Source organism: Rutidosis leptorrhynchoides, chromosome 7, assembly GCF_046630445.1.
Source record: "Rutidosis leptorrhynchoides isolate AG116_Rl617_1_P2 chromosome 7, CSIRO_AGI_Rlap_v1, whole genome shotgun sequence".
NCBI classification, from domain to species: Eukaryota; Viridiplantae; Streptophyta; class Magnoliopsida; order Asterales; family Asteraceae; genus Rutidosis; species Rutidosis leptorrhynchoides.
In genome coordinates this window covers 44,620,885-44,692,973 of record NC_092339.1, presented here as the reverse complement: position 1 = coordinate 44,692,973, position 72,089 = coordinate 44,620,885, and the positions used below count along the sequence as shown (strand labels likewise).

Here is a 72,089-nt window from a genome sequence, read left to right as displayed (position 1 = left end):
AATATGATAAATAAGTTGCTCGAAAGTCGTTTTAATTTGAAAAACCTTCCATCATCATCACCGTCACCTCCACTTCACAAAAATCAAAAAACCAACATAAACACACACACACACACACACACACACACTGAAGACATTATTTGGATCTTAGATCAAACGTGAAACCTAGATGAAAGGCGGAAAACAATAACTAGGGTGAATCGAATACGTGTTTCACTTTCGGGATCAATCTAACCAACACTACGTCAATATAATCGACGCCTAGAGGTTTGTATTCGGTTGGGGTTTGGTCTGGGACTGTAATCACAGAGAATTACGACGGCTAAAGGATATTGGGTGTGTAACCTAACAATGAAACCCAAAACCCGTATTTATATATAATCACAGTGACCATCGGCCGGTGGTCTGGGACCTACGGCCGATGGTGATAGTCCCTCGACCGATGGTCTCTACTATCGGTCAATGGTCTGAGCAACCAACCAAACTGCTCGAACCATTTCACGTCATCATATTAAACAATCCAAACACAATATATTAATGATGTAATCCTTACACGACTGAAATAGAAAATACAAAACGAATAGAACTCATTACAAAATAGAACTTGGGATTATGCACCAACAAACTCCCCCTAAGACCTAGTTCTATATCAAAAATCTTCAGTCGTCATTCAATTCATTCATACGGATCGATCACCATATTGTTCAAGTAACTCAGCTTAGCTACTTTCACATACTGTTCTGCTTGCACCTTATTCTCGCATCAATAGAGCATACGATTATAATACAATGTAAAAATATTAGCCTCAGTACAGTTTCGCAGCCAAATCGGATCCAATACACGAATGCATTCAATATCATTCTCATTCACCTTATCCAAAACAATCACAGCTTCTTCAGAACGATCATCATAAAACCACCATCTGAATCTCTGATTCCAATTTTGCGGCAATTTCCTCAATGGTACATTCTTCATAGTCTTTGCCCGCTTGTACTTCACAATTCTTCGAGATTCACCAGTTCTAGGATTAACTTTGAAACTGATCCTAGGAAACTGTGGCCTAAAACCTTCCCAATTCTTTGAATTAAAAGCTATTCGAATCTTCTTCACCAGCAACGAAGATCGATCATTCATTCCACAATACAGCATTCTCAACCTCGCAATCTGCATTAACTCAAAGTACGGTAGTGACTTGAATTCGTGACCATGTTTGAAATAATCAACGCTAAACTCTCGCTTAACTGCAAACATGTTGAATTCTTCAATGTAAGCCCAGGCTAGAATTCTCCCTTTCGCACTCTTTCTCAGATTAATCATCTTCAAATATTTCAGCTCAAGCTTCGGTTTCTCACAATACTTTCTAATCCTCAAGATATCTCTCCAATCAACTTCCAACTTTTTAGTTCTTTCCTTGTGATATTTGACTGGCAAAAATCCTTCAGGCAGGACTTCAGTTCGTTCTTTCTCTTTACACTTTCTATCCAAAAGTTCATCATTTGTTCTAAACAACTCCTCAAAACCAGGAAGATCCTCATTCTTATCATTTTGATATGTAGGAAAATCTTCATGAGTAACATCCTCAACTAAATCATCTAAATCTCTATCACTAAAATCTAGGGTAAAATCGCTCAAAAATACACAAAGTGACTGACCCGATTGACTTTGGGTCCTTTTATACTCTGTCAGTGACCATCGATCGATGGACTAATCCTTCGGCCCGATGGTCCAGACACTCGGTCGAGTGTCTTAGTCCTTCGGCCGAGGGTAATTTCATTCGGCCGGTGGTCTATGCTTTGAAAAACTTAAAAACTTAACACTTTTCGCATTCAAACTTTACCTTCTTTTTCACATTCACTCCCCCTGGGACTGATCTCCACAGTATACATCAACACGGAGAACATAAGATTCCTTTCAAAGTAAACCTTTCCGAGAACTGAGTTGTTTGGCTAAATACATAAACAGAAATGCACATGCAGCTAATCTTATGAATGCAAACAAACTCAGATATGCATGAACATGCAAAAGCACAAAACAAATAACTGTACAAGGTCCAGTGTGTCATGATTATCCACATTATAACAGACATAATCAGTAACAATTAACCTTTTAGATCTGAAATAAAACAACTTCTAACATCAGTTTCATTAAATAATAGCATAAGAAGAATATATGATGTTATCAGCAAAGGAACAGATAAAACTGCTTATCATGAATCACACTTCAAGAAGTAAGACACATCTTTTTGTGAGTTGACATATTAAATTGATTAAATCTTTTGATTCGGGGATCAAAACTGAACTACATTGACATGTTTTTCACAGTTCATTCATTAACTTATTTGATAAAGCATATACAGAACAACTTTCAAATATATCAGTAAACATTTATCAACTTTCACCCCAGACTTCGATGATCACGTTATATTAATTACCTTAACACTTTTCAATGTTAGACTTTGATCACGAAGTCAGTCCTCATTTGAGATCGCACGATGTTTCAGGTAGAACAATTGAGCACAACATGTTGACACTGTTTTCTTATCACATCAATGTACTTTCAATTTGATTGAACAGAACCATCTCACGATGTTTCTAGCAACCCTGTCAGCCATGAGCTTCTACCTTAAAATTTTCCAGATCATCAGATATAGAGAACTTAAATCATTCAGTTCACATCACATTTGGTGGACTTTACATCTTTTATCTGTGGTATGGGATTGTACCTATTGACCTGGATAGAGGGAATATCTTCTGGATGATATCTTAGCGTTCCATCACTCAAATTTATTGCATACTTTGTTAAAGACACATACCGGCCGCTATAAACCCCATACTTAAATGGAAATCGTATGATGTATGATGTTTGATGGATGGAAGTGATAAATATATTTGAGTGATGGAACGCTAAGATATCCTCCAGAAGATATTCCCTCTATCCAGGTCAATAGGTACAATCCCATACCACAGACAAAAGATGTAAAGTCCACCAAATGTGATGTGAACTGAATGATTTAAGTTCTCTATATCTGATGATCTGAAAAATTTCTCCCCCTCGGATATAGGTAACTAAATCGTTCAAATAATCCTCCGATTGAAATATCTGTTGTCTCAGACTTTAAAAATATAGGAATCGCTGAAACTCTGGTTCAATTCTTGATCCATGAACCTCTTGCAATTATGCGGTGCATCATGTAATTTACAACTTCAAATAAATAAACAAAAACAAACATACATTTTTTTTTCTTCTGATGTTACTTTTTCTCCATAAAACAAACAAAATAAATAAATACAACTATACAAGATAATGATGCACTACTGTCTTTGACTTTAGTAGAGACTGCACGGAAAGCCAATCTTCTGATGTTGAAATCTAGAACTGATGACGTTGCAAAATACAAATCATTCTGTGTCTGTGATACAAGACTACACTTCTCAACCTTTTTAGAGAAAGCACCTCCCTTCGGGTACCCGATATGTATGTTGTTGAATATCGGTCCAAGTAATAAAGGTAAATAGAAACAAGTATGCATCCTAGACAAAGTATGCTCACCTTGAGGACTCACAAAATTATCCTTTTGCTACAGAGTATAAATCGTAGTAGGGGAGACCTCAACCGTCTGTTGAGTTTCTGAACAACCATTTCTCAGTACATATTCTGTGATAAGTAGGTGACTACCCTCAACCGCTGTAAATATTTCCATGATTTCATCATCATGATATTTACACTTTGTTAATGTGATCATCTCTATCTAGAGTTAGGCCAATAAAGCCCACTAACACACTATCAATCATCCTGTATTACTTGTTTTTCACAACTTACATGTCAGTTCAGTATTGCAATCACTTCCCACAATAAAGACAAAGCAACTCATTTTCAGGTTTTTCAATTTTTATGGGTTTTCTATTTTTCAATTTTTTTATTTGGTTTTCTGGTTTTTCTAGTTTTTATATCTTTTTGATTTTCTCTGTACAAAAACATAAAACTATCTAAAAACATAAGCAAACATGCAGAAACATCATCAAAAACTAATCTATCATGCAAATGGAAAGTAAACATGCAGATGATCTACAAACTACCATGCAAGGCTACACATATAATACAGGCAGTTGAAAATCCTTCACAACTCAATCTCTTGGTTAGATTCCTCTGTGTCAGGAACCTCAGTTTCAGGAACCACGTCAGTAAGCAATTTAATACCTATTTCCTTTAACAGAAAATCAAAGCGTGGTCTATCAAAAGCTTTTGTGAAGAGATCAGCCCTTTGGGCTGTTGTGTCTATCTGCACTACATGTAACATCCCGCCTTTTTCCATTTACTTTTCCGTTATACTAATATAAAGTCCGTTATATGTTTATAACATCTCCCGTTGATACACGTTTTAAATTATCTCGTTTAGGTAATTCACGCACCCGAACGAAAGTTGAGGGACTAAACTTGACAAGGGATCAAACCCTTGACTAGGTCAAAGGGTCAAACCCCTTTCACCCATTCATTATCATCTCCATCTCTCTCTCTTTCTCTCTAGCAAGAACACACCCACCATTACCAAATTTATTCAATCATCATCTAAATCCGATCTAGGAGGCTTACAACAAAATAAATTACATATTCGTAATCCTCTCTTCATCCTCTTCATTTTGGTACCAACTTCATCTCGTTTGGGTAACATTTCTAAAACTCTAGATTTCTCTAAATTCGTGTTTTTGACTTGAAATGGTGTTAGTTAGTGTCTATGGCTCATTGTGATGTCGTGTGTGTAATTTATATGCTCGATCTCGTTGTTTTAGTGTAACTAGCATGAACTTGAATTTTGGTGTGTTGTTCTTGAATTTTGGATGATCATAGGTTGTTAGATGTTAAAAGTTCATATTTTAATTGTGTTCCTAGTATCACTAGCTTCATTTTGATGTATAGGTTGCATGAGAAAACTCTAAGAACTTGTTTAGTGATTTTTGGTGGAATTGAGCTAGGGTTTAATGAACTTGAAATGATTATTTGATGCATTGATTGCCATGATTTGTTGTTAGTAAGTTGTTAGTTGTATTGTATGCTCAATTACCTACAAAATGGCATGTCATATGTATGCATTGAATGCCTAAATCATTAAATGTGCATTGGTGAGTTTGAAGCATTAATGTGTGCATTGAATGATCACTTGGTTTGAAAACTTGGTTGTTACAAATGAGGTTTTTGATTGATGAATTGTGTTTAGTTGCATTCTACGTCAAAAGAGCTTTCCAACGATATAAGGTGCGAGTCCTAAGTGTTAGCGGTTTGTGTTTTATGCACAAAAAGGTTTTGGATTGAGACTTGAACATTTGGGACTGGCCAGGCACCAGCACCCGGCCTTTGCCGCGGCGCGGCCCTTTCCTGTCGCGGCGCGATATATAAGGGGGCCAGGTTCTGACCTCCTTGTCCCAAATGTGAAAAATGTTTGGCCCGTTCTAGACCTCCAATTCACATGAGACTTGTTCTAACATGCCTATATATGAATAAAAACCTCAGAAAAATAGTTCGGGACCCGACCCGAACGTGTTGACTTTCGTTGACTTTAATCGACCAAAGTTTGACTTTTTGTCAAACTTAACCAAATGATTATGCAACCTTTCTAACATGTTTTTATACTTGTACCTTGCATGAAACATGACAATTTGATTCACATGCTATTATGATCGAGTCTTAACGAGCCATAGGACTAATTGAACATCTTTGACCTATCGTGTTTACCGTTATTGATACAACCTATTGTTTAGGTCAAGACTAGCATTGTTCTTTACACACGTTTACTTGTTGAAGTACTTTACTACTCGTGCACTCAAGGTGAGATCATAGTCCCACTTTTACTCTTTTTGAACTTACATTTGGGATGAGAAAACATAAACATTTCTTTACTAAGTGAACACAAGTACAGGAAAACAAACATTCTACATACGAGTTTAGAACAAAATCCTCAATTCGATTATCATTAGTTACACTTGCCGGGTGTAAGCGAGAACTTATGTTGTATGGATCCATATGGGTTTGACAAACCCTCATTCAAACGGTTCGCTACCGTTTACGAATGAAATATATTTTCGAGAAACAGTGTATGTTCTAGCACTAAGTGATGGGGTTCAATGGAAGGAATGTTAAGCATTGATAATTGGGTGCTCGTGAAACAAACTTTTGGAATGTATTACTATTATCTCATTGTTGCAAATCTTGTGGTTCACTTGTACTTACTTACTTAAACCTATGATTTCACCAACATTTTCGTTGACAGATTTCTATGTTTTTCTCATGTCCTTGAACGATACATGATACATGCTTCCGCTCATTATTTTGATACTTGAATTGGATGTCGAGTATATATATATGCATACATGGAGCGTCTTTTGGCTACTTTTAAATTGTGTCGCATAAGTTTCATTTGTACTTATAACTTTGTAACGTAACTTGTGGTGGAACTATTCTCGTAAACTTTGAACAATCTTTACATTTGAAATGAATGCGACACATCTTTTGGTCAAACGTTGTTTTAAAGACTTATGACCACGTAACGGGACCTAAGTAGACGGCGCCGTCAAATGACGATTTTGACGGGTCGCTACAGATGGTATCAGAGCGTTGGTTGTAGGGATTTAGAGTTCATTGGTGTCGACCCCGAGTCATAGGGTACATTAGTGAATCTAGACTACAACCGGCATATAGACCGAAGTAGGAACTACTTGACTATTTGTGCATTATACTCGAACTCTCCTATCATATCTAACTCTTATTCGATCTTGATATCACGTTGTTAAATTTGATTGACACGCCACCTTGACTTTATGAAGTAGTGTTAAATGCACATGTGAATCAGGGTAATATAATTTCCGGGATTATATTACGGTGGTTCACATGGACGTTCCGACATTATGACATAAAGAATTTAAGGCGGGTTAAGGAAATTTTTTCTTTATCCTTATTCCATATCACGGTTGGTATTATTGAGAATACTTACCAACGATATTCTTGTGTCTTGAAGGAACAATGGCTCCTCGTCGTGTACGCCGCAATGAAACTCCCGAACAAGCTCTCGAACGGATGATAGCCACCGCCGTAGATGCGGCCATGGCCGGTCACTCATCCAACAACAATAATAATAACAACCACAACAACAACAACAACAACAATGGAGCCGGAAACTCAAACGAGGGATGCTCCTATAAAGCTTTCATGGGGTGCAAACCTCACACTTTTGATGGAACCGGGGGACCGGTCGTGCTCACCCGATGGTTTGAGCAAACGGAAGCCGTCTTTAGCATAAGCGGTTGTCGGGACCAAGACAAGGTCAAATACTCCACCCACACCTTCGCCGGTGTCGCTCTTACATGGTGGAATACTTATGTACAATCAGTGGGTACCGATGAAGCTCACGTCCTCTCTTGGGCCGACTTGAGGGAAAAGATGATTGTCGAATATTTCCCTCGTGAAGAAACCCGAAGGCTCGAACAAGAGCTAAGAACTTTAAAGGCGATCGGAAATGATCTCAAGGCTTATAATCAACGATTTTCCGAACTAGCCTTGATGTGCCCAAATCTTGTGAACCCCGAAGCTTTAAGGGTTGAACTTTACATGGATGGTCTTCCAAAGAGTATCAAACACGGAGTAGTGTCATCCAAACCCACTAATCATCAAGAAGCTTTGAACATGGCCCGCAAATTGATAGAAACGGTTGACGAAATCGTAGTTCCGGCACCTAAGGCCGAGGATAAATCGGGCGGCAACAAAAGAAAGTGGGAACCCTCCCAATCAAGCAACAACAACTTTGCTAAGAAGCCTTACACCTCCGACGGCAAGAAAGGTTATGCCGGGAACCTACCTCTTTGCAACAAATGCAACAAACATCACTTTGGCGAATGTAGTAAGCTAATTTGCCATCGGTGCCAAGGAATTGGTCATAAGGCCAACGATTGTAAAAGTGCCACTCCCGTCGCTCGAAAGTGGCCCAATGCACCAAAGACGGGCACTTGTTACGAATGTGGCCAAACGGGCCATTATAGAAATGCATGCCCGAAGAGGAAAGATAACCCCAATACGCGCGGCCGAGCTTTCAACATCAACACCGAGGAAGCCCGGGATGACACTGAACTAGTCACGGGTACGTTTCTTCTCAACAATTCTTATGTCTCTTGCTTATTCGATTCGGGTGCCGATAAATGCTTTGTATCCAAGACTTTGACTCATTCTTTTAGCACTCCACCTCTTCCATTAGATACCACTTATACCATTGAAGTGGCTAACGGGAAACTATTAAGTGCCGACACATATTACCGGGGGTGTACGTTAAACATTTTGGGTAAGGAATTTGAAATTGACTTGATACCCATGGAACTAGGAAGCTTTGATGTAATAATCGGTATGAATTGGTTATTCAAAATGAAATCTCACATCCTTTGTGATCTTAACGCAATCCGAATTCCTATCGAAAATGGTGAACCTTTGATTGTTTATGGCGATAAGAGTTGCACCAGACTCAACCTCGTTTCGTGCCTTAAAGTTAGAAAACTACTCCGTAAGGGTTGTTTTGCGATCCTTGCCCACGTTAAGAAAGTCGAATCCGATAAGAAGCATATCGATGATGTGCCAATTGTTAATGACTTTTCCGATGTATTTCCCGACGAATTGCCGGGTCTTCCACCTCATCGACCGGTTGAATTCCAAATCGATCTTATTCCTGGAGCCGCACCCGTAGCACGTGCACCGTATAGACTTGCTCCATCCGAAATGCAAGAATTGCAAAGTCAAATCCAAGAACTACTTGACCGTGGTTTTATCCAACCTAGCCATTCACCTTGGGGCGCTCCAATTTTGTTTGTTAAAAAGAAAGACGGATCCCTACGAATGTGCATTGATTATCGTGAACTAAATAAATTGACGGTTAAGAACCGATATCCTCTTCCTCGCATCGATGACCTCTTTGATCAACTACAAGGGTCTTGTGTATATTCGAAAATCGATCTCCGCTCGGGTTATCATCAATTGAGGGTTAAGGGGGAAGATGTCTCCAAAACCGCTTTCCGAACTCGTTATGGTAGTTATGAATTCCTTGTCATGCCATTTGGTCTCACTAACGCACCGGCGGTGTTCATGGATCTTATGAACCGCGTGTGCAAACCGTATCTCGATAAATTCGTTATTGTGTTCATCGATGATATATTGATCTATTCTAAAAATGAAGAAGAGCACGAACAACATCTCCGACTTGTGCTTGAACTCTTGAGACAAGAACGACTTTATGCCAAATTCTCCAAGTGTGAATTTTGGTTGAAGGAAGTTCAATTTCTTGGTCATGTTGTAAGTGATCAAGGTATTAAAGTCGATCCCACGAAGATCGAAGCCATTAGTAAATGGGAGACTCCTACTACTCCTACTCACATTCGTCAATTCTTGGGTCTCGCCGGGTACTATCGTAGATTCATCGAAAACTTCTCTTTGGTTGCACGTCCTCTAACCGCATTAACTCACAAGGGAAAGAAATTCATTTGGGCGACCGAACATGAATCCGCATTCCAAATCTTGAAAACGAAGCTAACCACCGCTCCTATCTTGTCACTTCACGAAGGCAATGATGACTTTGTTGTATATTGCGATGCCTCGAAACATGGTTTTGGGTGTGTATTGATGCAACGAACGAAAGTCATTGCTTATGCTTCTCGACAACTCAAAATTCATGAACGAAACTATACGACACATGATCTCGAACTCGGAGCCGTTGTCTTTGCACTTAAAATGTGGAGACACTATCTTTATGGAACCAAGAGTACTATCTTCACCGATCACAAAAGCCTTCAACACATCTTCGATCAAAAGCAACTAAACATGAGACAACGACGGTGGATTGAAACTTTGAACGATTACGATTGCGAGCTTCGTTACCATCCCGGGAAGGCAAACGTAGTAGCCGATGCCTTAAGTCGAAAAGAAAGGGCGGTGCCTCTTCGTGTCCGAGCTTTAAACATCACCATTCACACCAACCTTAATAGCCAAATTCGTGTAGCCCAAGATGAGGCCCTCAAGGATGAAAACCTTTCACACGAGCTCTTGAACATTCTCGTCTCTCGATTCGAAATTAGGGAGACCGGACTCCGATATTACGCTGGAAGGATTTGGGTGTCTAGTTATGGGGACCTACGAAGCCTTATTTTAGATGAAGCCCATAAGTCACGATACTCGATTCACCCCGGTGCCAATAAGATGTACCACGACCTTAAACAACTATATTGGTGGCCGAACATCAAAAGGGACGTGGCTACTTATGTTTCCAAGTGTTTGACATGTTCTAAAGTCAAAGCCGAACACCAAAGACCGTCCGGACTACTTCAACAACCCGAGATCCCGCAATGGAAGTGGGAAAGAATAACGATGGATTTTATCACCAAACTACCAAAAACGATGGGCGGTTATGATACCATTTGGGTTATTGTTGACCGTCTCACCAAATCCGCACACTTCCTTGCCATGAAAGAAATGGACAAAATGGAGAAACTTGCACAACTTTACATTAAGGAGATCGTAGCCCGACACGGTATACCTTTATCGATTATCTCCGACCGAGATGGCCGTTTCGTTTCTAGATTTTGGCGTACATTGCAAGAAGCGTTGGGAACGCGTTTAGACATGAGCACCGCATATCATCCTCAAACCGATGGACAAAGCGAACGTACAATTCAAACCTTAGAGGACATGTTACGAGCTTGCGTGGTTGATTTCGGAAAAGCTTGGGACAAGCACTTACCTCTCGCCGAGTTCTCTTACAACAATAGTTATCACGCGAGTATTAAAGTTGCACCTTTTGAAGCGCTATATGGCCGAAAATGTCGTTCACCTCTTTGTTGGGCCGAAGTAGGCGACGTATAAATCACCGGACCCAAACTCATTCACGAAACCACCGAGAAGATCGTTCAAATCCGAGATAGGCTTCGGACGGCCCGGAGTCGTCAAAAGTGCTATACCGACAAAAGACGCAACGACCTTGAATTTCAATTCGGTGACCGCGTCATGTTAAAAGTCGCACCTTGGAAGGGTGTAATCCGTTTTGGGAAACGCGGGAAGCTAAATCCATGGTATATTGGTCCTTTCGAAATCTTGGAGCGTATTGAAACCGTTGCTTATCGTTTAGATCTTCCGCCTCAATTGAACTCCGTTCATCCTACCTTCCATGTATCTAACTTGAAAAAGTGTCTTGCCGAATCCGATATCGTCATCCCTCTCGAGGAACTTACTATTGATGACAAACTTCATTTTGTGGAGGAACCGGTTGAAATTGTGGACACCTCCGTCAAGACATTGAAACAAAGCCGAATCCCGATTGTTAAAGTCCGTTGGAACGCCAAAAGGGGACCCGAGTTTACTTGGGAAAGACAAGATCAAATGCAAAGGAAGTATCCTCATCTATTCGTGAATTCGGAAACGCAAGATTTCGAGGAAGAAACAACGACTACTACGCCTACTTAAATTTCGGGACGAAATTTCTTTTAAGGAGTAGGTAATGTAACATCCCGCCTTTTTCCATTTACTTTTCCGTTATACTAATATAAAGTCCGTTATATGTTTATAACATCTCCCGTTGACACACGTTTTAAATTATCTCGTTTAGGTAATTCACGCACCCGAATGAAAGTTGAGGGACTAAACTTGACAAGGGATCAAACCCTTGACTAGGTCAAAGGGTCAAACCCCTTTCACCCATTCATTATCATCTCCATCTCTCTCTCTTTCTCTCTAGCAAGAACACACCCACCATTACCAAATTCATTCAATCATCATCTAAATCCGATCTAGGAGGCTTACAACAAAATAAATTACATATTCGTAATCCTCTCTTCATCCTCTTCATTTTGGTACCAACTTCATCTCGTTTGGGTAACATTTCTAAAACTCTAGATTTCTCTAAATTCGTGTTTTTGACTTGAAATGGTGTTAGTTAGTGTCTATGGCTCATTGTGATGTCGTGTGTGTAATTTATATGCTCGATCTCGTTGTTTTAGTGTAACTAGCATGAACTTGAATTTTGGTGTGTTGTTCTTGAATTTTGGATGATCATAGGTTGTTAGATGTTAAAAGTTCATATTTTAATTGTGTTCCTAGTATCACTAGCTTCATTTTGATGTATAGGTTGCATGAGAAAACTCTAAGAACTTGTTTAGTGATTTTTGGTGGAATTGAGCTAGGGTTTAATGAACTTGAAATGATTATTTGATGCATTGATTGCCATGATTTGTTGTTAGTAAGTTGTTAGTTGTATTGTATGCTCAATTACCTACAAAATGGCATGTCATATGTATGCATTGAATGCCTAAATCATTAAATGTGCATTGGTGAGTTTGAAGCATTAATGTGTGCATTGAATGATCACTTGGTTTGAAAACTCGGTTGTTACAAATGAGGTTTTTGATTGATGAATTGTGTTTAGTTGCATTCTACGTCAAAAGAGCTTTCCAACGATATAAGGTGCGAGTCCTAAGTGTTAGCGGTTTGTGTTTTATGCACAAAAAGGTTTTGGATTGAGACTTGAACATTTGGGACTGGCCAGGCACCAGCACCCGGCCTTTGCCGCGGCGCGGCCCTTTCCTGTCGCGGCGCGACATATAAGGGGGCCAGGTTCTGACCTCCTTGTCCCAAATGTGAAAAATGTTTGGCCCGTTCTAGACCTCCAATTCACATGAGACTTGTTCTAACATGCCTATATATGAATAAAAACCTCAGAAAAATAGTTCGGGACCCGACCCGAACGTGTTGACTTTCGTTGACTTTGACCGACCAAAGTTTGACTTTTTGTCAAACTTAACCAAATGATTATGCAACCTTTCTAACATGTTTTTATACTTGTACCTTGCATGAAACATGTCAATTTGATTCACATGCTATTATGATCGAGTCTTAACGAGCCATAGGACTAATTGAACATCTTTGACCTATCGTGTTTACCGTTATTGATACAACCTATTGTTTAGGTCAAGACTAGCATTGTTCTTTGCACATGTTTACTTGTTGAAGTACTTTACTACTCGTGCACTCAAGGTGAGATCATAGTCCCACTTTTACTCTTTTTGAACTTACATTTGGGATGAGAAAACATAAACATTTCTTTACTAAGTGAACACAAGTACAGGAAAACAAACATTCTACATACGAGTTTAGAACAAAATCCTCAATTCGATTATCATTAGTTACACTTGCCGGGTGTAAGCGAGAACTTATGTTGTATGGATCCATATGGGTTTGACAAACCCTCATTCAAACGGTTCGCTATCGTTTACGAATGAAATATATTTTCGAGAAACAGTGTATGTTCTAGCACTAAGTGATGGGGTTCAATGGAAGGAATGTTAAGCATTGATAATTGGGTGCTCGTGAAACAAACTTTTGGAATGTATTACTATTATCTCATTGTTGCAAATCTTGTGGTTCACTTGTACTTACTTACTTAAACCTATGATTTCACCAACGTTTTCGTTGACAGATTTCTATGTTTTTCTCAGGTCCTTGAACGATACATGATACATGCTTCCGCTCATTATTTTGATACTTGCATTGGATGTCGAGTATATATATATGCATACATGGAGTGTCTTTTGGCTACTTTTAAATTGTGTCGCATAAGTTTCATTTGTACTTATAACTTTGTAACGTAACTTGTGGTGGAACTATTCTCGTAAACTTTGAACAATCTTTACATTTGAAATGAATGCGACACATCTTTTGGTCAAACGTTGTTTTAAAGACTTATGACCACGTAACGGGACCTAAGTAGACGGCGCCGTCAAATGACGATTTTGACGGGTCGCTACACTACATCTATCAGCTTTTTCTCATAGAAATCTCTAATGAAATGGTATTTAATGCCTATGTGTTTCGTTTTAGAATGATTTACGGGATTTTTAGTGACAGCTATGGTAGCAATATTATCAACATAAATAGGAGTGTTAGAAATTTGCAAATCGTAGTCACGTAGTTGTTGTTGAATCCAGATGACCTGAGATGTACAGCTGGCCGCGGCAATGTATTCTGCTTCACAAGTGGACTGAGCCACAGCTGTCTGCTTCTTACACTGCCAGGTAACAAGTTTGCTTCCCAGAAACTGACAACCTCCTAATGTTGACTTAAAATCTTTCTTACATCCTCCATAGTCCGAATCACTATACGCTTTGAGATCAAAACCATCCTCACATGGATACCATAACCCCAAGCTCGGTGTATCTTTCAAATACCTCAGAATCTTCTTAACTACTAACTTATGATGAACATTAGGATTTGCCTGATAACGAGCACACAGACAAACTGCAAACATGATATCTGGTTGAGAAGCGGTAAGATACATTAGAGAACCGATGATTGCCCTGTATAATGGTTGGTCCACTGAAGCACCCTCATAATCAGGAGAAATCCCATGATTTACAGACAACGGAGTCTTAGCGGGTCTTTCTGCTTCCATTTGAAACCTCTTCAGAATATCAGCAACATACTTGGTTTGATGCAAAAAGATACCTTTATCCGTCTGAGCTACTTGTAGACCTAGGAAAAACTTTATCGTTCCCATCGAACTCATCTTGAACTTCTGCTGCATGACTTTCTCAAACTCATCAACCATTCTCTGATCTGTTGACCCGAAGATAATATCATCAACATAGACCTGCACTAACATAAGATGTTGTCCCTTCTTCTTGATGAAAAGTGTCTGATCAATGACACCTCTCCTGAAACCGTTTTCAATCATGTAGTTTGACAATGTTGCATACCATGCTCTAGGAGCTTGGTGAAGACCATAAAGTGCCTTTTCAAGTCGATAAACCTTTTCTGGGAAATGCGGGTCTTCGAAACCAGGTGGTTGTTCAACAAACACTCTTTCATTGATCTCGCCGTACAAAAATGCGCTTTTGACATCCATCTGAAAAACTTTAAAACCCATGAAGGATGCAAAGGCCAAGAAAATCCTAATTGCTTCCAGTCGTGCAACTGGAACAAAAACTTCATCATAGTCAATTTCAGGGATCTGTTGATATCCCTTTACCACCAGTCTAGCTTTGTTTCTGATAACAATACCCTGTTCATCCTTCTTATTTTTCAAAACCCATCGAAGACCATAGGGTACACAACCATTTGGTGGATTGACTAGCTTCCAAACCTTTAAATGTTTGAATTGTAACAGCTCCTCTTGCATTGCACTAACCCACTCGTCAAACTTCAATGCCTCATAAGCATCTTTAGGTTCAATTTGACACACATAACATGAGTGAGCATGCATAAATATTCTTCCTGTCTTATTCAACGTTGAATAAAAAGCTGTTACCACATTCGCACTCTCTGTCTGAACATCTTCCGCTACTGTTGAACTTACACTAGTCACGGGAACCTCTGATATAGTCGGAACTTCAGATGTAGAGGCTTCATTAGACTTCCCTAGAGGAATACTAATGTGAGGAATGCCTCTTGAATCCACATAATAATCATCAAGTCATTTAGGTGGCAGAATCACACGATTGGATCTACGTACACCTCCTGCTTCAGTTGGCGGTTCAGTCACTGTTACAGTTGGTGGTTGATTATATAGAGGATTAATATGTTCCTCAGTCAGTTGCGTTTGACTAACTTCCTTGTCATCTTCAAGCTCACTATCTTCATCTGTATATACTACCCCGTCCTCATTTGAATCAAAATCACCTCTAACACTCTGCGGACTTGGTTGCAAGCTAGAAACCGAATTCTGAACCTGCACTGGAGTAGTGATAACATTTTCAGAAGTGTTTTGAGAATCAAACAATATCTGAGTCAGAACTTCTTCATCTGTAGCATCTGGCGGAAGATTAAAGGAATCAAATAACTTATCATATTCAAACTGCCATGCGAATCCTTTACTGACACGAGGTGGAGCATTGCGTTGAATATCAACCTCATAACGTTCTTCTACACACTTGGACTCAGTATTATACACCCGTTTGTTCGGGTTCCCATATCCCAAGAAGATACCAGAGATCACCTTTGAATTAAATTTTCCTCCAGAGTCTCGTACCAGAATAGTACAAGGTGCACCAAAGGGTTCAAAATGTTTAATGTTTGGCTTTCTCTTGTGTAACAGTTCATAACATGTTTTACCATGTCTCTTCACCACTAGAACTCTGTTCATCACATAGCATGCAGTACTCACGGCTTCACCCCAGAAAACAATTGGAAGACATGAATCTGCTAGCATTGTTCTTGCGGTTTCAATTAGAGTCCTGTTCTTTCTTTCAGCAACACCATTTGATTGAGGTTTATAAGCAGGACTGAACTGTTGTTGTATCCCCTTCTCATTATAGAACAGCAGCATCTGATTGTTCTTAAATTCCGTACCATTATCAGTACGAATCTTTCTAACCTTCAACTTATACAAACTTTCGAGCTTTAGAATCAAAACTTTAATATGATCGAAAGTATCTGACTTGTGTTTCAACATCACAACCCACGAGAAACGAGAATATTCATCTGTAACCACTAAGCAGTAAGACTCTCCGGTGAGAGTTTTACAGTTAACTGGACCAAAGAGGTCCATGTGCAGCAATTCCAAAGGAATATTAACTGAATGATACTTCTTGACAGTATGTGACTTCTTAGTCTGTTTCCCTTGCTTACACGGAAGACAACCTTCTAGAATATGAAAACTCTTAACATTCACACCTTCAACCAATTCATTGTGGACTAGATTATTCATCTTCCTTAGACTCAGATGACCCATACGCTTATGCCAGATAATCAACTCCTGTTCAGTAGCCTTAGAAACAAATGCCTGATGGCCTGTAGCAGCTTTAACATAAGCCTTACGCATATCAAGGATATAGAGATCCTTGCACCTTGGAGCCGTCATCAGAATCATGTCTTCCGGAATTACAAACTCTTTTCTCAAAATATAACAAAACTTATCATCAAAAGCAATGGTATACTTTTTGTCAGCAACTTGTGAAACTGAAAGCAGATTGTTCGACATCTGCTCTACATAATTAACTTTATCAAAGCTAACATTCTCATTAGCAATAACACCCTGAGCAGTAATAAATCCTCCTTCACTACCTGCAAAAGAAACTGGTCCTCCATCCACTATTTTCACATTAGACAGCAAAGACAAGTTCCCTGTCATGTGCCTGGATGCCCCACTATCAACAATCCAAGTACTACATCGTGGATTGTAGGCAACCTGCACATTAAAGTAAGAGGATTAGTTAGAAAGGGTCACCCATGCCCTAATGGCAGTGAGTTTCCCATCAACACCAACAACTGGCAACTCCACCCATTGTCCTTTAGATCCAGAAGGACCTTCAGGATTTTGAACACTCTTAACTTCAGATTTAGGTTTCCAAACTGTGTTATTCGGTAATGGTTTTCTATAATAATCATTAGTTTGAAAAACCTTTTTATCATTTGTTTGCACAGAAAAAGAATTAAACACTGGTGAAGGTGATCTCCTATTAAAGGGACGATTTGGACTAAGATCAACCTTCCTTCTTGGTGTCTGTCGAATGGGTCTACAATTCATAGCCCTGTGTCCCAACCTCCCATAATTGAAGCAGTTAACATTATCAAAATCATGAGAATTAAACAATTTGCGTCTAATTAGTGAAAACTGTCTCCTAGGTGGTTCAGTATGTTGTCTAGTCGTAGGGGATGACGAGATTTGTTGCTTAACAGTCTGTCAACGACCAGGCGGAACATACTTGGACACACTACCAGATTTGGAACTTGCACCTGTTGGTGATTGTTCTACCTTAGGACCTGATTCATCTATCATTCCCTTACTGACAAACTTAGGTGACACTCCCTGAGTGTTCTTCTTCTTATTCTATTTGGGAGTCACAGTTTTCTTAGACTGAGCCTTCTGACTCTCAGTCATCTTACCAGCATTAGCAGGATTTTTCCGAATGGTAACTGGTTTAGTGACAAGCTCAAAAGGTTTGCTGTCTTTCTCAGTATCGATATCAGTATCTGACTCTGTTTCATAGATAACATCTAAAGGCTTCTTCGACTCAACTATCTTAACAGAACTCTCAACAGGTGTTTCTTTAGGCTTACCATATTCTAGTTCTACAACTGGAACCTTACTTTTCTCAACTGGTTTGTTAATATACTCACCTAGAAGTGGCAGGGCAACCTGGTTGTAACCAAAACCCTGCTGTTTAGGAGGATTCAAAGTCTGTTTTACATAAGACATCCTCTGCCAATTGTCGATCCTAGCTTTTTCAGACTTGTATTTCAACTTAAATGAATCCATTTCTGCCTTAAGAGTCTCTATCTGTCCCAAATACATAGTAATCACTTTTCCATCATCTATAACCGTTGATTTTAAGTGACCCACCTGATTTTCTAAAGACTTAATCACATCAACATAGTCTTTCTGTTTATTAAGGTAGAAAAGCGCATCATCATAGTTCTTTTTATTAGTCTGATTCTCCAAACTTAAATTCTTAAGGTCAATTCTAAGCTTAGGACAAGTCTCACATGTAACAGATATCTCATTAAGCTTTGTGATAACACATTCAAGCCTCTCAATTTCCTGTTCATAACCAATGCATTTAGAACAATTAGAAACTGAGTCAATACATACCTTATCATTTCCGGTCGTGTTGGCCATGAATGCATAGTCATTTCTTCCAACTTGAGAATCTGCATCTGATTCTGACTCTGACTCTGAGCTCGTACTATCTGAGTAATCAGCCTCATAACCTCTTTTACCCTCACCTTGATCTCCACAAACTGGACTCTGAACAGTAACAATCTTCTCATCACCACTCTTAAGATCACAGTTGAGCAAATGTTCCAGCTCCTTTCTGAACCAAGTACCAACATGACAACTTATCCCTTCTTCTTCATCAGACGAGTCAGTAGTAAACTCAAGATCTGATAAGTCCTGAGCTTTTCGAAACTTATCATACAACCTATCCTTAATCCTCTTCCTGAAGCAAAATTTCATCAGCTCTTCTGCTCTCTTCAACCTAGCATCACATTTGCACACATAGCATGTGCAATTCGGATTATCCTTACCCGTACAACCTGTATTTTTCCGAACAATTCTTTCCTCTTCAATTTCTGCTTCGCTTTTACCTACAAACACAACATTAGCTTTTTGCGTATCTACTGAGATGGACCAGTCACATACTTCATCCGCATACGTTGTAGTCAAAGCCTTGGATTGAACAGAACCCGAAGATTCTTTTTCTACAATTACATGTTGTGGTGTAACTGAGGTGGTTGTCTGGTGAAAAGGATCATGAAAACCAGGCTTGGGTGGTCTCGTGCAAGTCTTCTTAAAATGACCATATTCATCACAATTGTAGCACCTAACCTTTGACATATCAAAACCAAATTTCGAATCTCGATTCAAACTCAACGATCTTTGTCCTGTTCTCTTCAAGTACTTTCTAGCACATCTCACAATGCTACCCATACAGTAGAGTATATCCATTATCTCAAGCTCGTCCTCATCAATCTGATCATAGTCTTCATTTTCAAGATGACTATTAAGCACTTGTCCACCAATCATATCGTTGTATGAGTTAACAACAATAGCTGCCAATGCCATATCTTCCTGAATAGATTCGGGAGATCTCTTCTTGATATTCTCAGTTTGAAACACAAGAGTTTGAATCTGAGTCTGAGTCTGTTGAATCGTAGAATCCTCAATCATCTTAATTGTAGAATTTTGAGCTTGTAATTTAGCATTAAAGTAGCCGGAATGAGACGATGGTGCAGACATTTGTGAAGCATTGGCTGATATGTATGCTGTCTGTAGTGGAGCATGAGTACCAGAAGATGAAGCTAAAGATGATGCAGCAGTAGCTACAGAACCAAGTCTCTTTCTCTTTGCTTCATCTTGAATGTCCTTCTCCATCAACTTCGACGTAAAAGCTGTTAGTGTCAATGGATGACCTGATGAGCTGTACCTGTTCTGAATCTTTTCAATCTCATGATCCCACTTTTATGGAAGACCATCTTTCAACACCCTTACTGCCTTTTCATCAGGCACCTCAATCCCATAATCTGCCATCTCTGCAACCAATAATCGATATCTTTCCAAAGTCTGTCCTAGAGATTCTGATGAAAGAGCTGCAAACACCCTCCATTCATCCTTCAAAACCTTACCCTTAGTCGCACGATAAGTAGCTGTACCCTCTGTTGCTGATTGAAGAGCCAACCATATAGTATACGATGTTTTGTTTCGGTTCTTAAATTGCTGAAAAATCTCCTTAGACAACGCTTGGGTTAGCTAAGCATAACATCTACACTCAAGATTGTACTCTTCACGCTCTGTGGGACTAAACTGTGAAGTTTCTTTGGGTTCACCATCTGCTCCGCATGGCCATACATACGGATTCTCAATACATTCCCAAAGTATAGAGTCGACACCGTTTAAGTAAATAACAAACCTAACTTTCCAGTCCAAGAAATTCTTAAGGTTGTCAAGTCTAGGTACTTTATTCGAAGAACCAGATTCTCTTTTATTCAGTAATAGCTTTTGTAGTCCAGGTGCAATAACTAATGCACTGTATTCATTCATCACTGGTTCGTTTGAGTCAGACATTTTAACTGATTAAGATTAATTAAAAATAATTATAAGATTCTGTCTCAAAAGAGGATCGGCCGAAGGACAAGACAATCGGTCGGAGGTCGGTGACGATCGGTCGGAGGTCATTGACTAACGGTCGATGGTGTAGACTTTGTAACTGAATCTTAGAATTATGTCCGTCGGTCGATGGAAGGTACTATCGGCCGATGATAGGTGACGATCGATCGATGGTCAAGAGACGAACGACCGAGGGTAAAGACAAACGATTCAATGTTATGAAAGACTGTCCTCCGGTTCAATAAGAGACGATCGGTCGATTGTGTATGACGAACGGTCGAGGGTCGAGACGAACGGTCGATGGTCAGAGACGCTCGGCCGAGGGTAGTTCTTACGAATTCTGGGCAGAAAAACCTAGGGTTTTCGATAAAAACTACAAATCTGATCGATTTTGACGTTCTAGACTTAAACAAAACCGGTAGAAACTTCAGAAAAACACCCAGTAACAATAATAAACACAAAAACACAAAAATTAAACGTAAAAATCTCAACTTTTACTCAAAAACCCGTTTAGACCAAAACCCTAAAACAAAAACACTTGATTCGACTCAAAAACGTTTTGATCAAGAAGCCACAGCTCTGATACCACTTTGAAGACGTTATTTGGATCTTAGATCAAACGTGAAACCTAGATGAAAGGCGGAAAACAATAACTAGGGTGAATCGAATACGTGTTTCACTTTCGGGATCAATCTAACCAACACTACGTTGATATAATCGACGCCTAGAGGTTTTTATTCGGTTGGGGTTTGGTCTGGGACTGTAATCACAGAGAATTACGATGGCTAAAGGATATTGGGTGTGTAACCTAACAATGAAACCCAAAACCCGTATTTATATATAATCACAGTGACCATCGGCCGGTGGTCTGGGACCTACGGCCGATGGTGATAGTCCCTCGACCGATGGTCTCTACCATCGGTCAATGGTCTGAGCAACCAACCAAACTGCTCGAACCATTTCACGTCATCATATTAAACAATCCAAACACAATGTATTAATGACGTAATCCTTACACGACTGAAATAGAAAATACAAAACGAATAGAACTCATTACAAAATAGAACTTGGGATTATGCACCAACACACACAATCATGATGAATTGATTAGGTTCTCCATTTCTCTTTGCCTAATTATTACATACTGGGGATTGCACAACAAGATTCTGAATCACAATGAGATGAAGAAAAAGTTAGTGACAGTTCAGTAGTAATTATAATTATAGCTTATTCCAGTTTTTATTTACAAGAATTATTAAGTATTTTATTATTCTGATTATTTGACAATTAATCTTTGGAAATCATAATATGATATTTTTGTTATACACCTCAAACTGAAACTACAATAATCACTTAAGAAGTACATGCAGAAGATAAAGTTGAGTATAGTATGTTAAATTTAAAGAAAATTATTAAAATTTTGAAGCTATATGAATATAAATTTTGAGTCAAGTTTTTGGATTAGGTGAGTATACTGTTTGAATTTCGACTTAAATAGTGGAATTCTGTATGACATGGTGTAGTTCCTGATGATTTCAGTTATTTTTTTCCTTTAATCTCAAGATTAACAAATTTGTAACTTTCATTATTTAAATTATAATCAACAATTAGTTATTTTGTGAATGCATTTCAGTTAGAATATATTGAAGTAGTACAAGTTCTATGAGAAAACAAAAGGCAGGCTTGAAAATGAAACAAGAGAAAGAAATTTCAGTATTTGTTAAACCTGGGAAATGAAACATAAATTTTCCTGTATTAATTGTAGCTTAATCTATGTAAATTTTACTGTATTGAATGTAGCTTAATTTATGTGTTCATGTTCATTCATGTCTCTTGGAAATTCATCGTTTATTGATCAATTTTATTTATATCAGGAAGTACAGAGTGGTTTGATACCGAGACTCGGATCGACTCTGATGGTGAGGAAGATTTTTACAGTACTCAAGATGGTAAGCTATGAATATTAACTTGTGTTCATGTCGATTTGTAACCGTTGCTTGAAATTTTTAGATTTGATTTTGGTTCTCATCCAGATATTGCATCACAAAGCAGCTCGATTAGTGCGTCAGTGACTCCAAGAGTTTCTGATCATGTCACGGGCTCTTTTTTCTCTGCATCTGATTCCTTATCTAAACCGAGTGAACTATCACCTGAAAATAGGATTCAAAACAATTATTTGCCTTGTCTAATTTGCACAACCTCCATAGATGTAAAGAGCAAATCATTGTGTTCAAGCCCTCAAAGTGCAAAGAAGAAAATGTCTTCAAGACTTTCCTTTAAATGGCGGGAAACGCAGTCCAATCTTTGTATATGTAAGACTTGTGTTTGTTTCATATTGCTTCCCCAACTGGCTACATGTGGCAAAATGGTGGGTTGGCTTTATGGGTCGGGTCATAAAAGGTAATTTTGTATGGACGAAATGGGCTGGCCATATTATATATTTATAATGTAACATGTCATAAAAGGTAAAAAGGGTGGGTGGGTTAGCCTATCCATTTGGACCACTCAAGATATAACATAACCTGTATAGACCCATTCATAAGTGATTGGGTCGAGATTGCCATCTCTACGAAGGGCTGAATGCATTCAGTTTGGATCACTTAGTTTTAATCCCTCATTTATCTTTCTATTTCAGTGTCTCCAAAAGGTATTTTAAGAAGACCGATTGCTGGTTCTCAAGTTCCATATTGTCCAATAGAGATAAAATTGTCAGATTCTTGGTCACCACTTGATCCAAGTACATTTAAAGTGCGCGGACATAATTATTTAAGGTATCAGCTTATTCATTTTTGAATAAGAAGTTTGAATTGGCCTTACCAAAATCATGTTAGATTATCGAGACATTTATACAAAACGAGAAAAAAAAACTGTTCCAACACTTGCACGGATTTTGCAGATTTCGGGAAGCGTGAAGCAGTCAAATGCGGTGCATCTTGACATGGATGCGGCGCATTCATAGAGCAAAATAGTCCGAGAGTTATTGATGCGGAGCATTGTGTGATGACCCGGGAATTTCCGACCAAATTTAAACCTAATCTAATTATGTTTCCGATATGTTGAGTCTCGAAAGTTTTGAAACGATGTTCAGATATTCAATTACCCTTTGACTAACCCCGACGATTCACGAACAAATTATTTGTAAATAAATATGTACAGGTGTATACATACATAAATGTAAATAAATATAATAATTGGAAATAATAATATTTAATCAATTGAATTAAGAATTATTATTATCAATTATTGACATTAAGTATTATTATTAGTATTATATATATCATATAATTAATAACATGTAATGCTAATATCTGATATAGTAAATTTAATTATAAATTAAACTATAATGGTTATAGTAATAATATTATTACTTTCAATATTAACATCTATAATAGTATCATTAATATTATTATGAAAATGGATGTAAATATAAATTGTTATACTATTACTACTAATATTATTGTAATTAGTATTATTATTATTAGTATCATTACTAACAGTATTATTATCATCATTATTATCAACCTTATTACAATTTAATATGGTTATCATTAATAATATTATTATTATCAAAATTAGCTATAAAAATTATAATTTTAATTGTTACTACAATTAGTATTATTATTTTAGTTATCATTATCATTATCATTATCATTATCATTAGAAATCTTTATTTTTAGCATTATTATTATTATTATTAATATTTTTATTTTTATTTAGATTATTATTAATATAATTATAATTATTAATTATTAATTATTATTAAAAAGAGGATAAGATCATAGTACGAATTGTAATTTGTTTAGAATCTAAATCAGTTGCATGTAACTATCGAAACTGTATCAAATCCTTGTATCTATCTGTTAATTGGTACTATGTTTTGTCTGTGCTCGTTTGTTCAGAATATGAAATATTCCCACTTGACTTTATGATATCTAAAGATATGCATATGCCTTACTTTATCACCTATCAATAATATCTATCTCTCTTTCTCTTAACTGCAACCAAGAACATCAATACCATGGAAATAGTTTGAGCTGTTAACAAACCCATTATAATACTACAAGTTATACCACTCGAACCATCACCTATGTCTTCCCATTGAAACCAACAACCAAACCCCATCAACCAATCCATACGAACATATTTGTTATCTCTGTTATTTTCGGATCAACCACCATCATCTCAAACCCGTTGAACCACTTCAATGTCCTCAAATGCTGCGTTTGTTTCCTGATCCGTTCGATGAAACCCACTTCAAACCCATGATCAAATATCCATTTAAACCACCTTACTACAAACATCGGCTAATAGGTATGATTCTTGTTTCTTATTTTCATACGATCACCATCACCCAACCATGACAAGTCACGAACCACTGCTACCATTGGCTTCGTTGTTTCATTTTCGAACAAACACCAATACCATAACCATCACACCACCACTTCATCACCCTAGTTGAAACCCTCACCTTTCATCGCCATTTTTTTTTTCTGTATCATGTGATACCAAACCGCCCCATCAGGTACTTGTTTTCATTTTTTTTTTCTGTTTAAACTAACAAGTCATGTACACTTGAAACCACCACTTCAACCATGAAAACCATCGATCATCTTTAATTTCTTTTATGTCAAGAATCAAACCACCACCACTATATTCGATCATTGTTACAATCGTTCATTCTTTTCCGGCTAAATGAACGAATACCACTCTTGAACCTACACTTGCTATACCTCCTGCACCACCCCAAAAATCAAACCGCCACCTCGTTAATTTTTTTCTTATCACTGAAAGATCTGCTAATGCAACAGAAATATTTCTGTTTCACTTCGACTTCTACCTCTACTATGCTACTGCAGCCTGCCTTCTATCTTGCTGATCTATACGAACCCCACACACATATCAACCGTAAAGTCCATACTACTCTTTTAGGTTGCAAACGAAAATAAAAGGTAAAGAAGTCGATGGTATGATAAATTTATGTATCTAGTTTAGTTTTAGCCAACATAGATATATAGGAGTTTAATACAACTCACTTTAAAAAGTTTATGCAAGTGGAAAAATGATGGAAATTATTTGCCGACAATTGCATAAAAACTAAAGAGAGGGGCCAACTATAATGGGTTACATAATGATGCCTTGTTATCTTTTAATAATTAGGATGGAGATCATATTATATATTGATAAGGTACTATATCACGATGAGATTAAAATGATGAAAGGATATGATGATGAGGCGTATGAATTTGATTAGGATATGAGTACGATCTCTACTGCTACTCCTCGGTTAGGATCCCTTTAGACGATTTGATCCAATTAAATCTATGTAACTTGGGTTAACTTTATATAATTCATGGATTAAACAATGTAAAAGTTGGGCCACGATCCTACTAGCCATAATTCTCTTGGGCTTTTGGTTTAGTGGGGTTAAGTAACATGAAATGAGCTCAATATTCTAATACTTGACTCACTGTATATTTTAGGATGATTCGATATGGATTGTTAGGTTATGGATAGTGATGATAACATTGATGATAATCGTGATGATGATGTTAGATATGATGATCATGATCATAAAAGATGACGAAACAATATTAGATGATGAAGACAAGATGTAATGAATTCGTTGATGGAGAATGTTTATGAGTATGATTATGATTTAGATGATATAATGATGATTAGGGTTAGAAGAAGAAGAAAGAAACAGAAACGGGTTAAATAGAATTAGTCATGAATTAAAACAGAAATAAACGAATGGTTCAGTGGTTGGGGATGTGTTGGGGTTAACCAAGAGGTCGTGGGTTCGAGCCTGGACATAGGCATTTATTTTGGAACTTTTCTTGAGAGGTAGCTATTATTATTACTATTACTATTATTATTATTATTATTATTATTATTATTATTATTATTATTATTATTATTATTATTATTATTATTATTATTATTATTATTATTATTATTATTATTATTATTATTACTATTATCATTACAACTATATTATTATTATTACTATTATTATTTTTATCATTATTATTGTTATCATTATTTTAGTAATATTATAATTAACATTTAACAAACAAATGATAGTTATATAAAAATATATTTGTTACATATAGCTATATTAGTATTACATACTTTTATGTTAATTGTTATTATTTATAATAATATAACACAATATCTATATATATAACATATGAATTAACAATTATATTACTAAAATAAAATAAGTAATATAGTATATATATATATAAGTTGTTCAATTGTGATTACATGAGTTAATAAATATATAAATGATATAGGTTCGTGAATCCGAGGCCAACTCTATACTTGTTCAATGTCGTTCTATGTATTTTTACTACAAAATACATTAGGTGAGTTTCATTAATCCCTTTTTAAATGCTTTTGCAATATATATTTTTGGGACTGAGAATGCATGCGCTTTTATAACTGTTTTACGAAATAGACACGAGTAAATGAAACTACATTCTATGGTTGGATTATTAAACCGAATATGCCCCTTTTTAAGTCTGGTAATCTAAGAATTAGGGAACAGACACCCTAATTGACGCGAACTCTAAAGATAGATCTATCGGGCCCAACAAGCCCCATCCAAAGTACCGGATGCTTTAGTACTTCGAAATTTATATCATGTCAGGTGTTCAATCCATATGAATGATATTTTTGTCTCTATGCATGGGACGTATGTTTATGAGAACTGGAAATATGAAATCTTGTGGTCTATTAAAATTATGAAATGATTATTTATGCTAAACTAATGAACTCACCAACCTTTTGGTTGACACTTGAAAGTATGTTTATTCTCAGGTACGAAAGAAATCTTTCGCTGTGCATTCGATCATTTTAAAGATATTACTTGTAGTCATTCATGACATATTTCAAAAGACGTTGCATTCGAGTCGTTGAGTTTATCAAGATCATTATTAAGTCAATTATAGTTGGATATATTATGAAATGAAATGTATGTCTGTCAACTTAAGATGTAATGAAAGATTGTCTTTTCAAAATGAATGCAATGTTTGTAAAATGTATCATATAGAGGTCAAGTACCTCGCAATGAAATCAACTGTTGTGAATCGTTTATAATCGATATGGACTTCGTCCGGATGGATTAGGACGGGTCCTTTCAGTTGGTATCAGAGCGGTGGTCTTAGCGAACTAGGTCTTGTATTAGTGAGTCTAACTGATAAGTCGTTAGGATGCATTAGTGAGTCTGGACTTCGATCGTGTCTGCATGTCAAAAGTTTTGCTTATCATTAGTGTCGAAAATTATTTGCTTATCATCCTTAAAGTCTAGACACGTCTTACTGCCTCTATTGCATAGACAGTGTATAGATAAATTCATATCTTAGCGTATATGTTATTGTTACCTTTGCCTGACAGATTCCGTAGATTCCTCCGTAACTTATGGGATTTTAGTATTATATATGCATATGTAAAACTATGTATTGCAGGGTACTAATCTACATCCTATAATCTATTTCTTATCGAAAATCCTTTATCTGATCGTACAAGATGAATCCCTCAACCAGTTCGAATTCCTCGGATTCCGACAGCTATTCCGATATGGAGTTTCACCTAAGCTCCGAAAGCAGTGTCACCAGAATGAATCAACCAATCAGCCATTATCAATTCATCTGATGGGTTCGTAGCAGACTTAATTAATGGAAACGCGCAGAAGGTAATCCCTTCCATCAACCGAATTCACCTCTTGACAATGAACCTGAAGCGTTTACCGACGAACCTGTTCGAAACACCATTTTCAGTCTCATTTCCAGGGTAACTCGACAAGATTATATTCTATCCACAATTTTGAACCTTATTCATCCGCTTGTTCCGACCGACAATCATCCTGGAATAATAAGTCAACGAACTTCGCGCTCGAATAATCAATTCGAAGAATATAGTGCAAAATGTACCAGCTTCAGCAACATCACCAGCACCAACAGTACCACCAACAACAACATCCGCATTCCAAGCCTCAATTTCACAATCTGTCCCACGAACATCAACATCATATGCACCATAGATACCAAGAAGTACCAACATCAATTAACGATGAAGTATTGATCCCTAACTTCATCAATATTCTGCGAAGAATATGTGGATCCTAATAGTTTTAGGGATTACTTATTTTAGCTCGAACCGAAAAATCAAATGAGTCTAATATAATATTGACTTATTAAATCCATGATTACATCTGAAGAAAATATATATGTATATATATTTTCATAAAGATTATGATTAAAAAGTCTTTCGTACAAACTATTAATGATGAAAATATTTTAACGGGTAGGTAATACCCGAGGAATATTTAGATTTCACATTAATAAGTTACAATGTACATTCTTCGAATCTGATTCAACAGTCATTTACTATCCTACTTACTCCACAGATATAAGTATCTGTTCACCAAAGAATAACCATTTTCATTCCAATTAAATTTCACATACGAGTTTCTGCCGATCAAAACCCAAGTCAAAATTTGACAAGTGGCATAATGGAGAAAATAATGAACAAAAATAAAATGTATTAGTAACCAATTAATTAACTACGTAAAACTTTAAAACAATGTTAACTGTTCCTAGCTAACTGTTACTATATGACTATTTCCTTAAAATATACTAGTTTTGGTGGAGCTATTGAACTATTGGACTATTGGACTACTATTATGGACAATTAAAAATTATTAAAAGAGTAGGAAATATTAAATACAACACATTTCGATTTAAAAGATTGTAAATAAATTTCATCTTCTACAGTTAAATATTTCCTCAAGTTGCCACTTGATTTCATCTTAAACCTCATTTGTATATTGACGATTACAATCTGCGTTCAAACCTTTCATGATTCTTGAAAACATTTCAATCGACAGAATGAACCAACAGCACTTCATCTACGGTGTCTGGCAGCAAGTTGGCAAGTTGCAACCTTTACATCCGAGCATGCTTTGGCCACCTTTCACTTTAGGTGCAAAGTTAATCACTTTACACCTAAAATTAGGGCTGTGATCATGCCATTACAAGGTGGAAAGCATGGCTAGTTGGTAAACAAGATGATTACTTGTCATGATGAAGATTCCTAGCTAGTTTTCATGGTGTTCTTGTTTTCTCCTATATATAGAACTCATTGTATGCAATTGTAACATACCAAATACAGATTCTCAGTAATAAACACTCTCTAGTTGGTCCGTGGACTAAAGCAATCACACCGATTGCATATAACCACGTTATATCTTGTGTCGTTCTTACATTTTCGCATTTATTATCTTTCGTTCATTAAGTAGGTTTGAGTGATCTTGATAGAATCACTACTCGGCTAGTAGTCTTGTAGAATTACTAGCGTTGTTTGGGTCCTAATATCCTAACAACTGGTATCAGAGCACAAGGTTTCGTTAAGGGAACGATGGCGGAAGATGGGAAGTTTAGAATCGACCGATTCGATGGAAGAGACTTTGGCTTTTGGAAGATGCAAATTGAAGATTACTTGTATCAAAAGAAGCTACACCAACCCTTGTTAGAGACCAAGCCCGAAAGCATGGATGATGTCGATTGGACACTTTTGGATCGTCAAGCTTTGGGTGCTATTCATCTTTCACTTGCTAAGAACGTTGCATACAATGTTGTGAATGAGAAGACGACGTTTGCTTGCTTGGAAGCACTCTCTAACATGTATGAGAAACCTACAGCTGCAAATAAGGTATTTCTCATGCGTCAATTATTTAATACTAAGATGAAGGAAGGTACGAGTGCAACGGATCATATCAATGAATTTAATAATATCGTTTCAAGACTTGAATCGGTAGAGATTAAGTTTGATGATGAACTAAAAGCACTTATCTTGCTTTCATCATTACCGGAAAGTTGGTCGGGTACGGTTACCGCGGTTAGTAGCTCTACGGGAACTACTAAGCTAGCATTTGAAGCTATAAGGGATTTGATTCTTGGTGAAGATACTCGTAGAAGAAACTCGGGAGAATCGACATCCGGTTCTTTGTTAAGTACCGACAACCGTGGTAGAAAATTTGAACGCGGTGAGAAGAAGGGTAGGAAGAAGTCTAAGAAGAGGCATCCATCGAAAGATAGAAGTGAAGTTACTTGTTGGGGTTGCAATCAAAAAGGGCACTTTCAAAGGAATTGCAAAAATGGTTCCACGAAAGGTGTAAACTTGGCCGAAGGGGAAAGTGATGATGCACTTTTATGTAGTGTTGAAAATTCTATGGAATCTTGGATCTTGGATTCGGGAGCTTTGTTTCATGCTACTCATATCAAAAGCATGATGAAGAATTTTCGTTCATATCAAGGCAAGGTGAGATTGGCGGACAACAAGCAACTCAACATAGAGGGCATTGGAGATGTTGTTTTGAAGACTACTCTTGGTTCTAATTGGACTTTGACGAACGTAAGGTACATTCCTAAATTGAAAAGGAAACTTATTTCGGTTGGTCAATTAGATGATGAAGGTAACGCGGTTACTTTTGAAAACTGCCAATGGAAGGTGGTTAAGGTTAGTAGTATTGTGGCTCGTGGACATAAAAGGGGAACACTTTATATGGTTGAAGTGTTTGATGAAGACACGGTGGTTGCTACGATTAATGTTGTGTCTGAATCAACTCTATGGCACCGAAGACTCGGGCATATGAGTGAGAAGGGTATGAAGATGCTTGTTTCGAGTGGGAGAATTCCAGATTTGAAAAAGGTAGAACTTGGGTTTTGCGAACCATGTGTATATGGGAAGCAAAAGAAGGTGACTTTTGGGAAATCGGGGAATGCACCTAAGTTAGAGAAATTGGAGCTCGTTTATACGGATGTGTTTGGTCCAACCAATGTAGAATCACATGGAGGTTCTCACTATTATGTCACCTTCATTGACGACTCCACTCGAAAGGTATGGGTTTATTTTCTTAAAGCTAAATTCGATGTATTTAATACTTTTGTGAAGTGGAAAGCTATGGTAGAAAATGAAACTAACTTGAAAGTCAAGAGCTTGAAGTCGGATAATGGAGGGGAATATGGTAGTCTTGAGTTTAAAGACCATTGTGCAAAGCTCGGTATTAGAATGTTGAAAACGGTACCGGAAACACCGCAACACAATGGGGTCGCCGAACGTATGAATCGTACGTTAAATGAAAGGGCTAAGAGTATGAGACTACATGCTGGTTTGCCTAAAATGTTTTGGGCGGATGCGGTTAACACGGTGGCTTATTTGATAAATAGGGGACCCTCAACACCGTTGGGTTTCCGAATTCCCGAGGAAGAATGGCAAGACAAGAAAGTGAGTTATGGTCACCTTAGGATCTTTGGGTGTAATGCATATGTGAAGACCAAAGATGCGGATAAAGAAAAGCTTGAAGCTAAGTCAAAGAAGTGTATTTTCATAGGCTACGGGTCGGATGAAATGGGCAATCGTTGTTGGGACAACGAAGCTAGAAAAGTAATTCATTCGCGAGATGTTACTTTTGATGAAGATTCGGTCTATGGCAAACCGGAAATGGGGAGTCCTAAACCGAGTCAAGTTACTTTTGACGATGTTTCTATTGATGATCTTGCAGGTTCTAGTGGGAGTTTGGGAAACAATGAATTGCCGAATGACGGTGAGGGGTCGGGAAATGCTAATGATGGGGATGAATCGGAAAGCGGTGATGATTCCGAACATAGTGCGAGTTCTAGTGATGAGGAGGTTACAAATGAAACCGGTCCAACCATTCCGGTTAATCCTACACTAAGACGCTCGACTAGAGTACCCAAACCTAATCCTAGGTATTCTTCATCAGCAAACTACTTGCTCTATACCGAGAATGGTGAACCCGAAAGTTACTTTGAGGCAAGAAAAATGTCATAACCCGTCCTTAACCATAAGAACGAGTTAGATAACGTATGATTTCATTGCGAGGTATTGACCTCTATATGCGACATTTTTAAAAGAACAACTGCATTTATTTTACATTACAAACCATAACTCTTATTTTAATACAGGCTTTAGACAATAAAAAGATGATTATCGTTTAGCGATAATCTTAGACTTACAAACTTTACATGTGATGATAACAATACGATTTCTAGCATATTTTACATTACAATTCCTCGGATATGCAGTTTTATTTTTGACACAAATATGCATACTCAAGATCTTGCTTAAATTCAACATGTTGCAGCGGAAGCTTTTAGTTATCACCTGAGAATAGACATGTTTAAAACGTCAACATAAAGTTGGTGAGATATAGGTTTAATGCCGGCAGCGATATAAATATAGACCACAAGATTTCATATGTAAACATTTTAATAAGAATATTCTAAGTGGTTGAGCACTTGGTAACCATACTTAACATTTAATCACGTCGCATATTCCCTTTATTATGAAATCTTACTACACCGTACCAAGTGTAGTCACGAAACGAAGTACTGTGCAACCGTTGAATACTGGTCGTCCAGTCCGGTTGGGGTTGTCAGGCCCGATAGATCTATCAACAGGATTCGCGTTTACAATACCGCTGTAAATAATAGTTACCAAGCTACAGGGAAGTATGCCAGTGGTACAACTCAACGTAGAATATATTTTTCAGTTACTTGTGTCCATAACGTAAAACATAAAATACATGTATTCTCATCCCGAAATATTTAGAGTTTAAAAGTGGGACTATATACTCACTTTTGCCTTGAAGATATGTAATTTTGACTTGGTCTCCGATTGATATCACGAACCTATCCATATATAATATATCAATACCTTTTCTTTTTAAACAATCGTCACATATATATACTTATAATACTTTTAATACTTTTAATAATTCCTTAGTCCGTAGTTAGCAGTCCGATGTTAGTAATTCAATTTTAAATGGTTCATTTTTAGGTGTTTAATAAACCCCCAACGAAATAAATAAAACCCCCATCGTATATGTATTGGTCGAGATTAATCTTGACCCATGGTACCGGTGTTGTCAAATGACGTGTTGCGTACATAAAGTACCGGTGTTGTCAAATGACGTGTTGCGTACAATCATGGGAATCTTACGATTAATTTTCTCGTATTGTTTACGGGTGATCCTGAACCATATAAAATTAAATTATGAGTACATATATATGAAATATCATGTTATTTTAAAAATATGTGATTTATTTAATTTTCTCCAATTATTTTCGTAGCTAAACTAGTCTTAGATATCCGATCTCGTTTTGGTCATAGTTTCTTCGTTACAACTCCGTTTTCGTTGGTTCAACTTGCCACTTCCTTGGATCGAGTCCCTCTTTAAGAATATGAACTGTAAATACCTTAGTTTGTATTCGAAATCACAGGTCATAGGTCAAACTTTAGTGAAACTTATGAAGTTAATCATTTTTGTTACAAAAATATCATTTAATGACCATTTTTCTAAAAATACTTATACTTTGAATTAAATCATGAAATTTTTATGTGTTAACATATTCATAAGAAATATCATTTTTCCAGAATATAAACCTCCAATTCAAAGTTCAAGATGGTTTTTAATTATCCAACCCAAAACAGCCCCCGGTTACACTCCGACGTCGTAAATTCAGTTTTTAAGGTGTTCTTTGAAAAACCAAGTTATACCTTGTTAAATTAGCATATATTTATGTTATATTACAGGTCTTGAAGTATTTTAAAAGTTAAGTTAGAAGGATCTATTTAGTTTGCAAACAAGTTTGAAAACATTCAAACTATGTTCTTGTTGTTAAAATTTTATACCACAAAATAAGATAGCTATATATATATGAATCGAATAAGGTTATGAACAAAGTTACTACCTCAAGTTACTTGGACAAGATTGCTGTAAAAGAGGAGTAAAAACCTAGAACCAAAAGAGTGATGGAATTGGATGAAAGATTGGAAGTAAACTTGTGTTCTTGGAAGGATTCTTGAAGTGTTTTTGTAAGGGTTTTCTTATGGTGATTAAGTGATGTTTTTGAAGCTAGATCTTCATGGTAACTTGCTGAGATGGTTAAGGTGTTTAAGGGTTATGGAAGTGTGTGTTTTTAACTAAGAAATGATGATAAAAATTGAATCAAAATGATGATCCCTAGCTCCCTTTAAAAACGTGATTTGAGATAAACATGACAAGATTTTTAGTTTGTTATTTTATGTAATTAGTCAACAAACTTCCAAATACCAATTACCTTATACATAAGGCATTGAACAAGGGCTGGTTGGTGGTGATTTGATGTGTATATACCAATAGTAAATACGTATAGGAGCTAGGTATGATACGAGTACATATACTCTAGATATACGTATAGAAATTTTGTGAAAAATGGAATGAGGATTCAAATATAGCTATCTTTTGTGAATACACTTATATTATTTTATGTATTCAAGTCCTTAAAAAGTGATTAAGTACATTACTTATACGATATATGTATAAACATTATAGGTCATAAGTATTTATGTCAATTAACGTTACGTATGGTTATCGTTTTGAAAACTTAAGTTAGTAGTTTCAAAATATACTTATAACTTATTGTTATTAATACAAAATAAGATATTATAACATTCTTAGATCATGTTAAATATGTATGTATACATATATATACACAAACGTATAATTATCATATATTGTATAGTTCGTGATATCATCGGTCAAACTAGACGGTCAAACGTTGTGTAAACTCTTTTCAAAAACATAAATCTCATCAATTTGGATTACTTATCATGTTGGTAAGGTTTAATTTATGTAAATATTATTCTTATAAGTATAGAACGATCGAAAAAGTGCGGGTCATTACAGTACCTACCCGTTAAATAAATTTCGTCCCGAAATTTTAAAATTGTACCTATTTTGCGTCATCGAGAAACAAGTGTGGATACTTTTGTTTCATATGATCCTCTCATTCCCAAGTAAACTCGGGACCCCTTCGAGCATTCCAACGAACCTTAACGATCGGTATGTTGCTCTGCTTGAGCTGTTTAACTTCACGGTCCATGATTTCGATTGGTTCTTCGACGAATTGTAGTTTCTCGTCGACATGGATTTCTTCAAGAGGAATGGTGAGGTCTTCCTTTGCAAGACACTTCTTAAGGTTTGAGACGTGAAAAGTATTATGTACTCCGGCGAGTTGTTGCGGTAACTCGAGTCGATAAGCTACCGGTCCAATGCGTTCGATGATCTTGAACGGGCCTACATACCTTGGGTTTAGTTTACCCCTTTTTCCAAAACGTATTACACCTTTCCAAGGTGACACCTTTAACATAACCATGTCACCGATCTGAAACTCTAATGGTTTCCTTCGAACATCGGCGTAGCTCTTTTGGCGACTACGGGCTGTTTTCAATTTCTCCTTGATTTGCACTATCTTCTCAGTAGTTTCATGGATGATCTCGGGTCCAGTTAATTGTCGATCTCCTACTTCATTCCAACAAATAGGATATCTACACTTCCTTCCATACAATTCTTCGAATGGCGCAGCTTTAATGCTCGCATGATAACTATTATTATACGAGAATTCTGCTAATGGTAGATATTTATCCCATCCGTTTCCAAAATCGATCACACATGCCCTGAGCATGTCTTCAAGAGTCTGAATTGTTCTTTCACTCTGCCCGTCGGTTTGTGGATGATATGCGGTGCTCATATCCAAACGAGTTCCTAGTGCCTCCTGTAGTGATTGCCAGAACTTTGAGGTAAATCTACTATCACGATCAGATATAATGGAAATAGGTATTCCATGCCTTGAAACTATTTCCTTTATATATAATCGTAATAATTTCTCCATTCTATCTGTTTCCTTTATAGGCAAGAAATGTGCAGATTTGGTAAGACGATCAACAATTACCCAAATGGTGTCGTATCCCCAGGCAGTCTTTGGTAACTTCGTGATGAAATCCATGGTAATACCGTCCCATTTCCATTCTGGAATTTCTGGTTGTTGAAGTAACCCTGACGGCTTCTGGTGTTCTGCTTTGACTTTGGAACAAGTTAAACACTCCCCAACATATGTTGCAACGTCTGTCTTTAAATTAGGCCACCAATAATGTGTCTTAAGATCTTGGTACATCTTTCCAACTCCAGGATGTATCGAGTATCTTGTCTTATGTGCCTCGTTCAATATCAACTTCCTTAATCCACCCAACTTCGGTACCCAAATACGGTTTGCAAAATATCGAATTCCGTCTTCCCGTATAACGAGTTGCTTCTCATACTTCTTCATTATTTCATTTCTTATGTTTTCTTTAGTAAGTGCTTCTCGTTGAACTTCTTTGATTTGTGAGTTGAGATTCATGCGAATTTTTATATTCATTACTCGTACTCGAATTGGTTCTCGTTCCTTTCTGCTTAGAGCATCGGCCACCACGTTCGCCTTCCCGGGATGATAACGAATTTCACAATCATAGTCGTTTATCAGCTCGACCCACCTACGTTGCCTCATGTTCAGCTGTTTCTGATCAAAAATATGTTGAAGACTTTTATGATCAGTAAACACAGTGCATTTAACCCCATATAAGTAGTGTCTCCATATCTTCAATGCAAACACGACTGCTCCCAGTTCTAGATCATGCGTCGTATAATTCCGCTCGTGAATCTTTAATTGTCGGGATGCGTATGCAATAACTTTCTTCCGTTGCATAAGAACGCAACCAAAACCTTGTCGCGAAGCGTCACAATATATTTCAAAATCATCGTTCCCTTCTGGTAACGATAAAATAGGCGCCGTAGTTAACTTCTTCTTTAGTATTTGAAATGCGTTCTCCTGCTCCGAGGTCCATTCATATTTCTTCCCTTTTTGCGTTAACGCTGTCAACGGCTTAGCTATTCGGGAAAAATCTTGAATAAACCTTCTATAATAACCGGCTAAACCCAAAAATTGGCGTATCTGCATTGGTGTCTTAGGAATCTCCCATTTTTCAATGGCTTCAATTTTTGCTGGATCAACCTGAATTCCTTTGCTACTAACAACGTGGCCAAGAAATTGCACTTCTTTCAACCAGAAAGCACATTTAGAAAATTTAGCATATAGCTGTTCTTTTCTTAACAACTCTAATATCAACCTTAAATGCTGCTCATGCTCTTGCTCACTCTTGGAATAGATAAGAATATCATCAATGAAAACGATAACAAACTTATCTAAATATGGACTACAAACTCGATTCATGAGGTCCATGAATACAGCTGGCGCATTCGTCAATCCAAACGGCATGACCAAAAATTCGTAATGACCGTAGCGTGTCCGAAAAGCAGTTTTCGGTATATCTTCTTCTTTGACACGTAATTGATGATAGCCCGATCTTAGGTCAATTTTCGAGTACACACATGATCCTTGGAGTTGATCAAATAAGTCGTCAATTCTCGGTAGTGGATACCGATTCTTGATAGTTAACTTATTTAATTCACGATAATCTATACACATCCTAAAAGATCCATCTTTCTTCTTAACAAACAAAATTGGAGCTCCCCACGGTGAAGTACTTGGTCGTATGAATCCTCGGTCTAGTAATTCTTTTAACTGACTTTGAAGTTCTTTTAATTCGGACGGTGCAAGTCTATATGGCGCACGAGCCACTGGTGCAGCTCCTGGTACTAAATCTATTTGAAATTCTACAGATCTAAATGGAGGTAATCCTGGCAACTCTTCCGGAAAAACTTCAGGATAATCTCTTGCCACAGGCACGTCGTTGATGCACTTCTCTTTTTCTTTCTTTTCGACTTTATTAACATGTGCTAGAATAGCATAACATCCCTTTTCTAAACACTTCTTGGCTTTCAAACAGCTAATGAGTTTTAACTTTGAGTTACCCTTCTCTCCATAAATCATCACCTGCATTTTATCCTTACAAGGAATGCGAATTGCCTTCTTGGCACACACAACTTCAGCTCCTACTTTGGACATCCAGTCCATGCCGACTATTACATCAAAACTTCCTAATTCTACGGGTATCAAGTCAATTTTAAACGTTTCTCCGGCTAAATTTATTTTACAATCACGACAAATTTTATCGGCTTTAATTAGTTTACCATTAGCTAACTCAATCATGTACTTAGCATCTAGAGGTAATGATGAACAATTCAATTTAGTGTAAAAATTTCTACACACGTAACTTCTATCGGCACCAGTATCAAATATAATAGATGCTGATAAGTTATTAATGGTAAACGTACCCGTAACAAGCTCCGGGTCTTCACACGCCTCTCTAGCATTAATAACAAATGCTCTTCCACGTGCAGATCCATTATTCTTCTCTGGATTCGGACACTGGCTCTTATAGTGACCTTGTTTTCCACACCCATAACAAGTAATGGTAGCCAAAGCAGTTCTATTTGCATTGGTGGCAGGAGTCTTGGTACCATTTGTATTTGTAACGAGAGCCCTACAATCTTCAGCAAGATGACCCTTTCGATTACATTTGTTGCATACCACATTACAGTAGCCAGAGTGATGTTTGTGGCATCGGTTGCATAAAGGATTTTGTCCTTTGTAACCAAAGCTTGAACCACTACCTGCACCTTGCGTGGTTTCTTGTTTCTTAAAAGATTGTTGTTGGTTACCTTGATCATAATTTCCATTCCACTTTCTTTTGTTACCTGATACCTTCACATCAGTATTGGATACTTTCTTATCCATGATGACCTGATCCATTAGCTCGTTTGCCATGGTTATAGCTTCATGAATTGTCTTAGGTTTCGATGCTGTAACATTTGCCTTGACCTTTTTGGGCAAACCATCTTTGTACATTTCAATCTTCCGTTCTTCGGTTGGAACCAATTCAGGACATAGCAAAACTAATTCCATGAATCGCTGATTGTAGTTGGTGATTTCAGTACCAACAACCTTCAGACTTCGTAATTCATCTTCCAACTTCCTAACCTCGTTCCTTGGACAATATTCGTTGATTAACATTGTTTTGAATTCTTCCCATGGAGTATCATAAGCTACATCTCCTCCTACAGCCTTCACAAAATTTTTCCACCACATGAGTGCACTATCTTGTAAAGTGCACGATGCATACTTGGTCATGTCCTTTTCAACACAACCACTGATTTTAAACACAGTCTCCATCTTTTCTATCCACCGGGTTAAACCGATCGGTCCTTCCGTTCCACTGAATGATGAGGGCTTGCAAGCTTGAAACGTCTTGTAAGTGCACCCCACACGAGGATTTGGGTTAACTGCAGCACCTCTTGCAGCCTCGACCCATAACATTCTGTCGTTCACTCGCTGATTGATGAGTTCCTGGATTTCTTGTTCCGTCATTCGGTTCAATCGCGCCATATTCTTCTATAAGAATGAAAAGAAAATAATTATTCACATGGAATATTATAGATGTAGTGTATATTTACAGTACATTATAGCTTATTAATAATATGAACCAGGTATTATTATAAAAGCCTTTTCTTCTTATTAGCGTTTTATAATTATATCTAGGGTAGTACCTACCCGTTAATGTCCATACTTAATAGCTTAGTACAGAATCAATTACTACCATCTAAATAATACTTAACCATGGAAAATTATTGCATTTCACACTTCACTATTTTACATATGCTTATCTTACATCGAACATTAAGCAAACCACACTAATAATATTATACAAAGCATTATATGATCCCATGGTTTAATACGGCAGCGCATCGTTTGGTCTATTTTCTAGGACGTTTAGGTTCAAAGAATCGCTTAACGCTTATCCTGGCTGTCTGCCTATATTTTGGCTGTGGGACTGAAGAACTGGATGCCGGGATAGAACGAATAGGAATAGCGGGAATAGGGGTGGTAGTGTCTAGTGGAGTTGGTGCCACATCATCCTTATTAAACTCAAGATTTGAATTTTCTAATTCATTAGCCTTTCGTTTCTTTCCTAGTTCGAACTTGTCTTTCGTAATTTCCTGTATTTCTTCCTCGGGTTCACTTTCCTCCTCGGGTTCACTTTCCTCCTCGGGTTCACTTTCCGGGTTCTCTATAGTCGGTTCATCCGGAATTTGTGAGTCTTCCCCAAAGATATTATTTTCGTCATCGGATAGGTTAATGACTGGAACACCATCTGAAGATTCTGGTTCGGAGTCGCTGAATGTGATAACAAGTTTTGAGCCCGACATCTATCACACAACAACTAACCCATTAGTACTACATAATATTTACATATAAATTTTAACCAACAATGATAAGCAATGGTTTTCGAAATCAGACCCGGTCAAAGTCCAGACTTACTAATGTATCCTAACGACTTATCAGTTAGACACACTAATGCAAACCTGGTTCGCTAAGACCACCGCTCTGATACCACATGTCATAACCCGTCCTTAACCATAAGAACGAGTTAGATAACGTATGATTTCATTGCGAGGTATTGACCTCTATATGCGACATTTTTAAAAGAACAACTGCATTTATTTTACATTACAAACCATAACTCTTATTTTAATACAGGCTTTAGACAATAAAAAGATGATTATCATTTAGCGATAATCTTAGACTTACAAACTTTACATGTGATGATAACAATACGATTTCTAGCATATTTTACATTACAATTCCTCGGATATGCAATTTTATTTTTGACACAAATATGCATACTCAAGATCTTGCTTAAATTCAACATGTTGCAGCGGAAGCTTTTAGTTATCACCTGAGAATAGACATATTTAAAACGTCAACATAAAGTTGGTGAGATATAGGTTTAATGCCGGCAGCGATATAAATATAGACCACAAGATTTCATATGTAAACATTTTAATAAGAATATTCTAAGTGGTTGAGCACTTGGTAACCATACTTAACATTTAATCACGTCGCATATTCCCTTTATTATGAAATCTTACTACACCGTACCAAGTGTAGTCACGAAACGAAGTACTGTGCAACCGTTGAATACTGGTCGTCCAGTCCGGTTGGGGTTGTCAGGCCCGATAGATCTATCAACAGGATTCGCGTTTACAATACCGCTGTAAATAATAGTTACCAAGCTACAGGGAAGTATGCCAGTGGTACAACTCAACGTAGAATATATTTTTCAGTTACTTGTGTCCATAACGTAAAACATAAAATACATGTATTCTCATCCCGAAATATTTAGAGTTTAAAAGTGGGACTATATACTCACTTTTGCCTTGAAGATATGTAATTTTGACTTGGTCTCCGATTGATATCACGAACCTATCCATATATAATATATCAATACCTTTTCTTTTTAAACAATCGTCACATATATATACTTATAATACTTTTAATACTTTTAATAATTCCTTAGTCCGTAGTTAGCAGTCCGATGTTAGTAATTCAATTTTAAATGGTTCATTTTTAGGTGTTTAATAAACCCCCAACGAAATAAATAAAACCCCCATCGTATATGTATTGGTCGAGATTAATCTTGACCCATGGTACCGGTGTTGTCAAATGACGTGTTGCGTACATAAAGTACCGGTGTTGTCAAATGACGTGTTGCGTACAATCATGGGAATCTTATGATTAATCTTCTCGTATTGTTTACGGGTGATCCTGAACCATATAAAATTAAATTATGAGTACATATATATGAAATATCATGTTATTTTAAAAATATGTGATTTATTTAATTTTCTCCAATTATTTTCGTAGCTAAACTGGTCTTAGATATCCGATCTCGTTTTGGTCATAGTTTCTTCGTTACAACTCCGTTTTTGTTGGTTCAACTTGCCACTTCCTTGGATCGAGTCCCTCTTTAAGAATATGAACTGTAAATACCTTAGTTTGTATTCAAAATCACAGGTCATAGGTCAAACTTTAGTGAAACTTATGAAGTTAATCATTTTTGTTACAAAAATATCATTTAATGACCATTTTTCTAAAAATACTTATACTTTGAATTAAATCATGAAATTTTTATGTGTTAACATATTCATAAGAAATATCATTTTTCCAGAATATAAACCTCCAATTCAAAGTTCAAGATGGTTTTTAATTATCCAACCCAAAACAGCCCCCGGTTACACTCCGACGTCGTAAATTCAGTTTTTAAGGTGTTCTTTGAAAAACCAAGTTATACCTTGTTAAATTAGCATATATTTATGTTATATTACAGGTCTTGAAGTATTTTAAAAGTTAAGTTAGAAGGATCTATTTAGTTTGCAAACAAGTTTGAAAACATTCAAACTATGTTCTTGTTGTTAAAATTTTATACCACAAAATAAGATAGCTATATATATATGAATCGAATAAGGTTATGAACAAAGTTACTACCTCAAGTTACTTGGACAAGATTTCTGTAAAAGAGGAGTAAAAACCTAGGACCAAAAGAGTGATGGAATTGGATGAAAGATTGGAAGTAAACTTGTGTTCTTGGAAGGATTCTTGAAGTGTTTTTGTAAGGGTTTTCTTATGGTGATTAAGTGATGTTTTTGAAGCTAGATCTTCATGGTAACTTGCTGAGATGGTTAAGGTGTTTAAGGGTTATGGAAGTGTGTGTTTTTAACTAAGAAATGATGATAAAAATTGAATCAAAATGATGATCCCTAGCTCCCTTTAAAAACGTGATTTGAGATAAACATGACAAGATTTTTAGTTTGTTATTTTATGTAATTAGTCAACAAACTTCCAAATACCAATTACCTTATACATAAGGCATTGAACAAGGGCTGGTTGGTGGTGATTTGATGTGTATATACCAATAGTAAATACGTATAGGAGCTAGGTATGATACGAGTACATATACTCTAGATATACGTATAGAAATTTTGTGAAAAATGGAATGAGGATTCAAATATAGCTATCTTTTGTGAATACACTTATATTGTTTTATGTATTCAAGTCCTTAAAAAGTGATTAAGTACATTACTTATACGATATATGTATAAACATTATAGGTCATAAGTATTTATGTCAATTAACGTTACGTATGGTTATCGTTTTGAAAACTTAAGTTAGTAGTTTCAAAATATACTTATAACTTATTGTTATTAATACAAAATAAGATATTATAACATTCTTAGATCATGTTAAATATGTATGTATACATATATATACACAAATGTATAATTATCATATATTGTATAGTTCGTGATATCATCGGTCAAACTAGACGGTCAAACGTTGTGTAAACTCTTTTCAAAAACATAAATCTCATCAATTTGGATTACTTATCATGTTGGTAAGGTTTAATTTATGTAAATATTATTCTTATAAGTATAGAACGATCGAAAAAGTGCGGGTCATTACAAAAAACAAAAGAATCCATACAATGGGAACTTGCCATGAAAGAAGAGATGGGATCACTTGAGAAGAACAAGACTTGGTCACTAGTGAAGTTACCTCATGATAAAAGGGCATTGCAAAGCAAATGGGTATATAGAATCAAGAATGATATGGATGGCAAGAAAAGGTACAAGGCTCGTTTGGTAGTCAAAGGCTTTCAACAAAAGGAAGGGGTTGACTACAAAGAGATATTTTCACCGGTAGTTAAAATGACTACTATCCATTTGGTACTTTCTATGGTTGCATCCGAAGACTTACATCTAGAGCAACTAGATGTGAAGACTGCATTTTTGCATGGTGATCTTGTTGAAGAGATCTACATGAGGCAACCCGAGGGCTTTGAGGTAAAGGGTAAAGAGAAGTGGGTTTGTAAGCTAAAGAAAAGTTTGTATGGATTGAAGCAAGCACCTCGGCAATGGTACTTGAAGTTTGATGATTTTATGAAGAAGATTGGTTTCTTAAGATGTGAAGCGGATCACTGTTGCTACTTGAAGAAATTCAAGTCTTCATAAATAATCTTATTGTTGTATGTTGATGACATGTTACTTGCAGGTTCAAACATGTTCGAAATTAACAAGTTGAAGGGATTACTTTCCCGAGAATTCGAGATGAAAGATCTTGGCGGTGCTAGGCAAATACTTGGCATGAGTATTGTGCGTGATCGTGTGAAGGGTACTCTATACTTGTCTCAATCCAAATATATTGAGAAAGTAGTAGAGAGGTTCAACATGGAAGATTCAAAGGCTCGTTCTATGCCTTTGGGAAGCACCTTAAAACTATCGAAAAGTCAATCACCAAAGACGGAAAGAGACAAGAAGGATATGGAAAAGGTTCCATATGCATCGGCCGTGGGTAGCATTATGTATGCCATGGTTTGTACAAGACCCGATATTGCTCAAGCAGTGGGAGTTGTAAGTCGTTATATGTCTAATCCGGGGAAAGAGCATTGGGAAGCGGTCAAATGGTTGCTTCGTTATTTGAAAGGTACTTCTAATATGGGATTGTGTTTCTCCAAAAACAAACTCATACTTAGAGGTTATGCGGATGCTAATTTGGGTGGATGTGATGATTCGGGGAAAAGCACTACGGGTTATGTTTTCACAATGGGGAAGACGGCGATTAGTTGGTTATCTCGATTGCAAAAGAGTGTTGCTTTGTCAACCACCGAAGCCGAATACATGGCTATTGCGGAAGCTTCTAAAGAGCTAGTGTGGTTGAAGAACTTCTTAGGTGAGTTGGGTAAAAGACAAGACTATTGCGTCTTGTATTGTGATAATCAAAGTGCGGTTCATCTTGGGAAGAATCCGGTATTTCATAGTCAAACGAAACACATCAAGATAAGGTATCATTTTATTCGACAACATATAAATGATGGCACTTTATTCTTGGAGAAAATCCTTGGTAAGAAGAATCCTGCCTATATGTTTACTAAGGTGGTTACGACGGAGAAATTGAGGTTTTGCATTACCTCAATTGGTCTTCTCATGAATTGATGAGAGAAGACCCCAGCTAGAGATGTGAATGGTGTTACAAGTTTAACAAGTAATATTGAAGACCTTTTATCGAACGTCTACTCATCCGAAGAATGTGTTGAGCGTGCGTGTCCCAAATGGTATTTGTGAAAGGACCCGTCCTAATCCACCTGGACGAAGTCATCAACATTTGGTCCCATTGCGATGATCGGCTCCAAGTAATGTCCTTATATTGAGCAAATGCACAGCGGAAGACTTAATTCGTACCTGAGAATAAACATGCTTTAAAGTGTCAACCAAAAGGTTGGTGAGTTTATTGGTTTATCATAACAATCATTTCAATATGTTAATAGACTACAAGATTTCTTAATCATAAACATAATACACTCGCAAGTGTATGTAAAGCATTCTAAGTGGTTGAGCACTTGGTAACCATACTTAACATTTAATCAACGTCGCATATTCCCTTTATTATGAAATCTCACTACACCGTACCAAGTGTAGTCACCAAAACGAAGTACTGTGCAACCGTTGAATACTGGTCGTCCAGTCCGGTTGGGGTTGTCAGGCCCGATAGATCTATCAACAGGATTCGCGTTTACAATACCCATGTAAATAGTAGTTACCAAGCTACGGGGAAATATGCCAGTGGTACAACTCAACGTAGAATATATTTTTAAGTACTTGTGTCTATTTTGTAAACATGTATAAAAGCAGCGCATGTATTCTCAGCCCAAAAATATATATTGCAAAAGCAATTAAAAAGGGAGCAAATGAAACTCACTTTTGCCTTGAAGGTATTTAATTCAACTTGGTCTCCGATAGATATCACGAACCTAACCATATATATAATATATCAACATATTTTCTTTTTAAGTAATCGTTACATATATATACACTTTTAATACTTTTAATATTTTTCTTAGTCCGTAGTTAGCAGTCCGATATTAGTGGTCTACAATTAGTTGCTTAAATAAAATAAATAAAGACCCCATCGTATTCGTATTGATCAGAATTAATCTCGACCCATGGTACCATGTTGTCAAATGACGTGTTGCGTACATAAAGTACCGTGTTGTCAAATGACGTGTTGCGTACAATCATGAGGTCTTATGATTAATCTTCTCGTGTTGTTTACGGGTGGTCCTGAAATATATAAAATCAAATCATAAGTAATTATATATAAAATATCATATTAATTAGAAAAGATATGATTAATTTACTTTTTCTCCAAATATTTTCGTAGCTAAACTAGCTTCGGATACCCAATCTTGTTTTAGTCGTAGTTTCTTCATTACAACTTCGTTTTTGTTGGTTCAACTTGCCACTTCCTTGGATCGAGTCAAATTTTAAGAATATGAACTGAAAATACCTTAGTTTGTATTCAAAATCATAGGTTATAGGTCAAACTTTGGTGAAACTTATGAAAGTGATCATTTTCCATCATAAAAACAACATTTAATGATCATTTTTCTAAAAATACTTACACTTTGAGTTAAACCATGAAATTTTTATGTGTTAACATATTCATAAGAAATATCATTTTTCCAGAACATGAACTTCCAATTCAAAGTTCAAGATGATTTTTAATTATCCAACCCAAAACAGCCCCCGGTTGCACTCCGACGACGTAGATTCAGTTTTTAAGATGTTCTTTGTAAAACCAAATTATATCTTGTTAGGTTAGCATATCATTATGATATATTACAGGCCTTGAAGTGTTTTAAAAGTCAAGTTAGAAGGATCTATTTAGTTTGCGAACAAGTTTGAAATCATTCAAACTATGTTCTTGTTGTTAAAATTTTATACCACAAAATAAGATAGCTATATGAATATGAATTGAATAAGATTATGAACAAGGTTACTACCTCAAGTTACTTGGACAAAGTTACTGCAAAATATAAGAAATAATCTTGGAATCAAAGAGTGGTGGAGTTAGATCAAAAGTTTGGAAGTAAACTTCTTCAAATGAGTGGTTATTTTGATATGTTCTTGAAAGAGTTTTCTTATGGTGTTTAAGGCTTGTAATTGAAGCTAAATGATGGGAAAAATGCTTGGAGATGATCAAGTATGAAGTTAGGAGTATTTTGAAAGAGAAATGATGGTGTAGGTGTGAGAAAATGGAGTGAAGAAATGGTGTTCATTTATAAAAACGTTTTTAGTTTATAAAGAAAGAAAAGGATTCCTAATTTTGTTTTCTTACTAATAATTCATACTACTTGACAAATTCTAGTTACCTCATATCTAGGGCAGTAATAATATTGATTAGGATGTTGATTTGTTGTGTATATACCAATAGTAATTACGTATAGAAGCTGGGTATGATACGGGTACATATACCCTAGATATACGTATAGAAATCTTGAGGAAACGGAACGAGAATTCAAATATAGCTATCTTTTGTGAATATACTTATATTGTTTTATGTATTTAAGTCCTTAAAAAGTAATTAAATACATTATATATACGATACATGTATAAGCATTATAGATTATAAGTATATATATCAAAGAATGTTACGTATAGTTATCGTTTTGAAAACTTAAGTTAGTAGTTTCAAAATTTACTTATAACTCATTGTCATTAGTACACAATGAGATGTTAAACCATCCTTAGATCATGTTAAATATATATAAATACATATATATACACAAACGTATAATTATCGTATGTTATATAGTTCGTGATATCATCGGTCATATTGGACGGTCAAACGTTGTGTAAAACTCTTTTCAAAAACACAAGTCTCAACAATTTGGATTGCTTATCATGTTGGTATGGTTTAATTTACGTAAATATTAATCTCATAAGTATAATTTGGTCGGAAAATTCCGGGTCATTACAGTACCTACCCGTTAAAGAAATTTCGTCCCTGAAATTTGATAGAGGTTGTTATGGATAACAATAAAAAGGTTTTCATGAAATATATAAGGTGATAATGGAGTTTTATCATCATTGAGTAATGTAGATAAAACGATTCGATTATGCGAAGAATATAAATGAGACTATCGTAAAAGAGTGAGATGAGTAAAATATATTCGTCTAAACCGATGACGTAGTTATGATTGATTTCCGGGATTTAAGGGATTTAAAGAGAATCTTACGTAATAAGATTTGGTTCTTTGGTGATTAAGGAAATCAGGATCTTCTTTGATTATATGCAATAATCTGTTTCAATTGCTCTGTCGGATATTTCACTATAAATTCACCCCTTCGTTTCCTTATTTTCCACGACTCACACCTTCTATTCTTTCTCCCTTGATTCTTACTTTAAAGCATTCATCAATATGCTCCATCCAGTCCTGATTCTTGATATACTCCTAACTTTTATATCTGTCATTATTCTTTTTCATCTACCACCAGAAGAATCTATTTACTTCTACTATACTCTTGTGTTTATAGTGTTTCTAATTCTCCCGTGTCTCTATATTGCTATCTGCATTGATATACATGGTTTGTAATTTCGGGGTTATTATCGAAGTTTATATTCTTCATTATTTTTCGGAGCTTCATGCTTTCGTTTTCTCTTCCCGACTTCGAGTCAAGCGAGTAATGGTCCGGAATTCGTAGATATGAAATTCAGAATGAACATAGCTAATGCTCTAAGAAGAAAATGGTAATTGAACGATTTTGATTTGTTAAATTACCAGAATACCCTGGAGAAGACCGAGTCATCCAGAAAAATATTCTCTTGATATGTTTAGATATTAGATAGAATGTAAGAGTCGTGTAAATGGCACATGATGACGGTACTGTGAATCATCATGCTTCATTAGAAACTCAGCATGACTTACTGTAATATAATGACGTTGATCAAGTGTCATTATATTATACTAATCCATGCTTCAGTTCCCAACACTACTTCAAAACATTCATTTTTTAAACTCGAAGGTTTCAGAATTTAGAAACTAACACAGTTTCTTTTATGTTGCAGACATTACGGAGAGATAAATGATCTCAGATAAGAATAGTTGTGAAAATATCGCCAGAAATATGGAGGATATTTATAATAGAACATACGAGAATATCTTAGAATTTCTAATATCAATGGATGATGAAGAAGATTTGTCTGTGAAGGTTTAGAATGAGAAATAAGATGTTTGCTAACGATTTCAGCAGGCACAGAATCATTTGGATTCTTTGAAGGCAAACTTATTCTTTGTGATTTGTCCACGGCTTTCTTCATAGTTTCACATAATCCGCTTTTCGGTACTAAATTTTCTATCGAGCGTTCCTAACACTCCTTTCTTTATCATCAAACTTTTGGCTATTAAGATCATCTATAACATGCTGCTTCGTCAGCATTTTCAAAGTTAACTGATCTGGGTCATCGGTTATCAAACCGAGGTAGTTTCAGGAGAATTGTGTTTTTAGAATGATTAATCGCTGATGGTGATATTGTGGAATATAAAAGGTTCCCCAGTAACAATAAAGAGTACGCATATATATATCGCGGTTATAATAAAGTTGTTTCGGATGAAAAGTCGAAGTTGACTTGCTGGAGCTGTGACAAAATTAGCTACTTTGGAAAGGGATTGCAAAACGATCTTCGGTAATAACAATGTCAAAGGAACTAGAACAGATACGTGTCAAACGTTTACTCAGTTTCCGAGGGTTTTTCAGGTGCATAACTATATGCATCAATCTTTTCTTCCATAGATGAAGTGCGGTTGGTTTATCCTCTCGATTAAGGTGTTTTTAAGAATCATGATAGATTTGAACGCTGATTGTAATCGTCGAGATACAATGAGGTTTAAGATGAAATCAAGTGGCAATCTTGAAGAAATGTTTAGTTTCATATGTTATAATCAATATTTTAATTCATTTTAATTGTCCAATGTCATTAGTCCACAGTCGATAGTCCACAGTAACAGTCCAATAATTCATATATAGTTTAATATATAATATACGAATTAATTAATACGTGTCGTGACCCGTATACCTCTCAGACTCGATCACAACTCAAACTATATATATTATTGTAGAATCAACCTCAACCATGTAAAGAGAACTCGATCGTTACTGCATATAGAGTGTCTATGGTGATTCCAAATAATATATATAGATGCGTCGATATGATATGTCAAAACATTGTATACGTGTCCCGATATTTAAAGTGCGTAAAATAATTACAGAAATTAAATGACGATAAATAAAAGTGCGATAATTAAATTGCGATAAATAAACTGCGATAAATAAAATGTAATCAGTTAGCTAGGAACAGTTAGCTGGAACAGTTAGCGTGGATTCTTAACAAAATTTTTCATAGTTAATTTGTTTGTTTCTAACAGATTTTATTTTGTCATATGTTTTCTTCATATGCCACTTGTTGGATTCTGGGAAGTCAAAATCCAAATATAAAATTGAATGAAAATGGTTATTCTACGGTGAACGGATACGTATATCGGTGGTTGTAAGTAGGATAGTAAATGACTGTTGAATCAGCTTCGACGAATGTACAATGTAACTTATTAAGATGAAATCTAATTATTCCTCGGGTATTACCTACCCGTTAAAAAAAAATTTCACCATTAATATTTTATACAATAGAACTTTTAATTACAATCTTTATGAAAACATATATACATATATATTTTCTTCAGATGAAATCATGAATTTAATGAGTTAATATGATATTAATCTCATTTGCTTTTCGGTTTGAGCTAGAATAAGAAATCTCTAAAACTTTTTGAAACCACATATTCTTCACAGAATATCAATGAAGTTATGGATCAATACTTCATCGTTCATTATTGTTGGTACTCCTTGGTATCTATGGTGCGTATGATGTTGATGTTTGTGGGACAGATTATGATGTCGAGACGTGTGATGCAGATGTTGTTTGTTAGCGGTGATGATGGTATTGTTGATGTTATTGATGGTGGTGCTGACTATGCTGCTGGTGCTGCTGCTGGTGTTTGCAACCTTCGCACCATGTTCTCCAAAGCGGTCATGCGAGCGCGAAGTTCGTTAACTTCTGCTAGTACACTGGGATGATTGGCGGTTGGAGCGAGTGAATGAAAAAGATTTGTAATATTGGATAGTATATAATCGTGACGAGATACTCTAGAAATGAGAGAGAAAATAGTGTTTCGAATAGGTTCGCCGGTAAGTGCTTCAGGTTCATCGCCAAGAGGGCAATTTGGTGGATGAAATGGATCACCTTCTTCTTGTCTCCAGTGATTTAGTATATTATGAACCCATCCCCAATTCATCCAGAATAGATGATGGGAAATTGGTTGATCCATTCCGGTGACGCTGCTTTCGGAGCCCGAATGGAAATCCATATCGGCATAACTGTCGGAATCTGAAGAATTCGAACTAGATGCGGAATCCATCTTGTATAATGGGGAAAATGAATTTTTGGTATGGAATAGATTATAGGAGTTAGATTTGGTACTCTTCAATACATAATTTACATATGTATATATAATACCAAAATCCGTAAATTACGGAGAATCTTTGAAAAGATATCAGTCAAAGTTCGCAATAACAGATATGCTAAGATAAGAATTCGTCTATACACTATCAATGCAGTAAATGCAGTAAAACGTGTCTAGACTTATGAATGATAAGCAGGTAATTTCCTAAGGATGATAAGCAGATGATTTCCGACTAGAAATGATAAGCAAAACTTTTGACATGTAGACACGGTCGAAGTCCAGACTCATTAATGCATCATAACAACTACTAGTTAGACACACTAATGCAAGACCTGGTTCGCTACGACCACCGCTCTGATACCAACTGAAAGGACCCGTCCTAATCCACCTGGACGAAGTCATCAACATTTGGTCCCATTGCGATGATCGGCTCCAAGTAATGTCCTTATATTGAGCAAATGCACAGCGGAAGACTTAATTCGTACCTGAGAATAAACATGCTTTAAAGTGTCAACCAAAAGGTTGGTGAGTTCATAGGTTTATCATAACAATCATTTCAGTATGTTAATAGACCACAAGATTTCTTAATCATAAACATAATACACTCGCAAGTGTATGTAAAGCATTCTAAGTGGTTGAGCACTTGGTAACCATACTTAACATTTAATCAACGTCGCATATTCCCTTTATTATGAAATCTCACTACACCGTACCAAGTGTAGTCACCAAAACGAAGTACTGTGCAACCGTTGAATACTGGTCGTCCAGTCCGGTTGGGGTTGTCAGGCCCGATAGATCTATCAACAGGATTCGCGTTTACAATACCCATGTAAATAGTAGTTACCAAGCTACGGGGAAATATGCCAGTGGTACAACTCAACGTAGAATATATTTTTAAGTACTTGTGTCTATTTTGTAAACATGTATAAAAGCAGCGCATGTATTCTCAGCCCAAAAATATATATTGCAAAAGCAATTAAAAAGGGAGCAAATGAAACTCACTTTTGCCTTGAAGGTATTTAATTCAACTTGGTCTCCGATAGATATCACGAACCTAACCATATATATAATATATCAACATATTTTCTTTTTAAGTAATCGTTACATATATATACACTTTTAATACTTTTAATATTTTTCTTAGTCCGTAGTTAGCAGTCCGATATTAGTGGTCCACAATTAGTTGCTTAAATAAAATAAATAAAGACCCCATCGTATTCGTATTGATCAGAATTAATCTCGACCCATGGTACCATGTTGTCAAATGACGTGTTGCGTACATAAAGTACCGTGTTGTTAAATGACGTGTTGCGTACAATCATGAGGTCTTATGATTAATCTTCTCGTGTTGTTTACGGGTGGTCCTGAAATATATAAAATCAAATCATAAGTAATTATATATAAAATATCATATTAATTAGAAAAGATATGATTAATTTACTTTTTCTCCAAATATTTTCGTAGCTAAACTAGCTTCGGATACCCAATCTTGTTTTAGTCGTAGTTTCTTCATTACAACTCCGTTTTTGTTGGTTCAACTTGCCACTTCCTTGGATCGAGTCAAATTTTAAGAATATGAACTGAAAATACCTTAGTTTGTATTCAAAATCATAGGTTATAGGTCAAACTGTGGTGAAACTTATGAAAGTGATCATTTTCCATCATAAAAACAACATTTAATGATCATTTTTCTAAAAATACTTACACTTTGAGTTAAACCATGAAATTTTTATGTGTTAACATATTCATAAGAAATATCATTTTTCCAGAACATGAACTTCCAATTCAAAGTTCAAGATGATTTTTAATTATCCAACCCAAAACAGCCCCCGGTTGCACTCCGACGACGTAGATTCAGTTTTTAAGATGTTCTTTGTAAAACCAAATTATATCTTGTTAGGTTAGCATATCATTATGATATATTACAGGTCTTGAAGTGTTTTAAAAGTCAAGTTAGAAGGATCTATTTAGTTTGCGAACAAGTTTGAAATCATTCAAACTATGTTCTTGTTGTTAAAATTTTATACCACAAAATAAGATAGCTATATGAATATGAATTGAATAAGATTATGAACAAGGTTACTACCTCAAGTTACTTGGACAAAGTTACTGCAAAAGATAAGAAATAATCTTGGAATCAAATAGTGGTGGAGTTAGATCAAAAGGTTGGAAGTAAACTTCTTCAAATGAGTGGTTATTTTGATATGTTCTTGAAAGAGTTTTCTTATGGTGTTTAAGGCTTGTAATTGAAGCTAAATGATGGAGAAAATGCTTGGAGATGATCAAGTATGAAGTTAGGAGTATTTTGAGAGAGAAATGATGGTGTAGGTATGAGAAAATGGAGTGAAGAAATGGTGTTCATTTATAATTTTTAGTTTATAAAGAAAGAAAATGATTCCTAATTTTGTTTTCTTACTAATAATTCATACTACTTGACAAATTCTAGTTACCTCATATCTAGGGCAGTAATAATGTTGATTAGGATGTTGATTTGATGTGTATATACCAATAGTAATTACGTATAGAAGCTGGGTATGATACGGGTACATATACCCTAGATATACGTATAGAAATCTTGAGGAAACGGAACGAGAATTCAAATATAGCTATCTTTTGTGAATATACTTATATTGTTTTATGTATTTAAGTCCTTAAAAAGTGATTAAATACATTATATATACGATACATGTATAAGCATTATAGATTATAAGTATATATATCAAAGAATGTTACGTATAGTTATCGTTTTGAAAACTTAAGTTAGTAGTTTCAAAATATACTTATAACTCATTGTCATTAGTACACAATGAGATGTTAAACCATCCTTAGATCATGTTAAATATATATAAATACATATATATACACAAACGTATAATTATCGTATGTTATATAGTTCATGATATCATCGGTCATATTGGACGGTCAAACGTTGTGTAAAACTCTTTTCAAAAACACAAGTCTCAACAATTTGGATTGCTTATCATGTTGGTATGGTTTAATTTACGTAAATATTAATCTCATAAGTATAATTTGGTCGGAAAATTCCGGGTCATTACAATTTGGCGGTAATCGAAGGTGGTTTAATGTTCTTGGTTAATTCATTGATATGATTGGAGTTTTGTTCAAAGTCTCCAAGTGGGAGATTTGTTAGATTATGGAGACATTTATACAAAACGAGAAAAAAAAAAAAAACTGTTCCAACACTTGCACGGATTTTGCAGATTTCGGGAAGCGTGAAGCAGTCAAATGCGGCGCATCTTGACATGGATGCGGCGCATTCATAGAGCAAAATAGTCCGAGAGTTATTGATGCGGATCATTGAGCTGATATGGCGCATCAGGGGTCAGATGCGGCGCATCACCATCTCGATGCGGCGCATCGAGTGTTGGTACATGAATCTGGAACGTGAAAAGCAAGTGATGCGGCGCATCACACATCAGATGCGGCGCATCTGGTGTCTGGCAGCAAGTTGGCAAGTTGCAACCTTTACATCCGAGCATGCTTTGGCCTCCTTTCACTTTAGGTGCAAAGTTAATCACTTTACACCTAAAATTAGGGCTGTGATCATGCCATTACAAGGTGGAAAGCATGGCTAGTTGGTAAACAAGATGATTACTTGTCATGATGAAGATTCCTAGCTAGTTTTCATGGTGTTCTTGTTTTCTCCTATATATAGAACTCATTGTATGCAATTGTAACATACCAAATACAGATTCTCAGTAATAAACACTCTCTAGTTAGTCCGTGGACTAAAGCAATCACACCGATTGCATATAACCACGTTATATCTTGTGTCGTTCTTACATTTTCGCATTTATTATCTTTCGTTCATTAAGTGGGTTTGAGTGATCTTGATAGAATCACTACTCGGCTAGTAGTCTTGTAGAATTACTAGCGTTGTTTGGGTCCTAATATCCTAACAAATCACACTGTCCATTGTTGTTTGCAGAGATAAAAAGAAAGAATGTGCTGCAAATCAAGCTGCTTTTTACCTAATTGGCGTTGATGTATTCTTATCTCCTCGCAAAATTGATCATATAGCACGCCTTCTTCAACTTCCCAAAGTTGAATCATGTGGAAAAATTCCTCCTTTGCTTGTTGTAAATCTTCAAGTATGTCTTACCTACCTAGTATTTTGTTCCCTTTGTTATTATTTTATAATTTCATGCAATAAATTTGATTGGATTACATGATATGTAAATATGTTACAACTAGAATTTGAATGCAATAATCTATGTAGCATCTCATTGTCTTCCAAATCTGATGACCACTCAGAGGATGCTTGGATTTATATTTGAACTTATTTAAGTATTTGACTTAAGTATATGATAATGTTTATATATTCGAATTCAATATTCTTGTTTTAAGAAACTAATAAGAAGACGCAACAGAACTGATCATTGAAATAAAATGTGAATTTATTTGATATTAAATCAAATGACCATCTAATTTTTGTTATACCTAATCAAGTTGTAAGGATTAGCCTCAAGTTGCACTTCCAAATTGCTTAATTATTTTTATCTTTAAGTATCAGAAATTCAATTCTAATTATTCAAGTCACGGTGATCAGTATCACGTTGCAAACATGAAACAAACATAGACATTTCTTTGAAATTTATTGTGTTATGCTTGTCTGTATCTAATGCAACATGTTTGCAGATACGAACTTTTAGACAGTTTCAATGCTTACGCTTTCTTACCATCCCTCTTTATTAGATACCATTGTACCCACCTGCTATTTTTCAACATGAATATGATGGAGAAGGAATGAGTTTTGTTTTGTACTTCAAGCTATCCGAAAATTACGACCAACTTCCTAATCATTTTCAAGAAAATATCAGAGTAAGATTGTAAATTCCTTTTTTCATGCTTCATAGCTTTAGATACTAAACATTATTATACTTTGTGTAAATTAGCTTTCATTTATTAAACATACAGAAAATAATTGATGATGAGGTGGAAAGGGTAAGAGGTTTTCCGGTAGATACGATTGCATCCTGCAGGGAAAGATTAAAGATTTTGGGTTGGGTTACAAATTTAGACGATCTTCATTTGAGTTCTGCCGAAAGAAAGCTTATGAATGCTTACAACGAAAAACCCGTTCTCTCACGTCCACAGCACGAGTTTTTCTTGGTAAATTAATACCCTGTGTTTTAATCTAGTATTAAAAATCATCAATTAATAATCTAGTATTGAATATATGCAGGGAGAAAACTACTTTGAAATTGATTTGAACATGCACAGATTTAGTTACATCTCTAGAAAAGGTTTCGAAGCATTTCAATATAGACTCAAGCATTGCATCCTGGATTTTGGGCTCACGATCCAGGTTTGTCGACATAATTTTAATCATATAATTGGTTCCAATTCCTCAATTATATGCTGTCATCCTAATATAAAGTTTGTGTTGATTTTGTTACAGGGCAACAAGGCTGAAGAATTGCCAGAATGTATTTTGTGCTGCCTTCAATTGAAAGAAATCAATTACACCAATTATAACCTACTTGGGTTTTAAATTATATTATAAGTTGTTTTCTTGTTTATTTCAAATACATTTCTTAACATTAAATACGTGAAATCACATCGAAAAGTAGAATATTTTCCGAGTGTACAGGCATAAGCTAATCCAAAACGACAATGTAATTTGATTCTTTGTGTTTTGAAGTTTAATGACTAGAAATATGAAATGGGCTTTAACAACAGATAACAAAAATTAGAAACTACACATATAACTAAAAATAGAAAACGGGTCGATCAGTAGATTCAAGGATTATTCAGTACTCAGAATATCCATCCAAAAGTTGCGGGAAGTCCAACTGCATTTCTCTATCTCGGTTTAAGATCGACTCAACAAACGAAACAGAACTAGTACCGACACTTGTGTTGTGTTTTATGTGATCTACACCCAACACATTATAGCCATTTATGTTTGCACCGTCTGCTGACAACATACTGACATCAGGCTCGTTGGTACACTCCTGTTCTTGGTCTCCGACAAGATAATCGCTCCAAATCGATGGAGAAGATGGTAAATTCATTTGGACTTTAGTTGCAGGTGATGAGGTTGAAGATGAAGCTGTTTCATTAATGAATTGAAAATTAGCAGTGAACAAGTCCATTGGATTATGTTGTTCTTGAAATGCATCCATCATTGGTATTGGTAATGAACTGTCGGCATGGGAAAAATTTAACGGTTCGTGGTGTCGTTGATCTGAAGGTCTCGTGTTTTGTGGAATGATCTCGTTGATGTGTCCATAGTCAGAGAGAAGCTGACCGAATGGTTTATGTGTGATCGGATCGATCCCCATTTTAGTCAGCTTCTTCTTTAGTTTTGTGTTCCAGTGATTCTTCACATCATTGTCTGTTCTTCCCGGTAGTTGTTTCGCTATCAAAGACCACCTAATGATACAAATCACAATAAAATTACTTTTAATTCCGAGTATTAATCGTTAAAGCAACGACCTTTTTCACAAATCTATAGATAAGTGGGTCTCTGCTTTATTTTAAATCGGGTGATGATAAATTCACTCAAGTTTTTGATGTATTCACTATTTTTATGCGGTAGTTATTTGTACAATATGAGTGGATTGATCAAATAATTGAGTGGAAATATCGCCTCTTACCTCAAATGGCTAACCCGACCCGACCCAAATTGAGGGAGTCAAGTGGGTCTACGGACAACCCGACCCATATTGACAACCCGACCTGACCCAAATGGCTAAAATGAGGGAAGATAGAAAGAGTAACCTTACCTACTACCTATGGCTTGGTGGTACCTCAAAATGAGTTCTTCTTCATGAGGGGTGAAACTATCATGCTTGAGATCAGGCCGTAGATAGTTCGTCCATCTTAGTCTACAACTTTTACCGCATCTGTTAAGACCTGTACATTTATGTTTGAACATAGCACAGGTCATCATAAAGTTTAATGAAAATGTTCGAGATTAGTAATACAAGAATATAAAGCAACCTGCTTTTTGGGGAACTAATGTCCAATTACCAATACCATGGCTAGCAACATACGCAAGAATCTTAGCATCTTCTTCAGCTGTCCACGGGCCTTTTTTGACGTGCGATTTATCACAACAAGGAGGTCGTCTACCCATCGATTAGTATCACAAATCTCAAATCACATAAACGAAAACACACAGTTTTGGGATGGTTGGTGATGCAATTTTAGAAGCATTCATATAATGGAGGGTGGTGAGGGAACATTTAACAAGTGCCAAGGCAACAAAAGCATGTAGAATTGGCTCACTATAATGAACATATTGCATGATCTCTTCATTCACTATTAACATTAACATGACATGAAAATAATACTCTTTCTCTCACTCATGTGCTTGGCTCCTCTTGCATTACAATATGTATGCTTTAAATTCAAATCCATATTAATACAGTAATGCTGTAATGAATTGTATATCATGCTGTTGAAGTTGTACGTTAATAATTATTTGATACAAAGATTCAAAATAACAAGAAGTTGCTTTGTGTGAAAGGAAATGAGAAAAAGATGTGAGCTTGGATTGTTATGTAAACTGAAAATTAGATCAGCATGACAGCCTACAGTTTGCATAACACATGAAAATGAGTTTGAACATTGAAATGGTGACCGAGAAAATTAGTTACTGCTCCATTCACTACGTCCGAACATACCGCACAAGTTTTTGTTTGGACTAGTCATGACATGTTTTTTTTTTTTTTTTTTCTCTAGCCTAACGTAACCGTGAACCACGTTCGGACAAGGACATGTTCGGACTCGGATATGTTCAGACACCACTTATTTTCCATGACCGATAAAATTAGTTACGACCTCGACCTCCTGCACTACGCCAGAACGTGTCCGAACATGTTCTTGTTCGGACGTGATTTACGTTAACATTAGGTCAGTTACTCAGTAACATTTAAGAAAAAAACATGTGATGACGAGTCCAAACAAAAACTTGTGCAGGTATGTTTTAACAAATGGTGTATTTTGTCAAAAAAAAAAAAAAAAAAAAAAAAAAGGTGTATTTTTCAAATTTATTTTTTGAAAAAAGTGTAAGCAATTTTCCTTTATAATTTTTAGACATTTCATTGAATAGTGAAATCAACAGCAGGGTATAACAAGGTACATCAACTTAAAAGCTATCGATCTCGACATTAGCAGTTTAGTTTCCCGTTTCCGAAACAAAGCTTTAACTTATATATCTTTCTTTTTTTCCATATCCCCCAGCTCAAATTACACACAACGGCCGTCTATATAGAAATTTTCATATGATAATGGGGGATATGAAAACAAACACACAAACTCTGTAAATATAGAGACGGAAAAACTGTATCTACTAACAAACTTTGCAGCTCTTTCTACAATATCCGAGACCTCGATCCAACCCAACCATATATACAGGATTCTTTTTGCTTACACCAATCGCAGCCCATGTCGGGCAGTTGACATTTTCATCTTTGCAATCGTCACTTGTGTTGTCGGACTTGTCAAAGTTCCTGACATGAATCCATTTTGTCGCACACCATTTCTCGCCTTCAATGACACTGGGCAGCTCCCGTGTAAGTTCAACGCATCAATTGTACCATTAGGATGAAGGCTAAAGAACAGCAATGCATCACCTTTCCTTGGTTTCACTACAAATTTACAGGTCAAAATCGCTAAATACTCTTTATATTTTATTACTCTTTCAACTCTATATTTTATTACTCTGAAAAGAAATCTGCTTTCACTTTCTTTCTGGTCAAAGAAACATGGAGATTGTAACCTTTTATTTTCTAATAATAATATATAAAAAGAGCAACCAACCAAGGTTTTAAAAGTCGCGAGACGGGGATGAGTCGGTCGGGACCTTGGAGGGACGAATTGGGCATTGACCAACATTGACTTTTAGTAATAAACAAATTAAATAAATATATATTACACATAAATATAGCAAACATAAAAATATATATTTCAAACATAGATATATTGCGCAAAATTTAATATTAAAAACATAATTTTTTTACCTAACTTTGACCGACTTAGACCCGACTCGGACGACCTTGACCCGACTTTTTAGCATTGACCAACTCTAACGGCGTGTTTGGGTGAGTCATGACGGGCTAGTCCCCAAACCGACGAGTCGGTTGACTTTTACAACATTGAAAAAACCAAGAAATAATGATTCTATCGTCCGAACTTGGAAATAACAAAGTCATCGGGATATAGGTATCATGTGTCAAGTCAAGCAATATCATTCATGTGGGAATCGTGCACAACCTTTGTTCGGCGGCACAATCAGACCAATCTTCATTAGCTTTTGAACTTTTTTGATGACCTCAACTCCTATTGCTCTCTATAATCATGTGGGATATCGTGCTTCACGAAGGCTCTCAGTTATAAATCATGTTAAAAACTTTGTTGATGACCTCTACTCCTATTGCTCGTTTTTGGAGAGGTATTTTCATGATCTAAACATTTAAAAAACTTTAGTTTCTAAAACCCTAAAAAAATATTAATATTTTTATCTAAAGTAACTTTTTTCTAACCAAATCAACTCTGATTAAAAACTATTAGGAAGTTAAAAAATTGTTTCACAAGTTCTAACTTTACCAGATTTGAAACCTTATTTTATTATCCAATGGACCCAATAATTGCCCATTTCAGGTTTAATGGCTTTACTTCGTAGTCTTCACCACAAACGGGATCTATGGACTATGGCGCTGCAATTTGCTAAGATAACAAATAGTCATATATTTCAACAACTATATAACATTTAAAATTGCAACAACATTCCAAATTCCATTTGAACCTTTCTCTAATTCCAAATTTAGTTTGTCAATTCAAGAATCTCATTCCCTTTTTTTTTCAAAAAATCTCATTCAACACCACCATTTCATGGTAATTGTAAAATCCGCCTGCCATTCTACCATATCCGCTACCGCACCTTCGAACTCTTCAGACGATGTTCGGGTAAATCTCACCAAAGAACTTAGTATGGGTTCAATTCTTGAGAAAATGTCCATTTTGAAACGAAATTGTATTACTATTAGCTTCAATATCAATAACATTTTCTTGTTGTATGTCGTACTTATAGCAATAACATTTTGTTTTCAAAGGGACATTTATAATTAAACCTAGATTAAGTTCTTTGGTGGAAATCACTCGAACTTCGTCTGAATAATTTGAAGGTGCGATGGCGGATATGGTAGAATAGTAGGCCTAGTTTTTATTTACCATGAAATGGCAGCGTTGAATGAGATATTTCAAAAAAATGGGAACGTGATTCTTGAATTGGCAAACTGGATTAAAATTTGAGAAAGATGAACTGAGAATTTGGAATCGTGTTGCAATTTTTAAATGTTACATATATTTGTTAAAATATATGATTATTTATTATCTCAGCAATTACAGTGTCATAGTCCATAAATCCCGTTTGTGGGTGCACACTGTGGAGTAAAGCCACCAAACATGAAATGGGCTACCATTGGGACCATTGAATAGTCAAATGAGGGTTTAAAATTAGTAAAACAAAAACTTGTTAAACAATTTATGTAACTTCCTAATAGTTTTTAAACAAAATTGGCTTGGTTAGAAAAAGTTACCTTTAATATTAAAAAAAAATAGAACTTTACTAGGGTTTTAAAGACAGTTTTTTAAATGTTCTAATCGTGAAAATACCACTCTGAAGACCCTGAGAGCAACATGAGTAGAGCACGTCGACAAAGTTCATAACATGATCTACAGAGGAGGGTCTTTGTTTAGGTGAAGTATAACATATCAATGTCAAATTTAAGTATCACGCGCCTTGAACTATAATAACCACTAGCTAATTACATACATGCATAACCTTTTTTGGCACATTCAGACCAATCTTCATTAGCTTTTGGTTGAGATTCTTTTATCTACCAACATTGCAAGAAGTATAAAAAAACAGACTTATAAATGTCAATATGGAGTTGTGTTCTATTGCAAACGGGTCAAATCATACAAATTCTTAAAAGGGGACATATCAAATGGGTTAAAAGTCACTACAACTCTCCTATTTTTTTTTTCTTTTCAAAAACTAAGATTATTATCGTAATAATATTGTTTTTGGAATCATCCTTAATGTATTACTAAAAGACAAAAAAAAAAAATGTATGGGCCAACCAAACCCCATTTTGACTGACACTAGAAAATGGTTTGTTTCAACCCAAACCTGTTTTAACTCATTAGTCATTACTCATTACCGACCACCTTCGGACCACCTTAACTAACCGTCGTCCATTAATTTACAAGATAAAACATACCTTGGACTCCGGAAACGCTGTCTCTCCGCCTTTGGTACATTAGACAGATACATAAGTACGGTGGCAGTTCGGTGACCACCCAACGCTTGATTGGCCTTATTGTGAAAGTAATCCCAATGTGGTTCGTACTTTTGACCATTTTCATGATGTAATATTTGTAGAATCTCCATTTTCAGTCGGAAGAAATGTCCACACAGATATCCTTGATTCAACACCAGCAACTACTTTATCCTTCATATTCCGTACGTTGTTATCGGCACAAAAAAAAAAAAATAAATAAAAAATTCATATATTGAAAAAACTCGAAGCAGATTATTTATAATTCAATTCACAAAGTCATTGACTTTTTGACTTGTAAAACCTAATAAAAGCACTATAAGATATACAATAACTTTCATAATAACCTAATTAGTACACTAAATTGATGAAAGCTTACCTGAGGTTTGTCATGAAACATGCCCAAGCTTGAACCTGAGACCTCTTGCAAGAAACTTAGGGCCCAACCACTGGGCTATTTAGTGATGGTTGCCTAATCAATCATAATTCATATCAAATTATCAAATTATCAAATTAGCAAATGCAATGAATTTTTAAAAAGGGGTGTGTTTCAATATACATTATCACATGGACATTAGACAATTCCAAAAATGCATCTTCCCTTTTTTTCTACAAATTTAATAAATCCGGATTGTTTTTAGGCTATGAAAATAAAACTATAGAATCAAATAAATACATAAATGAGGTGAGATATAAACATTTACCCATGATCACACTCTGTATCTGTTAAAAAGTTTCTGTACAAAAATGCCCTGTATAAAAACAAATTAAGTATACACAAAACTTTAATTTAATCATTTTTTATAATCATAAAGTGTACAAATAAAAGCTTTGATGCCACGAAATTTCTGTGACCCGAGTGGGAGTATATGTGTGACCATATGAATCACCCATTTGGCAATCTAATCGCTGATTCACGCCTAAACAAATTAAAAAGAAGCTCTATTAATAATTCATCAAGTATGAGCATAAATATACAAGCTATGTAAAAAGGTTACATTTTGTGTAAACTTGACGACTGAAAAAAGCAATTGAGCAACACAAGAAGAAACAGAGAAAGTAAGGAAACGATAAAACCCGAAAACCCATGATGGATCTTGATAAATCTCAAAAACCCTTGATTAAAATTTAGAAATGAAGGGGTTTATGAAATGGGTCGGATTGAGGTAAATCAAAGGAGCCGGTTCTGGTTGAAATAAATAGGAACCTCCCACTGGATTCAGTGACTTGAAGAAGGTGAATCGAATTCTCAACGTATGGTTTGATATGAGAAAAGTTTGATGAAAAACAGGAAACGTTTTTGCTTTTTTAAGTACTTTTAAATAATTCTTTTTTAAAGGGTTATACTATGCCGGTTCAGGTTGGGTCGGTTTGGGTAACAGGTGAAAATGATTTTGGGTTGAAATGGGTCATAGGTCAAACGGGTCAAAATTGGTCAGGTTGGGTCGGTTTGGGTAACGGGCCAAAACGGGTCACAAGTCAGTTGGGTCAAATGGGTCAAATGGGTTACATCTCTTTGTTTACATTTATTACATTATTTTAGTTATTATTATTTATTATATACATATAATAACTATTAATATACATAATAAATGATATAACCATGAATTCTTACATAAATTTTTTACGGATGAAACTTTTTGTGCTGGACCCATTCACAAAACCCATTAGACCCATTTCTATTTATTGATCTTTGAGTATTGATACCCATTAAACCCGTTCCTTCATTTTTTTTATAGGACTCAATACGTTGGAGAGAAACTCATTTGAATCTTTTTTAAGCTTTGATTTACATTGTTTGGTTTAATTTTTCTCATGACCCAATTGACCTGAAAGCTTGATCCATTTGACCCGAATTTGAGTGTATGGGTCACAATTGCCAGGTCTAGGTTTTACCTTATTAACAAAATAATAATAAAAAAAGTACAATAAGGAACACGATCATAATCACCTGCGACCTCACAAACTACCACAAACCTAGCTAGACCTACTAAATCGAAAACAGATTTAGCTAAATCGAGAACTACCAGCTACAACCATCTCGATTTCATGTCAAACGAGACCCTTAGACTTATTATCATTTTTTACTGCCATAAACATGGCCATTTCGTCTTCATCCGGTCGATATTGTTGGGTTCATCAATTAGGTGTGTGAAGTATATCATTGCTAAGTACCCATGATCTTTTTACTTGAAAAAACTTCATTTTCTCAATGCAAGTCGCAATTGAATCGCGCTGATTCAATAAAAGCACAATTGATAGAAGCCGATTCGAAATGACTAGTCACATAAAAAATCAAGAGAGAAATATACTTTACCACTAATTTTCCATTCATATCCATGCCATAAAACAACTTGCATATTTATATTAGTAGAAAACAAGGCTTCTTCTGCTGCTACTACTACATGAATGGAAACTGAGAAATAAACTACCAAACCAATAATGAGAAACATTAATAGAAATATGGGAACATGGATTATGCATGTTTGACCAGTTGCAAAACCAAGGTTGTAAAAGACGCGAGTCGGGGACGCATCGGCCATGCTTAAAAAACGACGCGTCGGACACAACGGCGACGCAACGGGCGTTGACTTTTTAAAATAGTTTTATTAAATATGTATTTATATATAATATTATATAGATCGAATCTTAAAATATAAACTATATTTACAATAAACATGAACAATTACCAATTATTAACACTATTACAAAAAAAATTAAAAAAATTGACCGACTTTGACCGACTTGGACCGATTTTGACCGACGTTTTTCGAATTTGACCGACTTTTTCCGACTTTGACAACTTTTAACTTTGACCGACTTTTTAGCAACGACGCATCGGCCATGCCAAAAAAATGACGCGTCGACCGACGCATCGGTCAAGTCGGCCGACTTTTGCAACACTGTGCAAAACACATATTGACACGTACACATCTCATATCCAATGCAACTGCTTTTGGTTGTTTTTTTTCCTACTTGGGCCTCATAAATATATATCTGCTGTGGTTTGGGCTATAGCATGTTGATCCTGACATCGGACTGAGGATAAGGTGTTAATTCTTTTTTATATTTTCGATAATTTTATTAATTGTAAGGTTCAGAAAAGTTCAATTTTTCAGTAATCAAATGGCAACGTTCGACCTTTGTTCAAACTAAAAGTGTCGACGAGAAGTTAAAATGTCAATTCGTCTTTCCTATTCTTCATTGATATCTTGAAAGTGTCTTATATTAATCGAAAGAAAAATCATTTTTTTTTTCTTCCTTCAATGAAGTAACTTATAAACGTCGCCTCAAGCTGAATACGTACAATACTTGAAAAAGGGCTATTTACGCAAGCATTCAGTTAGTGCATTGCGATTTGCGAATGAAAAAAAAAATCATCCCCGATACTAATATATATAAACAAGAAGAATGAGTTGGATAATCAAGAAGCTATACTTTTGGTAATGTCCTTGATCAATCACACAAATTTTAAGAAGAAAATAATATCATGAGTAAAGAAATCGTAGTCTTTTTTTTTTTTTTTTTTTGGCAGAAAAACGATAACATTAATAACAGATCCGAAGATCAACTCATACAACCAATACAAGAGAATCCAAAAACGAGCTCTAGCCGTACTAAACAAATCTATTCAAGCGGCTCACCAACTGGGTGAGAAATCACGTTTTACAAGGAGACCAAAATACAACTAAAGCTATAACCACATGAATCTCAAATACCGATAATACTACACAGACACACAACAATTAGCTAGATAAATAACATAACGACTATACTAACAATTAGCTAGATAAACTAACCGCCAGCATTAAAAATTCAGCCAGAAAAAAGGGTCTGACGACCAAGCCACGTCACCTGCAAAGACAGAAACCACGACAAAAACCTCAACCTTTAGAAGCAAAAAACCAGAACTCCATAAAATAAGCTCGCCGCCTGATTTTCCGAGCAAAGGGAAGACGAAAAGTGAGAATCCGGCATCAAGGAACATAACTCCGGCGAGAGGCTAGACCACTCAGAGAGTTCAAAGGACCCATACCGACGAGAAAAAGTGACCCGAAAACAACACAGTCCGAGAAGAAAACGTCGGCTGATAACCGGCATCGTAGCCCTATTTCGGCTAGATTTGGGACAAGAACCACCATTGTTGAAAAGCCAAGGAAATGCAGTCGTCAAACCCACAAAAAACCTCCCATCATCAAGGATCCCGCCCAACCAAAGGTCTCCGGCACGAAAACGGCGCCGGAATGCTCAAAGTTCAGCCGGAAACCAAAAAAAGGAGAAGAGGCCAACCACCAGCGAGATGCCGGTGGTTGAAAAAGGGAAAACCACCTAGGTTACAAAACGGCAGCGGAGGTTTCCAAAGAGATTTTAGTGAGATGTTGGAAACAACAAGCTTAGAAGATAGAGGTTACAAAGATTGTTTAGGGCCGAGAGATAACAGACAATTTTAAGGTATTTTCTGGTGATTTAAATGAAGATTGTAAGACCCAAGTTCGAATGGTACATAATTGTGAAAATAATAAAAAAGCTGCCAGCATCAGTTCCAGCAGGGGGCCGCAGCGCGACCATCGTCAGATGCTGATTCTTTTGCTTTATTTAAATTGAAGAAGAGTATTTTGGTACTTTCACTTGTTGAACGACTTTAAGTCCTCTAGATCAGTTTTTGGAGTGTCATTTACTCCTCTCACACCAACCTTACCTCTTCCACTTCAATTTTAGAGAGAGAACCCATTTAAGAGAGAGAAAGCTCAAAACAAGGAGGAAGAAGCTTGATTCGGGTCAAAACGCCAGTATTAAAGTTGTTCATCTAGTCTCTAGCTAGATTTTGATTGTGGTGGTAAGCCTTAACCTTGATTTCCTTATTTTAATTTTTATAAGGGTTAAGGTTTTGGGTTAGTGATGAACATAAAACCCATTGTTGGTGATTTTGGGGGTTTTTGGGTAAGATTGAGTCATGAGGACTCAAGAATGACTAACCTAGGGTTTCAAAGTGATAATTGGTGTTTATGAGTCTTAAATGGTTAGTTAATCACGAGAACACTTTGATATTTAGTATGTGGGTGTTATTTGGGTATGTTAATGACCCAAATGGGTGTGTTAACCTTGAAATGGGTCAAATGAGTCTTTGATGACCCAAGTTGTTAAATATGTATGAAAACACACTAACCTTGCGTTAATAAGTGTATTAAGACCATATTTGGCTAGTGCTAGGGTTTTGGCGAAGTTGACCTAATATTGGGGTTAAGAGTGCAAATGGGTCGAAATTGCACCATGGGTCAAAATGACACTAGAATGGTGAGTGAGTTGGTTGACCAACTTGATTGTGTGATTGATTATATGCACAATGTAATAGATACGTTACATTAAAGGTTGCAAGCTCGGTTATTATTCAACAAAGGCGTTAAGGTGAGTGGAATAATTATATGCGTAGGTATATAATGTATTTATTTGTGTAGTGTGAAATGTGAAGTGTCGAGGTGCTAAGACGCCACGTCTCACGTGACGAGTGAAGTGTCGAGGTGTTAAGACGCCACTCCGGAAAGTATATTAACGGGTGAAGCATCGAGGTGTTAAGATGCCACTTTGGGGTGAAGCATCGAGGTGTTAAGATGCCACCCGGGAGTGAAGTGTCGAGGTGTTAAGACGCCACTCCCGAAAGTAAAATTGACAGGTGAAGTATCGAGGTGTTAAGATGCCACCCGGGGGATTAGTGATACGCGGTGTTAAGTACACTAATGGATGTTGCGAACTCCGATGGTCTTTCGCAAGTACCATTCCCTTGCGCGATTGGTTAACCATGGTTTTGTGTAGTGTCAAAGCATATTATATTGTTTGGATTATATGCTACTAATTGTGCTAGCTCGTGGTTTTGGGAACTTAGCGTTATATTTACGATGTTATGCTATTAGTTTGCTAGCGTGTATGCAGTAATGTGTAAGTGTTTGTAAGTAGGTATATTATATATGTATGTGTATAATTATTGCATTCACTAAGCGTTTTGCTTACCCTCTCGTTGTTTACCTTTTTAGGCTCCGGCGTGGACAAGGGCAAGGGTATACGTTTGGACTAGCGATCTCCCTACGTGATTATGCTAGAGTTTAGTTTTTGGAGTTCGACCTAGGTTTGGGTAGTTTAATCCCAAACACCATGCTCGGGTTTATGTTTGGTATTTAAACTTGTCGGTCGAAACTCGTATTCTTGATTTGTAAATGGGCGAATGATGCCCGGGGAGTCAAGTTCTTGTTTTTGGAGTTACTAAAACATGTAAACTTTATTTACTTATGCGGCGGAAAGCCTTTTGTCACACCCCCAAATAGGGCATGGGGTATTTGTGACTAATTATATCAAATCACAGTTGTATAAACGAGAACGACGCTATATGAGACGTTTTATTGAGTTTTGCAGCGGAAGATAAATAGATTACATTGTATTTAATAAACAACGCATTAAATGTCTTTAATTGATATGATATGTAATGAAGACTCCAAGCATAGCAAGCAATCATCATCAAATTAGCAAATGTAAGTCCTTCAAATTATCCATGAATGACTCGTTGAAATGTTGCTTTCAATTAGCAAATACACAGCGGAAGCATTATGTAGGACCTGAGAATAAACATGCTTAAAAAGTCAACACGAGGTTGACTGAGTTCATAGGTTTATCATAAATCAATAGTTCAGTATAGCATTAGACCACAAGATTTCAGTTTAAAGTTGATTGATACCAAATATATCAATCGAAAGAGTTGATGTTTGTAATATCGCGACTAAACAAAGTTACCCCGTGACACTTGTTATTCGTGTCATTGAATCATTATTATGTAACCAAAGACCATCAGTCAAATAGTTAGAGACGTCACTCTCAGTAGCGCTACTCACAATAACTAAGTTTGCATCTTATACCTCAGCAATTAACGATATTACAGTGGGGATTTAGCATGACAAAGCATGTATATAGCATAAAAGTTTGAGTACTTGTGTCTAAACGTAAAACAGTTATAAAAGTTGCGCATGTATTCTCAGCCCAAAAATATATATAAAAAGGGAGCTATGAAAACTCACGATACTGTATTTTATATTTTATGAGTATGATGGCACTGAACAAGTGCAGAGTTGTCCTCGGATTCACGAACCTATATCAAGTTTATATATTAAAACGTATATTCGTAATCGAACAAGTGTATATATATTATTATTAATTGTTAATTTAGTAAATTATATGTTTCATCAATAATTTATTTAACTATTTTTATTTTATATATTTTAGATGAATAATTAATATTTATTATAGTTATATTATAGGCAACAATTAGGTTATAAATAATATTTGTTATAATAATAATAATAATACTATTAGTAACACAAATATTGATAATATTAATAATAATGTTGATAATAATAATTTTAATGTTATTAATAATGATGTTTATAAAAATAATTATAATAATAGTAATAACAATAATAATAAAAATGATAGTAATAATAATAATTTAAAAAAATGAAAATTTTAATATTATTGTTAAGATAAAAATGTTAATAAAAATAATACTTTTTAATAATAAGGATAATCATATTGTTAATAGTAGATATGATAACATTAATAATACTTATTAGTAGTAATAATAATAATAATAATAATAATAATAATAATAATAATAATAATAATAATAATAATAATAATAATAATAGTACTAAATGATAATACTTACTATAATCATAATAATAATATGTGTTAAATAATAATAATATTAATTATAATATTAGTAATATTAACAATAACTAGTAATAACAATAACAGCGATAATAACAATAATAATAATAATGATAATAATAATTATATTAAAGATAATAATAATAATATCGAGTATTAATGATAGTAATAATAATAATTAATTTAATAATAATAACAATAATAATAATAATAATAATAATAATAATAATAATAATAATAATAATAAAAATAATAATAAGAAAACTACCTTAATAAAGCTTTTTCCAAAAAAATTGCCCACGACCGGGCTCGAACCCGAGACCTCTCGTTAACCCGACACACATCCAAACCATCCAAGCTACCTCGGCTTTCTGATATTATAACCAACCTTTATATATTTAACCCGTCTTATTTTCTTCATCATCTTCCTCATGATATAATCGATCAGAAATTAATCCACCAACACAACCATTTAAAATTTGGTTTTAGACTTCTTATTGAAACAGAAACAACTGGTATCGATTGGTTGGATAAATCAGTGAAAGAAAAAAATAAAAAAAAAATAAAAATTGAAGAACAGTTCGCTGCTGTTTGAAAAAAAAAATATTGATTTCGAATTTGGGATCGTTTTAGACCATAATTATAACATGAAATATATTCTAAATCGTTCATAGAAAGTTTATGAATCATCAATTTAACTTAAACCTCAAAAACGAACTCGAATTTTACCAAGAACAATCGTTTGACTTTTTAAATTTGAAACTTTGACTTCAAAATTCGAATTCGATACAAAGAATTGGAAGCTAAGATTTTGCAGAAAGTTTTAGTAGACGATTCCTAACAATATATATATATATATATATATATATATATATATATATATATATATATATATATATATATATATATATATATATATATATAGATTTTGAAATTCGATAAGAAATCTAGCTTTTGGAAAAATGGAATAAGAACAGAGGTCGAGCTTTTAAATGGCTTTTCTGTTTGATTTTTAATTAGCAGCAAATCTTCAGGCATTATATAACAGTAAGGATGTTGTTAATCGAACGTGTAAAGTAGAGATTTTTCGTTGTTTAATGATAATGGGTCGACTAAATACAAAACTGAAACCAGTAGAAGGAAAAAAAAAATATCACGATTACTAAAAAAATTAAAAGCAGATACGATCAGTTTTAAAAATAAAAAGCAAATCACGATAAAAAAAAAATAAACAGATTAGGTGAAATTAGGTATCTGTTGTATTCATCAAAAAAAATTTATATCTGTATTATAAATATAATATAATAAAAATACTAATAATAATACTAAAATTAATAATAATATTAATAATATTAATATTAAAATTATAAAAATAATCATGTCAATAATAATCATATTGATAATATTATTTGTTA

At 35.6% G+C, this 72,089-nt stretch overlaps 3 protein-coding genes across 5 annotated transcripts; 1 reads left to right on the top strand and 2 right to left on the bottom strand.

The window, feature by feature from the left end:
- The first annotated feature begins 20,740 nt into the window (after positions 1 to 20,740).
- Positions 20,741 to 57,164, top strand: LOC139859156 (uncharacterized). Its single transcript, XM_071847956.1, has 9 exons — positions 20,741 to 20,747; positions 22,486 to 22,560; positions 22,645 to 22,923; positions 23,247 to 23,382; positions 55,599 to 55,761; positions 56,366 to 56,491; positions 56,588 to 56,782; positions 56,856 to 56,978; positions 57,072 to 57,164. Exons 1-9 carry the CDS (start codon positions 20,741 to 20,743, stop codon positions 57,162 to 57,164), a joined length of 1,197 nt encoding a protein of 398 aa, XP_071704057.1.
- A 259-nt stretch (positions 57,165 to 57,423) lies between these two features.
- Positions 57,424 to 58,754, bottom strand: LOC139856899 (transcription factor MYB35-like). The gene is made up of 3 exons (XM_071845612.1): positions 58,619 to 58,754; positions 58,402 to 58,531; positions 57,424 to 58,048 (listed from the first exon to the last, which is right to left on the bottom strand). The coding sequence occupies exons 1-3, from the start codon at positions 58,752 to 58,754 to the stop codon at positions 57,424 to 57,426; spliced, it is 891 nt and encodes a 296-aa protein (XP_071701713.1).
- Positions 58,755 to 59,763: 1,009 nt separating this feature from the next.
- Positions 59,764 to 64,247, bottom strand: LOC139857051 (uncharacterized). 3 transcript variants are annotated; one of them, XR_011762320.1, is made up of 6 exons: positions 63,963 to 64,247; positions 63,669 to 63,884; positions 63,524 to 63,573; positions 63,344 to 63,436; positions 62,908 to 63,138; positions 59,764 to 60,270 (listed from the first exon to the last, which is right to left on the bottom strand). XR_011762320.1 is itself a non-coding variant. In XM_071845759.1 (3 exons), the coding sequence occupies exons 1-3, from the start codon at positions 62,493 to 62,495 to the stop codon at positions 60,050 to 60,052; spliced, it is 336 nt and encodes a 111-aa protein (XP_071701860.1). In that variant the 5' UTR covers positions 62,496 to 62,870; the 3' UTR covers positions 59,764 to 60,049. The 3 variants fall into 3 exon arrangements, 1 of the variants encoding a protein (XP_071701860.1); XR_011762319.1 differs by lacking the exon at positions 63,524 to 63,573; XM_071845759.1 differs by lacking the exons at positions 62,908 to 63,138; positions 63,344 to 63,436; positions 63,524 to 63,573; positions 63,669 to 63,884; positions 63,963 to 64,247 and adding exons at positions 60,896 to 60,971; positions 62,457 to 62,870.
- Positions 64,248 to 72,089: the final 7,842 nt, after the last annotated feature.

Coding starts and splice junctions, on each gene's coding strand:
- LOC139859156 (XM_071847956.1), top strand. Junction 55,762..56,365: donor TGCTTGTTGTAAATCTTCAA/GTATGTCTTACC, acceptor CCTCTTTATTAG/ATACCATTGTACCCACCTGC. Junction 56,783..56,855: donor CACAGCACGAGTTTTTCTTG/GTAAATTAATAC, acceptor GAATATATGCAG/GGAGAAAACTACTTTGAAAT.
- LOC139857051 (XM_071845759.1), bottom strand. CDS start 62,495: ATGAAGATTGGTCTGAATGTGCCAAAAAAGGTTATGCAT. Junction 60,972..62,456: donor TGCCAAAAAAGGTTATGCAT/GTATGTAATTAG, acceptor ACATGATTATAG/AGAGCAATAGGAGTTGAGGT. Junction 60,271..60,895: donor GATTGTGCCGCCGAACAAAG/GTTGTGCACGAT, acceptor GTAAATTTGTAG/TGAAACCAAGGAAAGGTGAT.
- LOC139856899 (XM_071845612.1), bottom strand. CDS start 58,754: ATGGGTAGACGACCTCCTTGTTGTGATAAATCGCACGTCAAAAAAGGC. Junction 58,532..58,618: donor ATTAGTTCCCCAAAAAGCAG/GTTGCTTTATAT, acceptor ATAAATGTACAG/GTCTTAACAGATGCGGTAAA. Junction 58,049..58,401: donor CACCAAGCCATAGGTAGTAG/GTAAGGTTACTC, acceptor TTGTATCATTAG/GTGGTCTTTGATAGCGAAAC.